General features: G+C 35.6%; 1 pseudogene; it reads left to right on the forward strand.

The window, feature by feature from the left end:
- The first annotated feature begins 6,529 nt into the window (after positions 1-6,529).
- Positions 6,530-33,677, forward strand: LOC132496451 (paraplegin-like; annotated as a pseudogene).
- Positions 33,678-72,089: the final 38,412 nt, after the last annotated feature.

The raw sequence follows: 72,089 nt of genomic DNA on the forward strand, positions 1-72,089 counted from the left end.
CTATTCACAGTTCTTCTGAAGTTAAACTGTATAGCTCTAAATGGCATGCTTTTATTATATCATAGTTCATTAAATTTAACCCATATCTGATGAGATCCTTCAATGAATTTAAAGTTATTTTACTTGACTTACACTTCTCCTCTTTCCCTTCTTTTTCCAAATTTGGTTACATGCATGTATATGTCATTTCTTTTTTTTTTTTTATTAGTTTCTGCCTTATAACAAAGTGAATCAGTCATACATATACATCTGTTCCCACATCCCTTCCCTCATGCATCTCCCTCCCTCCCACACTCCCCATCCCACCCCTCCAGGCGGTCACAAAGCACTGAGCTGATCTCCCTGTGCTCTACGGCTGCTTCCCACTATCTATATACCTTACGTTTGGTAGTGTATATATGTCCATGCCTCTCTTTCGCTTTGTCACAGCTTACCCTTCCCCCTCCCCATATCCTCAAGTCCATTCTCAAGTAGGTCTGTGTCTTTATTCCCATTTTACCCCTAGGTTCTTCATGACATTTTTTTTTTTTAATTCCATATATATGTGTTAGCATACGGTACTTGTCTTTCTCTTTCTGACTTACTTCACTCTATATGACAGACTCTAGGTCTATCCACCTCATTACAAATAGCTCAGTTTCCTTTCTTTTTATGGCTAAGTAATATTCCATTGTATATATGTGCCACATCTTCTTTATCCATTCATCCGATGATGGACACTTAGGTTGCTTCCAGCTCCGGGCTATTGTGAATAGAGCTGCAATGAACATTTTGGTACATGTCTCTTTTTGAATTATGGTTTTCTCAGGGTATATGCCTAGTAGTGAGATTGCTGGGTCATATGGTAGTTCTATTTTTAGTTTTTTAAGGAACCTCCATACAGTTCTCCATAGTGGCTGTACCAATTCACATTCCCACCAGCAGGGCAAGAGTGTTCCCTTTTCTCCACACCCTCTCCAGCATTTATTGTTTCTAGATTTCTTGATGATGGCCATTCTGACTGGTGTGAGATGATATCTCATTGTAATTTTGATTTGCATTTCTCTAACGATTAATGATGTTGAGCATTCTTTCATGTGTTTGTTGGCAGTCTGTATATCTTCTTTGGAGAAATGCCTATTTAAGTCTTCTGCCCATTTTTGGATTGGGTCGTTTGTTTTTTTGCTATTGAGCTGCATGAGCTGCTTATAAATTTTGGAGATTAATCCTTTGTCAGTTGCTTCATTTGCAAATATTTTCTCCCATTCTGAGGGTTGTCTTTTGGTCTTCTTTATGGTTTCCTTTGCTGTGCAAAAGCTTTGAAGTTTCATTAGGTCCCATTTGTTTATCTTTGTTTTTATTTCCATTTCTCTAGGAGGTGGGTCCAAAAGGATCTTGCTGTGATTTATGTCATAGAGTGTTCTGCCTAAGTTTTCCTCTAAGACTTTGATAGTGTCTGGCCTTACATTTAGGTCTTTAATCCATTTTGAGCTTATTTTTGGGTATGGTGTTAGGGAATGATCTAATCTCATACTTTTACATGTCCCTGTCCAGTTTTCCCAGCACCACTTATTGAAGAGACTGTCCTTTCTCCACTGTACATTCCTGCCTCCTTTATCAAAGATAAGTTGACCATATGTGCGTGGGTTTATCTCTGGGCTTTCTATCCTGTTCCATTGATCTATCTTTCTGTTTTTATGCCAGTACCACACTGTCTTGATTACTGTAGCTTTGTAGTATAGTCTGAAGTCAGGGAGCCTGATTCCTCCAGCTCCGTTTTTCGTTCTCAAGATTGCTTTGGCTATTCGGGGACTTTTGTTTTTCCAAACAAATTTTGAAATTTTTTGTTCTAGTTCTGTGAAAAATGCCATGGTAGTTTGATAGGGATTGCATTGAATCTGTAGATTGCTTTGGGTAGTAGAGTCATTTTCACAATATTGATTCTTCCAATCCAGGAGCATGGTATATCTCTCCATCTATTTGTATCATCTTTAATTTCTTTCATCCGTGTCTTATAATTTTCTGCATACAGGTCTTCTGTCTCCTTAGGTAGGTTTATTCCTAGATATTTCATTCTTTTTCTTGCAATGGTAAATGGGAGTGTTTTCTTGATTTCATTTTCAGATTTTTCATCATTAGTGTATAAGAATGCCAGAGATTTCTGTGCATTAATTTTGTATCCTGCTACTTTACCAAATTCATTGATTAGCTCTAGTAGTTTTCTGGTAGCATCTTTAGGATTCTCTATGTATAGTATCATGTCATCTGCAAACAGTGACAGCTTTACTTCTTCTTTTCCAATTTGGATTCCTTTTATTTCCTTTTCTTCTCTGATTGCTGTGGCTAGAACTTCCAAAACTAGGTTGAATAAGAGTGGTGAGAGTGGGCAGCCTTGTCTTGTTCCTGATCTTAGTGGAAATGGTTTCAGTTTTTCACCATTGAGGACAATGTTGGCTGTGGGTTTGTCATATATGGCCTTTATTATGTTGAGGAAAGTTCCCTCTATGCCTACTTTCTGCAGGGTTTTTATCATAAATGGGTGTTGAATTTTGTCGAAACCTTTCTCTGCATCTATTGAGATGATCATATGGTTTTTCTCCTTCAACTTGTTAACATGGCGTATCACATTGATTGATTTGCGTATATTGAAGAATCCTTGCATTCCTGGAATAAACCCCACTTGATCATGGTGTATGATCCTTTTAATGTGCTGTTGGATTCTGTTTGCTAGTATTTTGTTGAGGATTTTTGCATCTATGTTCATCAGTGATATTGGCCTGTAGTTTTCTTTGTGACATCCTTGCCTGGTTTTGGTATCAAGGTGACAGTGGCCTTGTAGAATGAGTTTGGGAGTGTTCCTTCCTCTGATATTCTTTGGAAGAGTTTGAGAAGGATAGGTGTTAGCTCTTCTCTGAATGTTTGATAGAATTCGCCTGTGAAGCCATCTGGTCCTGGGCTTTTGTTTGATGGAAGATTTTTAATCACAGTTTCAATTTCAGTGCTTGTGATTGGTCTACTCATATTTTCTATTTCTTCCTGATTCAGTCTTGACAGGTTGTGCATTTCTAAGAATTTGTCCATTTCTTCCAGGTTGTCCATTTTATTGGCATAGAGTTGCTTGTAGTAATCTCTCATGATCTTTTGTATTTCTGCAGTGTCAGTTGTTACTTCTCCTTTTTCATTTCTAAGTCTATTGATTTGAGTCTTCTCCCTTCTTTTCTTGATGAGTCTGGCTAATGGTTTGTCAATTTTGTTTATCTTCTTAAAGAACCAGCTTTTAGTTTGGTTGATCTTTGCTATCATTTCCTTCATTTCTTTTTCATTTATTTCTGATCTGATCTTTATTATTTCTTTCCTTCTGCTAACTTTGGGGGTTTTTTGTTCTTCTTTCTCTAATTGCCTTAGGTGCAGGGTCAGGTTGTTTACTCGAGATGTTTCCTGTTTCTTAAGGTGTGATTGTATTGCTATAAACTTCCCCCTTAGAACTGCTTTTGCTGCGTCCCATAGGTTTTGGGTTGTCGTGTCTCCATTGTCATTTGTTTCTAGGTATTTTTTTATTTCCTCTTTGATTTCTTCAGTGATCACTTCGCTATTGAGTAGTGTATTGTTTAGCCTCCATGTGTTTGTATTTTTTACAGATCTTTTCCTGTAATTGATGTCTAGTCTCATAGCATTGTTTTTGGAAGAGATACTTGATACAATTTCAATTTTCTTAAATTTACCAAGGCTTGATTTGTGACCCAAGATATGATCTATCCTGGAGAATGTTCCATGAGCACTTGAGAAAAATGTGTATCCTGTTGTTTTTGGATGGAATGTCCTATAAATATCAACTAAGTCCACCTTGTTTAATGTATCATTTATAGCTTGTGCTTCCTTATTTATTTTCATTTTGGATGATCTGTCCATTGGTGAAAGTAGGGTGTTAAAGTCCCCTACTATGATTGTGTTACTGTTGGTTTCCTCTTTTATGGCTGTTAGTATTTGCCTTATGTATTGAGGTGCTCCTATGTTGGGTCCATAAATATTTACAATTGTTATATCTTCTTCTTGGATCGATCCCTTTATCGTTACGTAGTGTCCTTCTTTGTCTCTTCTAATAGTCTTTATTTTTGTCATTTCTTTTTAATTTAATAGATCTTTATTGGAGTATAACTGCTTCATAATACTGTGTTAGTTTCTGTTGCACAACAAAGCGAATCAGCCATATGCATACACATGTCCCCATATCCCCTCCGTCTTGAGCCTCCCTCTCATCCTCCCTATCCCACACCTCTAGGGCATCACAAAACACCTGCGCCGATCACCCTGTGCTATGCTGCTGCTTCCCACCATCCAACTATTTTACATTTGGTAGTATATATATGTCGATGCTACTCTCACTTCACCCCAGCTGCCCCCTCCCACCACATGTCCTCAAGTCCATTCTCTATGTCTATCTCTTTTTTTTTTTTTTTTTTTTTTCCGGTATGTGGGCCTCTCACTGTTGTGGCCTCTCCCATTGCGGAGCACAGGCTCCAGACACGCAGGCTCAGTGGCCATGGCTCACAGGCCCAGCCGCTCAGCGGCATGTGGGATCTTTCTGGACCGGGGCACTAACCCGCGTCCCCTGCATCGGCAGGCAGACTCTCAACCACTGCGCCACCAGGGAAGCCCTCTATGTCTACCTCTTTATTCCTGCCCTGCAACTAGATTCATCAGTACCACTTTTTTTGTTTTTTAGATTCCATATATATGCATTAGCATACAGTATTTGCTTTTCTCTTTCTGACTTACTTCACTCTGTAGGACAGGCTCTAGGTCCATCCACCTCACTACAAATAACTCAATTTCGTTTCTTTTTATGGCTGAGTAATATTCCGTTGTATATGTGTGCCACATCTTCTTTATCCATTCATCTGTTGAGGGACACTTAGGTTGCTTCCATGTCCTGGCTATTGTAAATACTGCTGCAATGAATATAGTGGTGCATGGCTCTTTTTGAATTATGGTTTTCTCAGGGTTCTGCCAATTGCTAATGCTCATAAAACCAACTTCTTTTATTTACCCAACAGATGGGTTTTTCTACTAACAACAGATAAGCTTAATCAACAAAGAGAGGTAAATGAGCCTATTTGGATATCAATCAATTAATATTGATAGGTGTTCTTACCGAAGTTGAATAATAGAGTTGTATTTATTAATTTAAGACTATGTTAGAGTATTTGATAATGCAGAAAAGACCAGGTCATACCCCCTGAGTAGCTTCTATCTTAATAATTCACAGTGTTTTTACTGCTTCAGATAATGATTCAGGATGTTAGTATATTAAATGTAATGTATCTTGATAGATATGCTGCATAGAAGGCATAGAAAATTTATTTTAAGGATTAGTATCCATAGGCATAATTCAAATACATAACGTTTTTTCTTTTGTCTTTTTTAAAATGGTGAATTCAGGCCTCTTGCTCCTTATGTTTCCCTGCACACAGCTCTGCTTGTAACTAGAAGATGAATAACAGAAATAGCAGCTCTATGTGTGTGTGCGTGTGTATGTGCAAGTGTATGTTTTGCATGCCTGTACTGACAGCTGCACAAATGCATTTAGGCACTGAGAGATAATTATCTAGGAAAGAGATCAAGAAAAATAATTATGTGCTACATTTGCTGATACGCTAGCAATAATACTGTAGAGAGAAACAAACTAGGTCTGAGAACAAATGGCAATTTTCTTCTGTCTGTGTATCAATAATACATTCTTAGTCATAATTCACTAGTAACAACTATACCATACCTAACACTAATAAAAGAGAGACTCTCTAATAAGATACTAGTTCAATTTGTTCACCACAATTTAAACTAAATGCAGTAGAGTTAAGGTCATCTTATGAAGAAGACATTGCCTTGGTGTAATTCAACTCTTTATTACTGATAATGAGCCAAAGCTGAATAAAAAGCTGAAATAGAACCTAGAAATGTTTAGGAAGAATAATTTGGCAAAACAAAATTACTGGTAATAAAGATCATCACCAGTGCCTAAGAAATTCAGGTAGAGGTATAAACAACAGTTCAGATAAGTTTGATCATTTAATTTGGGAAAAATATAATTGAGGCTTCTATGTGGCCAAAGATTAGAGTCACTATAGAGGCAGGAATCAAAATCAACAAAAGACAAACAGTGAGATAGACATTGCTTGCTTTCTGGCTAATTTGCATTGAAATGGTCCTCCTATGGGTTAGGCAGTCTGACACTTTGGAAGGCCTGGTGAAGCCTTTCTTCTGAAACTGAAAGGGCCAGATCCATGTTTTCATAAACCCTTGGCAGCTCAGACATAGGCATGTGACTCAGCCTGAGCTTGGGATCTCTGCTTTACCAGTTAGATTCACCTGCCCTAGACAACACTTCTGTACTGACAGTTTACAAATCCTCTGAAACATTGTGGTGGCAGTAAAAATAGCCAGAGACCAGTGACCACAGTGGCAGCTCCACTGAATTCCAACACTCAGCAGGGTATGTCCAGTGGTCCACGCACCAGAGGCAATTTTCTAACCAAACTGAGCACATGAAGTGATGGCAGCTTTCTTCCTGGCTGCCTGGTTTCCCCTTCATCCTGCTATTTTTTCTCAGTCCAGTTTAGCAGCCTTCCTGCTGGTTCTGGAAGGTACCAGGTATCTTTCCAATAATTCATTTTTCTGTTAAACTAATCAAAGGTGGTTTCACTTGTTTGAAATTAATAGCCCTTGCTTAATTACATTAATGATATTCATGATAACACGATTCTAATCCTCATTTGTAATCCTGATGATTTTTTTTGAAAATGCAATGCTTTATACAGTGTAAATTAGCCTAATCGTTTGACAGAGATATCAGAAGTTTTAAAGTACACCTGAAATCTACAGAGCATTAGTTTATAAATACATAAGGTATTTACAGAGAAAAAGGTGAACTTAACCTAAATAATTTGGAGAATTTTTATATTACTAAATTCTTCAGAATAAGACCTTAAGTAATTGCTGCTAATAGAAGTTCCTTAATTTGGGAAAGAAAAATAATTCATTCATTTTGGTCATTTTTATTCTCAAGATATATAAATATGCATATCAAGAACATATTACGTATATGTGACATTATATGCAGGTCATTGAGAATATGTGAAACAAACTACAGAGAGAATAAGGTGAAATATTCTCAATCTTTTTTTCTAACCCAATATCAGAAACTGACTATTCTTATTCATAATAATTACTGACTAAAAGTAAGACTTTCTGTTGATGTCTATTTGATATAGTTGTTTGATATAATAAATATGGATCTGTTACAATATAGAATCATTTTTTTATTACCCTAGTAATGTATGAACATACATCCCTGGCATTAGCTCATTCCATTACCTTGACCTTAGTTCTGGCCCCCCTTATCCCTGGTTTCTAACCCAGATAACTTTAGCCTTAATATATCCATGATACCAAGAAATGGCAATCACTGAGATCGGAGAGCATGTTTAAGGACAGGACTGAGGAAGTCTATATCACATGTTACGTAGTAATTTTAAAAGCTTCACATTTAACTTTTGTTAATGTTTAGTGAAAACGGCTGTGTCAAAATTGCAGTGTGACATATACGTTGGCTCATGATTGTGGTAATTGGAGAATGGGAGGCAAGGAAACCTACTGGACCATATCAGCATTTTAGGAGTAAAAGATGTGTTGTTTGTTCTCCATTCAAACAACTGTGGCTAAAGCATTCCAAGAATGGGTAATAACGTGAACAATGAAATAGAGCCAGCTCTGAATGTTGTGTACATGTATTTATGTGTTTGTTGAATTTCAAGGTCTGAAATGTCTAGATGTAAGAAGATTGATCTGAATGGGAATGCTTATATAAATTACATTAGAAACCTTGCCCCTATACTATGGACTGAATTGTGTGCCCCTAAAATTCATATGTTGGAAACTTAACCCCCAATGTGGTGGGATTTGGAGATGGGGCTTTTGGGATATGATTAGGTTTAGATGAGGCCATAAGGGTGGGTCCCTCATGATGGGATTAGTGCTCTTTTAAAAAGAGATACCAGAGAGCTTGCTGGCTCTCTCCACCATCTGAGGACACAGTGATATGCAGGCCATCTGCAAGCCAAGAGAGTCCTCACAGAACCCAACCATGCTGTCACCCCGATGTTGGTCTTCCCAGCCTCCAGAACTGTGAAAAATTAATTTTTGTTGTTTAAGCCACTCAGTCTATGGCATTTTATTATGGAAGCCCAAGCTGACTGAGACACCCTACATGCTAGAATTTTAACTCTATTATGGAACTTATAACAATTCTATCACTGATTAAACATGCATCTTTTTTTTCATAACACTATTGTGTTTGTTTGGAAGGGTTTAAAGACGACCCCAAGATCCTTGTTTTCAAAAACCTTAGAACTTCGAGAAAAATTACATGTAAATGTGAGCAGCTGTAGAGCAACTCCGAAGATATAGAAACAAGTATATAAAGGGTATATATAATAAATGCTAAGGGATGGAAGCAACAACATGGACTGGGGTCAGTCCAGCTTCCTGGAAGAAATTTGGCCAAACAGCTGTACAACTCTAAGGAGATAGTTTAAAGTTTTTGGACCTCACTCACCACATCTGTGAATGAGGAGCTTAGTTTACATACATTTCAGTGTGTTTCCAGTTCTCATGATCTGTGAAATCATGATTCTGAGCTTAACTCCACTGGAATGGAAGCCACATATTGGCAAAGAGCAAGTACCTCATTCTTGAAAGGCAAGCACAAACTTCACTAGTTAGACATTTGTTCAATAGATTTTACAAGACAGGTCTCAGAGGAGATTTGAGGAAATGGACCTACAATTGTACATTTGTTTGTTGGCCAGACTGACTAAATCAGTCAGCTAATTTGGAGTCTTCATACTTACACAATTACACATACTTAATATAAACTGTCATTTATTAAGTATCTATCATATACCAAGAATCCTACATATTTTGTCACTGACCTTTACTACAGCTACTAAGACAAGTACAGCTAAACTCATTTAAGAGCTGAAGAAACTGAGGTTCAGAAAATTTAACATAACTAGAAGTACAGAACTGGGAATTAAGGACAAACCTGTATGGTTCTGATGCACATTATCTTTCCACTTGTTATAACACAGAGCTCTCTAACATTTAGTAAGAGTTTATCGAGGCCCTGTTCTATGGGTTTTACAAGTTTTAATTCATTCACTTCAACAATCCCATGGACAGGTACACTTTTTATCCTTGTATAATAGACAAAAAATCTGAGGAACAGAGAGGCTAAGTAACTTGTGAGTGATTACATGCTAGCAAGAGGCTGAGTTGGGATATCTCTGTCATGACTTCTCACCTATATAATGCTATGTAAATGCCAGCCAGATGGGTATGCTCATCACTAATAATATTAGCTGGGGAAAATAATCCATTTTATCACATCTTACTTATTTCTTAACCATTAAGTAAAATGAATAAAATTGTGCACTGTAAAGAGTCTGACCAAATATTAGATAAATCTTTCAATCTACCAAGAGTCAAAGCAATTACTTGTGGAGAAAGCCTAATCAATTTTCTTATCATGCTTATATTACTGCTAATAAACATAGCCAAAATTTTGTTTGCAGTTACTACATAGCTCGAGATTGTAGTTAAATTCAAATTTTAACTGCAATTACCCTATAGTAGCAGGGGGTATTTTTGGCAAATAAATTACATTTTATGTAGCTATTAATGTCCCATATGAGATTAGTCAAAGAAAATTCTCATTTTATTACATGAAAGAGCCAATGACAGTCTTGGAATGTTTTTAGATAAGAATGAAATAAGAAGAAAGGAAAATCTTTACCTTGTCTTTAGAAATAAATAAATCTATCTTGAATGAAATATAGTATTATGCATCAATAGGAGAAATATGAAGTTTCTCCTAATGAAATAAGCAAAAAAGAGATATGTATGGGACTCCATCCCTAAAGAACCTTCCTCTTTATTTAGGCCCATAAAACAGAAAGATTACTTTCTTTCTACATCTCAGATGCAGATGTCAGGATAATGATATTCTCTGTGACTTTTATTGAAAACACTATTGGATTTTTACTGTAATGTCTTTGTGGCTAAAATTTTATAAAAGTGTTCAGGAATCTAGGTCTAGGTACTTCTTTTCATTGTCAAGTTACTAACAAATTCCTGAAGAGATTTTCATTCAAGTTTTGCAATTCAAGTAAAGGAATACATGATTGAAATAACATAAATACAGAAGAGAGGAGGGGTAAGGAAGAGGAAAGTGAAGAGGGAAAAGGATTATAAATGCTCATGTAGCCGGAAAATCATGCCAATTATCAACTGCTTAGAAGAGAGGCTCTAGGTCAGCGTTTGGCAAACGTTTTTCTGTAAAGAGTGAAGCACTAAATATTTTAGGCTTTATGAGCTATATAGTCTTTCTCCCAACTATTCAACTCTGCCATTTGGTGAGAAAAGAGTTATAAAAATGTAAACAAATGGATGTGGACATGTTCCAATAAAACTTTATTTACAAAAACAGGTGGAGAGCCAATTTGGCCCTCAGGGTCTACTTTCAATCATGCTAAGATTATATCTTAATGCTAAGATTGTATCTCAGTGCTTTCTGACAGAACTTTCCACTTTGAAGGAAACATTCTACATCTTTGCTGCTCAATTTGGTAGGCACTAGTCACAAGTGGCTATTGAGCACTTGAGATGTGGCTAGTGAGAGTGAAGAAAATTAAATTTTCTTAACTTTAATTATTTTGCATTAAGTAGTCATGTAACTAATGACTACATTTTGGACTTCACAGCACATTTCTTTCTTTTTAATCTGAGAATGCAACTTCAGAATTTCCTTTCATTGTTAATAAACAAAGAGAAACTTTTGATATTTTGAAGATTTTCAGAATGCAAAACTTGGAAAGGTGGAAAAATTTTTCACTATAAATATAGAAAAATTAAAATAAAAAGGCTAATCTCACTTTATAATATATAATATGCATATACAAAAATATAAATATACAACATGTATCTGTATTTACAGAATAAAGTCTCCCTTGCCACAAGAGAAATTGTGAGAAAGATGCAGAAATCAGGAAAATATGAATAAATAAAACATATTTGATTTTGCTTCTTTTATATCTTCTGATTAATGGATAAACAAATGGATTTGATGTCATTCTAGACAGGAGTTTTGAAAATGTATGTGGTGTCATTATATTATGAAGCATTTTTCTAAAAGAATGACAGTGTTGGGCTTCCCTGGTGGCACAGTGGTTGAGAGTCCGCCTGCCGATGCAGGGGACGCGGGTTCGTGCCCCGGTCTGGGAAGATCCCACATGCCGCAGGGCAGCTAGGCCCGTGAGCCATGGCCGCTGAGCCTGCGCATCTGGAGCCTGTACTCCACAACGGGAGAGGCCACAACACTGAGAGGCCCGTGTACCGCAAAAAAAAAAAAAAAAAAAAAAAAAGAATGTCAGTGTTATTCGATGAAAAGAACCGAAGCTTTGTAATCAAAAGTTGTGAGTTCAAGACTCAGTTTCATCACTTACTAACTGAATAACATTTTCAAATTACTTCAGTTCTTTAAGTCACAGTTTCCTTAATAATAAAATTGGGATAAAAATATCACCTACCATAACAAGTTGTGGTGGAGTTCGTGGGATTTAAATAATATGTACCCAGTATATAGATAAAAAAACTCGTACACAGGTGGCTACTTTTATTATTCTTGGTAAGATAAAAAGATAAATATATATTCTACATACACTCTGCCTGAAAATGTCTGAAATTAGTCATTCTCAACTCTCTCACCAGTGACTTAATTCTGCGATTAGTAATCTCTGTGTTTGCTTCTTAAGAAACAGTTATTGTATCAAATAAATTCAGGGAAAAATGCTTCTTTACTCCTAGGTTTTTGAAATCTCTTGTAGTAAACTCCCTTTAGCTGGTGATAGAGGGAAAGAGGGAGGAGGAGCTTCTTAAGAGACAGAAAATCTACTGCAGCCCAAAGTAAGTTGGTTAGGAAATGGCTTTAAAAAAAAATTGATTCTGCTTTACATTTGTAGAGCAGGTCCACTGTCATCTGAAAGAAAGGTTAATGTTTGTGAGTGCACGTTTCTGTCCCATTCATGAGTGCTCTGCCTTCATCTTGGGGACTTAATCACCTCCCCAAGACCCCACCTCCTAATTAACATCACCTCCTAATTAACATTGGGTATTAGGTTTTCAACATATGAATGGGGAGATGGGTGCAGGGCACACAAGTTTACACCATAGCATTATTCAAAAAAAAAAACTGGCTAATTTATTCTAATTGTTCAAATTCTAGATAATTTATTCTAAGGAATCGGCACAACAGGTTATTTCACATCTAGATTTGAATACTGAGAATATAATTTCTTGCTAATTGGAAGTTATTAAATCCCACTGCAATCAAGAAATGCAGCTATCCTACAGAAATCTTTACAATGGTATTATTATTCTACAGACATAAATGGTTATTAGTAGTTGGTAGATTACCTGTAATATACATATATATTTTTTGTTTCTTTACTGCATCTAGTGGAAGGATTGTGTAGTGAGTCAGCTTACCACCAATACTGATTGTCAAAGCTCTTTCCTTACAAAGGAATGAAACCCACACAGAACAATAACAGAAAAATATTAAAAGATATCAACTTGAAGTCAAAATGCAGGAAGGATATCCATGTCTTATGCAGAAAGCATGGGAGACAATAACACATTTCCTCTTTCTCTCTTCTGGGCTATGTAGATTTTCCATTTCTGATGCTCTCAGCCTATTAATGCTATTCACTTAACAACAGTATGGTTTTCCTACTCAATTAATAGTTTCTCATCCCCATAATTCAACTTGCAACTGGTTTTCCTTTGCCAGAGCACCAAACTAACAATGTTCATGACCATTCAACTTCAGAATCCACCATCAACTTATTTAAAACTCTTGGAAAAGAAACAAATTCTCTCTTTCACCTGTAGTTCGATGAGTTTATTTGAGTCAGGTGCTCACCCCCAGACCAATCAGCTACAGGCTAGAAAAACTGTATGTGGTACAAATCTAACAAAGCAGACTCACTCTGGGCAGGCATGAAAAAACATACATGCTACAAAGGACATGGACTCTGTTCATCAGCAACTGAACATCTGAAAGATGAATAACCATACATATCAGGCTTGTATGAATGAATCTGGAGTATAAGGGATGTATATTCAGTTAAAATACAATTCTAGAGATAGAACTTCTGTAATATATTCTGAAAAAAAAGAAAAATGGCAAAATTCAATGTAAAAATCAGAATAATAGTTTTATAATTGTTTTTTCCTTATCTAAAAGGACATAAATGATTGAGTAAAATCACATGAATGCTATAAAATTCTAAGATTTATATCAATTTTATTTGAGGCATCTTCTAAAATATAAATTATTTTATTTGGAAGAAAACTATCCTAATATAAATCTAGCTAGAATAAATATAATTCTGGGTAAGTCTGTGTGTAACAGTTATTTCTTAAAATAATTTTCCAAGTCTACAAACTAAATATGAAAACAGCTGTCATTTTGATCAATTTTTTAATTAATCATTACATACAATGCCACACATTTCTTCAGTGCCATAGATGTAGCACAGACGTATAATTAAGAATTTAGTTCATTTTCTTTCTATAAAATTTTTTACTACAAAACTAGAATGCAATTCGGCTGTTAGGTCTAAAGTGACCGCATATGGATTATGGAAGCAGCAGTTTTGAAGGGAACAGTTTATGGGATAATTTAAACTGTCTCATAATGTAGGAATTCTGACAGCTGGTATATATATATGTCCTTCCCAAATACTGTTTCACAAAGAAAAATGCATATAAAATGAAATATTATTGGAGTTATATACTCAGTGGTTAATACATTGTGAAATATTTATAATAAATACAATGTATGGCTTTGCTTCACTCATGAAAATGAACTTGTTTCAGAAAACACTACACTGAATTGTTTAAACAGAGGAAATGATCACTGACTGACAAATAAAAGTTCTTATACTTTAAAAGGATAAAAAAGGAAAAAGTAATCTACTTTTCATTATTTATTATATTTATGGAGTTCTGAAGAGTTTATGTTTAAAAAAATAATATTCTAATACACTGAAGACTTATTTAATTTCTATGAATGAATTTCACTCATTCATCTACACTATACTGAGACGAAATAGTATGCTAATGCTATCTCATAGCTCACTGAGCATGTGTTTAAAAGATGCTGGAAATACAAAGTCCATATTTGGCATACACACTAGGTCACTTCTGTTTGTTACATTATCTTGGAGACTGACATCACTTGCTATGTCAGATACTATTGCCATTAGGAGAAAGTCACCTGAACATTAGCTTCCAATTATTTTTTTTAAATTATTTGCTGTGAACATGCAAGTTTCAAAAAGTTAAAGAGAACTGGTTTTAAAGAACAAGATAAGCAAGTTAAATTTTTCAAGTTACTTTCAAATAAATAAATAAATAAACAAATGAGTTTTAAAACTAAATGAGCTATATATTCACATTCTTCCACTTAGTCTCTCAACAAAGGAGAAATTTCCTTCCTCTTGCTAATGAAAATTCCACACTTCCTTTAAAATATAGTTCATTCAACATCTACCTCAAAATCCTGACTATTCAAGTCTATATTGATCTTTCCTTTTTAGAATTCCTAGATGATTTGTGCTGAAATATATTTACACATTTTCCTTTCATTTTTCTTTAATTGGTAATGTAGTCTTATTTCCTTCACTAAAATTTTCTCAATAACATTAAGTTGTTGTTTTGACTTATATAAACTTCTTGCATAGATAACTAGTGCCTGATTTAATGAGCTGGGAGTGACTTAATTGCCTAATATCCCCAAGTAAGATTGTATATGATAAAATAAAATAGCCAACTGTAGCTTATGTAAGTGGTTTTTAAAGTTCTTATTTTTAATGTCAACTCTTAGAAAACAATAAATGTTCCTAGTAATCCTGTATACACAGACATTTTTTATGGAAATATTAGTGGGAATGTAAATGTGTGCAGCCACTATGGAAAACGGTATGGAGATTCCTCAAAAAAAATTAAAAATAGAACTACAATACTAGCCAAGACATGGAAGCAAACTAAGTGTCCATCAACAGATGAATGAAGAATATGTGAAACACACACACACACACACACACACAGGAATACCATTCAGCCATGAAAAATAATGAAATCTTGCCATTTGTGACAAAATGGATGGGTCTAGAGGGCATTATGCTAAGTGAAATAAGTCAGATAGAGAAAGACAAATACTGTATGATTTCACTTATATGTGGAAACAAAACAAATGAACAAACATAACTGAACAGAAACAGAATCAAAGATACAGAGAACAAACTAGTGGTTGCCAGAGGGAAGGTGGGGGGAAGAGAGAAATAGATGACGGAGATTCCGAGGTACAAACTTCTGGTTACAAAATAAATGATAAATGAGTCAAAGGTATGAAAAGTACAGTGTGGAGAACATAGTCAATAGTTATGTAATATGTTTGTATGGTGACACATGGTAAATAGACTTATCACAGTGAACATTTTGAAATGTATAGAAATACCGAATCACTATGTTGTATACCAGGAACTAACAAAATGTTGTAGGTCAATTATACTTCAAAAACAAACAAAAAAACAAAATCACAGAAAAAGAGATCAGATTTGTAGTTACCAGAGGCAGGGATTAGGGGGAGAGGGAGCTGGATGAAGGCAGTCAAAAGGTCCAATCTTCCAGATGTGAGATAAATAAGTACCAGGTGTGTACTGTACAACATAACTATAATTAACATTGCTGTATATTATATATGAAAGTTGGTACATAAATCCTAAGAGTTCTCATCACAGGCAAAAAGTTTTTTTTCTATTTATTTAATTTTGTGTCTGTATGAGATGATAGATGTTCACTAAATTTATTGTGGTTATGATTTCATGATGTATGTAAGTCAAATCATTATGCCATATACACTAAACTTATACAGTGCTGTGTGGCAATTATATCTCAATAAAACAGGAAAAAGTATATAACTGGAACAAAAGGTTTTCATAATAATACTTACATTAACTATATGCAGTACAATCTGATATTGTCTATTCTGTTTATTTAAAAATAATCTCAGTCACAAAATATTACATTGATTTCATGACCCACTAATGGATTTATCAGACCCCAAATTTAAAAACATTGCATGAACTAATTCTCAGTGAGTAAGTTCACTAGAAGCATCAGTGCAAAAGTTTGTTTGAGTTTTGTGCTGTTTTTTCTCTGTGTTATTCCAAAGAATTATTGTTGGCATTTTGGGAAGGATAGTCTGTTGTTATAATGGAAGTCTGCCCTGCATCCTGGGATATTTACTACTCATGACCCCTACCCACTATATGCTAGAGGAACCCCTCAACTACAGACAAGCAAAACCACTCCACACATTTCTAAGGTTTGGAGAGGAGCAGTGCTGTGGTGTTGCCACTGGTTAGGAACTCATGAAACCAGTGCTTAGTATGAAATTCAGTTAGATTATTTATGTATGTTATTTGTAAAAATCAAGCCAATAATATTGGGGAATATGTTATTAGTGGGTAATTATAGCAATCAAATAAAGACTAAATCAATTCATTATTTACCGACAAATAATTAAGTTCAACAGCCCGTAAAACCCTGTTTGTTCTTCACTTTCAAGAACTGAGAAAAGTTTGGATCTCAGATCAAGCACTTAACTAACCCTTAAATTCTTCACCTGTAGTGTAAGAATAGCGTGAAATTAACAGTGTTGTTATGAGAATTACATGAGTAATTTACGTGCCAGTGCCTGGCCCATGGTAGGTGCTCAATATACTTACATTTACAGAATAAGATAAGGAAGAAAAAAACACACACATGAAAGAAAATATGTTATCAATGCTGTTAGGCTGAACAGTCTTTTGAGTAACAAGTGGTATCAGTACTCAAAGCATCTTCCCTTGTACAGCAGCAGTCATGTGAGCGAGAGGAAATAAATTTTGGGGGGAAAATTTTTTGCCAAAATATGTGGAAAGGACTACTTCTATCTTCTTTTTTCATTGTTAAAGAAAATGGCTAGAAAAAGTACCTTGCTTTCCTCTTTCATCAGAAGTTTATTCAAATGAGTATTAACATTAAAAAGTATAATATCCCTAAATTCTCATTTTGGCCTCATGGAAAAATAAAGAAAACAATAATGGACTTTTTAAGAAAATTATTTGGAACTCTTTCTTTTTAAAAATGTTTTATGGGGCTTCCCTGGTGGTGCAGTGGTTGAGAGTCAGCCTGCCGATGCAGGGGACATGCGTTCGTGCCCCTGTCCGGGAAGATCCCACATGCTGTGGAGTGGCTAGGCCCGTGTGCCATGGCTGCTGAGCCTGCACATCTGGAGCCTGTGCTCCTCAACGGGAGAGGCCACAACAGTGAGAGGCCCATGTACCGCAAAAAAAAAAAATGTTTTATAAAACTCAAATTCACACATATGTGATATGGATATATGAGTTAGTTAAATAAAAAAAAACCTCAAATACAAATTGTGTAAAGTTATTTATGTCGGGTTGTAAAAAAAAAATTCAATGAAGTGTGGTTCACAGAAGAAATTATTTTTCATAATTTCAAATGATCTATGGTTTAATCCCTCTGAAACTTGTAGACAGCGGAATTTGTTCATGTATTAGGAGCACACCATCTTATTTACTTATTTAAGTTGTCTCTAGGAAATATAAGTAGTAGTAGAAAATAACAAGAAAAGTACACAGTCCAATATATCTCCTAAAATTACTATCTAAGCAGCCTCTGAACAAAGAAATATTTGTAAAGTTCCTAACGATGATCAAAATTTTTGAATCAATGAACTCTCCCTCTATGGATTTTTTTTTACTACATTACTTTGTTGAATAAAATGTTTCCAACCACCTCCAACCACCAAACAGTTTTGAAATGTTTTGCACTTTATTTGGATATAAAAGGTATGTATGTGTTACACCAACAAAGAATACCTTCTTGACTCAAAATGTAGTTTTCTATTTCCAGGAGATTAATGAGGCCTGTGTTCAAGGAAAGTATTTCTAATACTTTGAACTGAGATCATCTCAGATAAAATTATTCCCAATAAGACATTACTTTTACTCCTCTGGAAGAATTTTTCCACTGATTTATCATTTTTAATCACATCAGTGTTCCACTGATTACAGATCATTCAATATAGCTTCAAGCTATATGCTCTTAATGTGTTGTAAAAACAGGACATTCTCTCCACTCCATTTGGGGAATGTCAGAGCCAGAAATTGAGAGTGGTTTCACTAATCTCAACCTCCAGTTCAGGTTTCAGGGCCTCTCAGATAAAGGACAGATTTAAATGGATCCCAAGGTTTTTAAAAAGTAAATAAATATTTGTCTCTAATTTGTGAAGTTATTTCATTCTACTGTCACACAAACATAAAAAAACAAAAACAGGGGCCTCCCTGGTGGCGCAGTGGTTAAGAGTCCGCCTGCCGATGCAGGGGATGCGGGTTCGTGCCCCGGTCTGGGAGGATCCCATATGCCGCGGAGCGGCTGGGCCCGTGAGCCATGGCCGCTGGGCCTGCGCATCCGGAGCCTGTGCTCCGCAACGGGAGAGGCCACAACAGTGAGAGGCCCGCATACCGCAAAAAACAAAAACAAAAACAAAAACAAAAACAATCACCAACAAACTAGGTAAATCTTGTTTTGTGCTAAGAAACTCTATAAATGTGAGTTATATTGAGCCAAATATTTACCTACATATTTTTTCATTTCTATTTAACACCCAGAAAACTTTGTGCAGAATAAATGAAAAGCTCATAATTGCCTACTGTGTAATAGAAACGGACATAAAAATTTTTTAAATACAAAGACAAGTTAGAGTATTATTGAAAATGTATCTAGAAACATACATCTTCAGCAGATAAAAATTAGTAAAAATACATATTTTAACATTGTATATTTTTCAGTAATTTTTTTTTTATTTCTTAACTTTTTCTAGAATGAGAGCACAGGTGTGTTATAGAATTTGGGGATTGTCTTGAAGCACAGCCAGGGGAAGTGGAGTGGTGGCAGAAAGGATGGCAAGGCAGTGGGGTAGTATAAAGGTCAGAGTACTTTGGTCAGGCAAAATGATCCCACTTGGGAGGGGAAAGCTGATCTAGTGCTCCTGGGAGACTCAATGATATATTGATATGTCCCCAGAGCACCCTGCTATAATTGTCAGAGTCATGTGAGAGAGCCTCAAGGGACACTTTTGCTTTATCTTCCTATGGCATGGACACATTTATTGAATCCTCTCTTCTTTTTTATTTTTATTAAATGGAGAAGTGCTGCTGAAACTCTTAGGTCAGAGCAAAATAGAGTGAATCTATACCTCTGGTAGATCATTGGTAGGTATAATCAAAATTCTTGATGTTTTAGACTTAAAAAAATGAGCAAAAGCACGAACAGCAGATACTTTACATCCCTGGTTGCAGCCACACATTTTTTCTCTCCTTTTGTCTAACCAGGGACCTGTGGGATTGAGAGATTGTACATCAATTCCCAGGCAAGGGAATTTTTGTCTTGAAAACATAGAAACATTCCTAGTTTTACTTTATGTTTGTTAACACCTAGTGCTGAAAAGAGGTAATGCTTTCATGGTCTCAGACAAGGTAGGAGACAGAATAACACATCCTTTTGAGTGTCAATAGAATTCTGGTTTACAGTTAATGGAAGAGAACTGAACTGTTTAAGGCTCAAAAATAATTTTTCAAGTGAAAGTCTTTTTTTTCTCACAAATACATCATAGAACATCATACTTTCAAGGAAATCTCCTAACTTTAAAAGAACCACAATCACTTTCCAGAGCATAAAAGACTATACAATGAGTTCTTGTTCAGCATAAGGACCTGAGGAAAATGTATGCTAATCAGACCTCAAATTAATAGCACTGGAACAGAATCATTCACAATACTCTCTCCTCAAAGACTACAAACTCTACTTTCTTCTTTTACCTTCTCATCCCTCAATTAACAGACCCTCTCTAACCATGCTCCACAAACACCTGCAAATCAACAAGAGAAACTCTTTCTTTTGTATTTTTACCTTGATGAAGAACACTCCTATGCACTCTACTCCATGCAAAACTTGGAAGTTCATCCTAATTCCTTTATTTTTTTAATATCTCCTACCTGTAATGTGTCCAACTCTTGTGGATTCTACCTCCAAAATACTTCTGGAATCTTTTATTTCTGTCAATCTGCCCTGTAACTACCTTACTTCAGGCTCCTAGGACTCATCTTTTTACCTCTGAGTAACCCAAAAACATCTCCTATCTCAAAGAATCGCCTTCGGTGTAACCCAGTAGTTCCCCAAATTTACATAGAACCAAAATTATTTAACAAAGTTTGTTAAAATGCATATTCTCAGACCCTGCCTCTTACCTCACCTCCTGAGACTGTGACTGAGTGAAGTATGGGAATCCGCATTTTTAATAAGGGGCTAGATGGTACCAACACAAGAATAGACTGGAAGCAAACAGACTGAAAGGATACTAACTGCCAAAGAAGCCATGAGCCTGAATTAGAAAAGCCTGTGACTCTTTGGGAATTAAAGTAACCTGTGGTTCCTCAAACTTCAATGAGCAGGAAGTGAGCTAAGAAAGTTACATAGCCTCAGTTTAGAACTGGTCAAAGAGGATAATGAAAAATAAAGGAGAGGAACAAAACAGCTCTCCCAGGAGAAGCATACCCTACCTAAAGAACCTCCTGACCTCCAGAGTAAGTAAGAGGCCTTCACAGTAAGCTCAGAGAAGCTATAGATTTTTTACTGTTTTTTGACTTGCATTCTTCTCTTTCAAGTGGGACTATTTTTGTGTGGGTGTGGTTTTCTGGCCATGCTCTACCATCATATATTGGGTGTGTATGGGTTCAACAATGTGTGACCTCTTAGTTTTAGGTCTCAAGGCCAAAAGGAGCCACAAAGAATCCCAGTGGAGTAATTGCTGCTTATCAACTGTTGATTCTGGACTCTGAGCTGCATTTATTCACTGAGTATTACCTTTGGTTGTCTCCTAAGAAAATCAGTTCTGTTAAATACATTTCTATCCACAGATTCCTTGAGTAACTTTGAACTCCAATTTGAGAATCACTGGAAAAGATAAAAAGATTAGTTTAGAGAGCTCCCAAACCTCTTTTCAAGCCTTATTTTCTTACTGGTGCAGATATGCCCTGTGCTCTAGCCAAGCTAAACTGCTCATTGTGGGCCCTGGGGTTTTATTGGCTGTGTTTATCAGAATTTGTGGTGGCAAAGATAATTTTTTTTCAAAAAGATAACTAGTTTAAGCACAGAGCAAAATTATTCAATAGACGTTTAGGTTCATATACCTAAAGGAAGGCTGGAGAATGAGACTTAGATCGCAGGCATCAACAAAGGAATTCTGGATGGCTTACCCACAAGAATTACCATGAATCCAACCAGTAGAAATAATTAGATTGGTCCAGAGAATCCAGAAAAATGATTTAAAAAAGCTTTCTGAGCAAAGATGCATAGAAGGCCACAAATATATACTTTTTCTTAAAGGAGATAAATAAAGAAAGAGAAGCTGAGAAACTAGCATTCTTAGTGAAGTTAGAGAACAGATTTAGAGGGTGTATGCCTATGGGAAACAAACAAGAGAGGAAGTTTTGATTACACATGCCAAGTACAGAGTTTGAGTTGTTGGATGTGGATGTGCTGATGAGGTTCAGAGTGGGGCTCTATTACTGGGTGGTCAATCTAGAATAAAGATAAGTAAAGGTCAGGGTTATTGAGAGTAAGATGACGTGAACTTGAAGAGTTGCATTGATAGCCAACATCAATTTGGAAATCATGAGAATGAGGTCAGTTGAAGTTGGTTGGAAAATACACATATGAATACTCAACTGAAGTTATCCACAGAGATACAACTGATTTATCTGGGGTTGAATGATAGCAGTGATTATATAAAGAAGGTTGTAGACTCAAAGTGTATAGCATCTGAATAAAAATAAAAGGGAGACTTGGTATTCTGGTTCAAAAGTGGTGCTGGGAAGGAAATAGCACAATATCTTCGTTTAGGCTTTCAGATGAGTAGGAAAAAATACAATTAATTCAATTCAACCCTATTATCACACGATGAAGAGCCTTTTCTAGAGACATGATATAGTGGGTAGGGCAATAGGTATCTGGAGTAAACCCTATCATCATTATTGTGTCAATTATTGATCAAAGACATACTAAGTACTACACTTTGTATGTTATTTTTATTGTAAAAGTCATTTAAAAAAAATAAAAATAAAATGAGGTATGTCAAGTAAAATATAAATGTTACCCAATCCTCTTCTTACCGCCACCAACACCAAACACACATATGTAAAACCCCAGGAATCGTCACAGTTAGTGATTCTGTCTGTTGTTTGGATTTTATAAAGCACCAGCTTTGTGCTTATTTTGTTTTAGCAGCAGAATTACTGCCCTTTTATATTTTATATATACTAAATATTGTACAAGATGTGAACAGTTTATCACTCAATCATGGAGAGAAAAACAGTGGGTACTTTGAGGAATTCAATTAATGCTTGAAAAATAAGCATTCCAGGGGACTTCCCTGGTGGCGCAGTGGTTAAGAAGCCGCCTGCCAATGTAGGGGACACGGGTTTGAGCCCTGTTCTGGGATGATCCCACATTCCGCGGAGCAACTAAGCCCATACTCCACAGCTACTGAGCCTGCGCTCTAGAGCCCGTGAGCCACAAATACTGAGTCCACATGCCACAACTACTGAAGCCCACATGCCTAGAACCCGTGTTCCGCAACAAAGAGAAGCCACCGCAATGAAAAGCCCGCACACCGCAACAAAGAGTAGACACCGCTTGCCTCAACTAGAGAAAGCCCGCGCACAGCAACAAAGACCCAAAGTAGCCAAAAGTAAATAAATAAATTTATTTTAAAAAATAAATTAATTAAATTAAATAAAAATAAAAATAAGCATTCCAAGGAAAAGTATTAGAAAAAAATCCACCAAGTTTTTATACAGGTTATCTTGGGGAACTAGGAAAAAAAGATCAAAGTTTTCTTTAAATTTTTAAAGTAATGCATTTATATGAAATTTGAACTCAAGATATGTTTATTGATTTTGTTTTCATAAAAAGATTTTAATATTAAACAATGTTAATAAAAACTGAAATTGTGATTCAGAAAATTGGGAGTAATTAATTGTATATTTTCAAAAATGTTTGGCATCTAATGCATCTTCTTGATTTTTACACTGGCTCAAAAGTATATCCTTTCAACTGTTACAGAAAGAATTATTCTGACACTTGTTAAATAATAAGGAAGACTTTATTGAAGACTATTGCTATAGGTGTCAAAATTATTGCAAAAGGGGAGAGAGTTTAAGCTCAACTCTAAGTACAGCAAGGACAGGTGGGGATTTATAGCCAATGAACCGAGGTTGAGGAAGGTGGTATCAGCATATGGAATATGACTAAGAGAAGGCATCAAGGGTAGAGGGGATTTTTGCTAAACCTACTTAACAGGATTCATTGTGAAAGCAGGCCAGGGTGATCAGATATTAAGAGTGGGGATTCTCTCTACAATGACTTAGCAGGATTCTTGCTACAACTGGGCTAGGAGGGCTTGAGCACAAGGCCCAAGTACAAAGCAGAGTCTAAAAAAGGGCTCAGAGGAGTCTGACTAACCTTTTGGTTAAGGAGTGAGTTTTTGTCAGAACCACAGCATTATATTGTAGCTATAATTTTAATTGGTACCTAGTTTAAAAGCAAAGGGTTTAAACTACAAACTTCTCATACTGTAGGCCTGATAATAACTTTAATGATGATTAATAAACTTGCATATTTCTTTGAGTCTAATTTGATGTTTAGCAGCAGCTATTTTATTACTTGTACCATTTTATTGCTTTTTTTAACCCCTCAATGTAGGACAAAGTATAAAAAAGCCTCAGTATTGTATTTTGTTGTTAACAAGCTACTAAATTTGTGTTTCCCATAAAATGTTGCTATAATTGCTGTTTGCTTGGAAAATCATAGCAGTAATTTATTCTTAACAAGTCATTAAATTTATGTTCTCCATGGCCAATTTGAGGCAAAAATGGTAAATAATATAAGCTTTATCCAAAAACCTAATTAAAACAAACACTTCAAATTAGTTTTTGGTTTTGTTAAATGTACTAAGTCATTTTCTGAAATTTGATCCTATCGACTCTCAGTGATTTATTTGGTACAAGCGCTAAATCAAAGCTTAATATCTACACACAGTAAATAGCCTAGGAAATGACAAAACTATTTTGAAGTGACTAATCTCATTTTCTAGGTACTAGCAAAATACAAAACAAGAAAAATTACACAAGCAATTCTCAGACTAAACTTCCTATATTTACATCACTTTAATAGGGATATACATCATACTTGAGCTCAAAGTGTTATTAACATAGATGAAGCAAACCAGAAACAGTTTGGTAACCCATTCTTATGATATGGTGTTGTACATGTTTAGATTGGCTTTTGTGTTAAAAGACTGAGCCTTTAATCATGTGTCTTTCGCTTTTCTTAGGTATAACTGCAATTTACCTTTAATTAAAATACTTTAAATTGCAAGTCCCATGCATCAAAACTGAAAATCAGTAAATACTGGCATAGCACCACGAATATATTTATAGTATGATACTTGTGAATTTGTAAAACACTTTTAACTATCACCTATCTTTCCAATTAATGATTAATTCCATTTTGCTAAAGGGGTTCCCAGAAAAGAAGAAAATCAATTGTATAGTTTTAACTTAGTGGCCATCCAAGTGCTAAGATTACTTATATTTTTATTTAGCATTTAGTGCTCAATACCTATTCATTAGGCAAATTAATATGGCTTTTCTAATACTTTGAAACTGATGATCTGGAAGTGAGAACTTCACTTTAAACAAATTAACTCTAAACCCCTAAAATTAATGCTCCTTATTCTTACTTTATCAGGATTGTTTTTCTCACTTCTATCTCTATTCCAATGGGACAAGAACAACAGATCATGCACATATTTCACTTATCCTTTGGGAAGATAAAGAGAGTGTTGATGTGGTAAATATGGGAAGTGGAAGATTTACCAATGTGAGTTTTCAGTATAATAATTAAAGCATTTATTAGATGGAAAGTTAGAAAACTGGCAGGACCTGAGGAGTCATTATAACGGACAACCACTGCAAAATTGAATAAGCAAGTTGAATAACATTTTGGCTTTTCTCTCATTTTCTCCTCAATTTATAGGTGTATGGCATTTTTAAAATACGGTTCCTAAATTCTAATTTTAAATACAATATAAACCTGGTACATACAGCCAGGAAAAATTGTAAAAGACTTTAAAATGGGCAAAAATGAGTAGCAGATGTCCTAACTTGGCCCTCCAGTTTATCTTCACCAATACATAGCACTGCATATTATTATTTTCCGTATGCAAATGAATTATCAAGTGACAGGACAATTGACTTCCCTTCCTTCTTGTGGAAAAAAGCCAATTTTGCATCTATTTGTAAATTCATTTTGGCATTCTTGCTTTACCTATATGTGTAGTACTTTGAATTCTCCTTTGAACTACCCTTTGTAACATCTTACACATCCCTTATTAATAAATGAGTTAAATAAAATATTTGGTACATGTTCATTTCATATTTGTATAAGAGCAATGATTTTATCTGGTAAAAATATATTCCACAAGACTCAAATGTAGTATTTACAGATGTAGCCAACATAGAGTCAGTTACCCTTAAGAATTTTCTCAAAAATGCCAAATGGGGATAATACTCAGCAAAACAAACTTTCTTAAAAGTCTACTTTCTCTTTCTTACATTCATACACACAAACACACACAGCAGGAGAGAGAGAGAGAAACAACTGTCATCACCTCCCAATTAATTCTTCATCCACTCTCCAAACTCTCCTATCTCCATCCATTATTTCTTGTCTCACTCTTCCTTCCCTCTCCTTTTAGGTTATATTCTTTCATCTATACTTTACTATGTATTTTAAACACGGGGTCTTTGTTTCTCACACTACTACACCTCACTTTTTAACCAGAGTTTTCCAGGACAAAAGTCCTCCAGTTAATCTAGTAGACAATTCTCTTGTGTTGAAATTAGAGAGGGGATGCTATGCCTATCCATGTGTTAATTATTATACACTTTTCTGTCATAGAGATGACAAAAAGTGTGGAAAATGCATAGAATATGAAAGTAGTTATAGTATTATGTTTGTCAAGGGCAGGGACACTCTAAGAGAACAAAGGGGCTTGTCATGGGAATTTAAAATCCAATGAGGTATATACAAGTCCTGCTGTATTCACAAAATCCTTTTGATCACATTAAGAGTTTTGGAACAACACGGACAAGAAAATTAAGTAGTTTTGGTGAACCTCTGTCACCTTTGCAAATTGTATTCTATTCTACTTAGTGTGCACATATAATAACAGAGCAAGGCAGTGCCTGTTTTCTTTTTTCTTTTCTGTAAATCCACTATCTTATGTGCCCTACTGCTTAGTTAATCATACTAAATTACTCAAGTCTCTCCAAAATTAAGAATGCACTACTTTCATAAATAAAGTTTTTTAAGTGCCATGTGCTCTGTTTTGAATATACTCTTTCTAGTCAATCAATCCTCTTCCATAAGAAGTACATGTCAAGTCCAGACAATATTTTTATTCTGAAAACATCACATCATGCAGAAATTTAACTGATTGTACAGATATTACTCCTGTTGTAAACCTTCCACATCCTCCCACCCCCTTCCCCATGGTCTATTAGGCAATGTCTAGACAAGGAGGTTATTTTGCTCAGTTAGCTCTGGATGTTTGGAGTGCAAAATAATAATCTTCACAGAAGGAAAGAAATTTTAATATATGAAGGAAAAATCTCTAGTGAAGCTAAGCTAATCCTATATGATGGCTAGTTTCTAGCATTTACTTCCTGAACTTGATACTGCCTCTCCTTATATAAATGTGTTCTACCTGTGTATGTTTTAGTGATCTTCCCATAACCAAAGGCTGTGTTTAATAGCTAGTCATCAAGCATAAACATAAATCTTTCTTTAGTGTATATGCGTGTGTGTAGCCATGTACATCTGTATGTCAGCAGTGGGGGTAGAGGAAAGAGAACAGAGTGGATTTGTGTGGCAGGAAACAGACTAGTATAAATATGCATTGCTGTGTGGTTAACATAGTTTACATAAATGAGAACAAAATAACTGTGATATTCGCCTCTAAGATCTGTGAAATCACATGGGTCTGGGGAATACAGAATGGTGGAGAGAGTGCTACAATGAGACACTCAAAAGTTAGATTTCAATTTTCCTTAAGTAACTTAAAAGGACCTTGCTCTAATAATTTGGAAACACATCAAGAGTTCAAATAATGAGTTCACATTATTTTCACGTGCAGTATCCTTTAAAGGGGCCTTCCTGACTATGGGCTATCACACTTTACATTCATTCTTACCATCTTCTCTTGAGTTTTGGGTTATCTTTCTTACTGCCACACACACACCACACACCCTGTATGAAATTCAAGTAACTCTAAGACAAATGTGTCATCCACTAGGAATCCTTCTCCTGCACTCCACTAGACTTAATGGCTTGGCCACTAAAACTGAACGCATCACATGTGCATTATATTTAGTAATGTAGGTGCCTTTCTTACTAGACTGTTAGCTACTTAAGAGCAAAGAGTGTGTGTTTTTTATGTTGATATATCAACCCTTTCATGACCTTTCATCCTGTAATTGTATAAGTAAAATTTCACTAAAATGCCTAAAGAACATTTAAAGTAATTTATCACATTTAAAATAATTCCAACTTTTTATATCTCCATTGCTGATTCACACCTTTAATGGTCTCCAAAATAGTACTTTTTCTTAAAGTACATCTATGTGAATCCCTGACCAGCTTTTTCTAGAAATACATTTTAACTGTCTATATTGTTGGAGGAAAAAACAGAATGAGAATACCTGGCAATACTCAAATTTAGGGACATCGTTTTAAACTCTAGATCCTACAGAAGAGCAGCCCTCTCTTTTCGGAGAGAGAGACTGAGGATGAATAGTTAGTAGAGTGACTTTTGACACTTCTTTCACTGTATTATTGGCAAGTCATTTGTTGCCATTATAGGAATTGCACCTGAAAGAATAGAGCACTTAAGAAAAGTGTAATTTATGTTGTTGATGTTTTCCCTTTTACGGTTGCTTCTTATTCTCAAGCAGCTCTAGATCACTTTCAAGATGGGAGGAGCAATCTTATTCTTTTTTTTTTTTGGCGCCCTCCTCCACAAAAACTAGGAAGTCCTTTACACAGAGTAGATGCTCAATCCATACTATTGCTCTAAATTCCTCCTAATCTTCTTCCATAGCCTCTCATTTTGGCTTGCTCTTTTATCATCCTAAAGAAATAAACTTTCCAGATCTACACTGTAAGGCCAGGTGGCCACCCTTGCCAAATTACTTGGCATATCCTGTCATACATAGTTCCTAGAGATACATATCTCTGCTAAACTTGTGTATATTACTAACGCACCGGATCATGGCTCCTTTCACCAACATTGGGAGGAAATCAGAGACTGAACAAATGAATTAAGATACTATTATATTTATGCAAAATAGAAATCAAAGTAATAATGTACTAGTAAGATAAGATATTTGATCTGCCCTTTTTTACATGTAAAAATATTTTTTAATCAATCTCAGTTTGTCCTTAAATTGATCCAGAAAATATATGTAAGAAATTAGTCAGATATTCATGATACAGAATGATATTAACTTATGGTAGTTCTATTCCTGTTGCACCTATATAAGGAAATTTTAAAAGTTAGTAATACATTTCTCTTATCAAAACAGACATAGGATATTGTAAATCAACTATACTTCAATAAAATAAATCAGAGAAAAAAAGGCCTAGGACAGACTCCTTTAAACAAATTGCTCATTTCAGACACTTCATTAATTAGAAATGTCATGTTTGATTATAAAAATTATGGTTTTGTTACTAAAAAACTTCCCCAAATCCATTGAGACTAAAATAAGAGCAACTCGAACGTACGGATTTTTATATTCACTTTAACACGTTTGTCGAAAAAAACATTGGAACCGCAAACAGTATACTTAACAAACTGGGAAAAAAAAATGGAAATGGTTAATTCCAAATGGGAGATGTGAAAATCTATGGTATGAGGGAAAAGGATGGGATAAATGGAAGCATTACAAAAGTTCACTGGAAAAATACAATTTAAAGAGAGGATGAAAATATAAAACTAAGGAGGGGTCTAAAAATAGTATAGATAGAGATACTATAAGGTATTGGAAATTTGAGATCAGAAGTCTATGTACCTAAAGTGTGGAGAAATGTAACACTTGTAGACCATTGGTGAGGCTGTAAACTGGTACAACCATTATAGAAAACAGTATGCACTCTTTTTCCACCACAAGAAGCTACAACTTGAAATACATTCTATTATAAAACATGCATTTTACTTATTTTCTGAAGTTGTTCATGTTATAAATCTAGGGAAAAAATTTATTTTAAATAATAAGGCTATGAGATGTCAAATTAATGTTACTAAAAATATTCATGTTTAAAAAATCAACTACAACTAAGCAGAACTGGCAATTAAAAAATTAAGAATATCTTTAAGAGTAGGAAAACTACATACTAAATATTTTAATCTTATTATTTTATACAATCTTATATACAATTTTATTTCATGCTTGCAACCAGAGAAGAACTTATTTGAACTCCAACTTATATTTAAAAAATCACAAAGAAACACTAACACTATTCATTCTTAGACCTTTGGAAATTTGAAATCAATGTTTCATATTATTCATGTTTTCTACTAGAATGTCTAACATTCACCATGGGTAGTTACTGGGTACAGATTATTAATGTATTTATGATAAAGCCATTAGCTGTTTTACTGAAGATTGCATGAATGATATTCTGGGAATTGAGTCTTTCTTAAGTATAAATTTTTATAAATTTATTTAAACATTTTCCCCAATAATTTGGGATTACAAAATGCTTTCTTTTAATGGTAAATTATTTTAAATGTGACTAGCATAGTCGGCCATTTTTTTCAGCAGGTAAAATATGTATTTTTTTAATTCTAATCAGTCTTTGCAAAAGAACAGTTATAAAAAGGAACAAGCAGATCATTCCTAGAGTGTTCTAAGAGAAAAACACATCCTGTTCAGCATTTCCCCACTATGTGACAGCTTAAATGAAAAGTATTAATATTATAACCATCAAATGAGGTAATTATATTTTTAAAAATTAAAACTGCTAGTAATTAGATAATGACCTGACCACAGTTAGTATTTAAAAATCTGTACATATTTTGAAAATATAATTTGGGATAAAACATGTATACTCTGCAGAAAAATTTACCTTCTCTTTTTACCTCTGAATAAAATGCAGTGGCCCAATCCTTTCTTACAGAATTTACAAATGTGGTAAAAACACATATATAACCCTGTTAGTTTCATTTTCTTATACAGCAACAAAAGAACTGTCCTTTCCAAATCAATAACCCTGCCTAGGAAAGAACATCCATGTATCACCAGTTAGCAGCGATGGTTATCTTAATATAGAGACTTTTTTCCTATTATGACTTGATTTCCCTTTGAATAAAGTGAGTAGCCCTACAGTAGCTGTCCTCTACATCAAACTGCCACTTCAAAATATTCCCAGGTGATGCAAGTGTAATTTTGTTAAATAGTACTTAAATAACAACTCAATCTAGATATTGGTTTATCTAGGCCCTTGGGTATTCACTCAATCTAAATCTTCAGTAGTGTTTTTCAAACTTGTACAATGTGAGGCAAATAAATCCCCAGACAAGAGTCAAAAGCCATGCATCATATGCTAAACAAAATGAGGTAAGGCTTGTTATTCATAAGCCTTGGGATGGATGCAAAAGCAGTAGCTCCTATTAATCAACATCTTACATAGAAATAGGAAGGCTGAACATCTAGTGTTTGGGTCTCTTAGTAAACATGTTTATTAATTAACTCTGGAGGCTTTAATTAATTTAAATCATTTCTATAAGTTTATCAAGTTGTTTTCATTGCACTGTACTTCCATTAAAGCAAAATGAAACTAAGAAATAATCTTCAAAAAAATGCAAAAACAGTAGGAGTCAATGAAATGAAATTTGCATTAGTATGTCTACATCTATATGTATATACAATTTGAAGGTTGATAATATTGATATTTACAGAGTGGCTCCAGAATTTCTCTAAGAGGCAAGCTCAGAGACAACTATTTGGTTGGAAAGGTAGTAAGGCTTGAAGATTCATTAGAACAACAAGTATACCACATTTTATGATGTGTTGAGGAGTGCTCTAAGGGAGAAGCCTGAGGGAACATAATTTCCATGCAAAATAGCTTCCCCTTCAAAGGTTAAAGTGGTTAAAGTCCAAACAACAACAACAAAAAGGCGGGCGGGGGTGGGATGGGGTGGGGGAGGGGGAGGGTGCCCTCAGCCAGGGCACCGGGCTCAGGTGGCTGCGCGGGTCGGTGAGGAGACAAACGTGCTTCACAGGCCTCTGCAGGCGCGTTGGAGGCCGAGCCCCCGCAGAGCTGGCAGGTGCGTCAGCTCACCCTGACCCCTGACGCGATCTGCGGATGGTTGCTGACACAGCACCTGGTCCAGAATCCGGTCAGACTCTACAAACTTTTCGATGGTACTTATTAACTTAACACCGCAAGGATGAAGCACAAACAAAAGCCACTGCTAAATCCAAGAGGAGGAGCCCTGAAGACGAAGGAGAGGAAGAGGAGGCGCAAGGGCAGGGAGGACCACCTACCTTGTCCTCGTCGCTGTGGCGGCGCAGCCGCTGCACTCCTCAGCCCCTGTGGGGCCAACATTCCGGGACCGACTTTGTCTATGAGGCGCTGGCCACCGGCGAGGCCCCACGGGTCCACCTGGTGCCCGGGAGGATGTCGTGGGAGTCCGCCTGCACCCGGAGCTGTAGTGTTCGGCGTCCTCGGCTGGCCTGGGTGTACTGAATGCAGGTGCAGATATGGACAGTTTAAAAGAGAAACTCCGGAGGCCGAAGAGAAGCTGAATACGGAAGGCAAGGCCCGGACCCCCAGTTTCCTACGGCTTCTTAGGAAATGTCCCCTCCGCCTTGGGGAAATCAGCTCTGGGCTTGGCTGTGCATTGTTTCCATTTGACTGGAGAGCCGGGGAGGGAAGCAGGATTCACTGTTTTTAATCAGCTTAAAACGCCTCGTTTCAGGATTGTGAACAACAAGGTGCGGAAACGAGTCAGCCTCAGAAGACTTGGTGGGAAGGCAGTCAAAGGGTCTGTGATTACCTGAAGAGCCCGGAGTGCTTCCTTCAGCTCGGTGCCAAAGTTCTGAAGGGTGCGCTGCTGTTTGCCCGGGCTGTGGGAAGACGCCGCTGGCCAAGGTGGTAGCGACGGAGGCCTGTGCCTTCCTTGGCGCTGGCCGGTCCGGAGTCTGTGGAGGTCTCGGCCCTGCGCATTTGTGGCGCCTCTTCAAGAAAGCCCACGCCCTCCCCCGGAGGGAGTCGCGTACATTGAGGAGACTGCCTCCGTGGGCAAGAAGCGCCCCACCCCAGGTCCGGCTCCTGCAACACGGAGGAGGGGAGGACTCTGAACCAGCTTCTGTGAAAATGGTTGAACCGTGCACCACCGACCACGTCAGAGCCCTGGCGTCCACCAACTGAACTGACATTTTTGACAACGCTCTGCTGAGGCCAGGCCGACTTCACCAAGCCTTCATCGACCTTCCCACGCTGCGGGAAAGGCAGGAGGTTTTCAAGCGGCACCTGAAAAGGCCGGCGCTGACCCCGGTTAGCAGTGTTCACCTGTATAGCCTGTCAGCTGAAGTAAGGGCTCAGCTGCGCGGGTGTAGCCGGGATCTGTAGCGAAGCCTCGCGAGAACTGCAGGAAAACCGCGCGGCCAACCTCGAGTTTTCCCTCTCGCGCTGCCCAGAAGAGCAGGATCCTCTCAGAGAACGACAGGAAGGGGGTCGCATTTCACGAGTCAGGCCGTGCTTTGTTTGGCTGGTCGCTGGAGCACACGGAGGCTGTGGTGAAAGGCTCCATCGCGCCACAGACAAACGCCGCACTGAGCTTGGCTCCGATGCTTGTGAGAGACCATCCCTTCTTCACCATGGAGCCGCTGGTGGAGAGGGTGTGCAAGGCCCTAGGCGGCCGCATGTCGTCAGGGACCATCTCCTTCAACAAGGTCCCTTCCCAGGCACAGGACACCCTGAGGAAGGTCACCCGCTCCGCCTACTCCAGGGGGAAGCAGTTTGGTGTGGCACCGAGCATCCAGCCCATGTCCTTCCCCGAGGCACCGGAGGGCCTCACAGTTAACGGTGCCCCTTCAGCCAGGGCCTCCAGCAGATAACGGACCATGAAGCAAAACTGCTAGTGGCTAAGGCCTACAGGCACACCGAGAAAGTGCTCCAGAACAACCCGGAGAGGCATCAGGTGCTGGCGAGCACCCGCCGGAGGAGGAAGTGTTAAGGTGTGAGGACCTTGAAGCTTTCGTTGCCCGCCGCCTCACCGGCCCAAGAAAATAGCGCCTCAGAGGTGGAGCGATACCTGAAGGGGAGAAACAAGATGCTGGCGGGGGGAGCCTGAGAAGGAAGAGCTGGCTTGGCCCACACAGTTGGACTTCCCTGATGGTGCCAGTGAGGAGGCGGTGTTTCCACTGGATCCAGTAAGTGAACTTCTTTTTTTTTTTAATTAATTTATTTATTTTTGCTGTGTTGGGTCTTCGTTTCTGTGCCGAGAGCTTTCTCTAGTTGCAGCGAGCGGGGGCTACTCTTCACTGCGGTGTGCGGGCCTCTCACTGTCGTGGCCTCTCTTGTTGCGGAGCACAGGCTCCAGACACGCAGGCTCAGTAGTTGTGGCTCACGGGCCCAGTCGCTCCGCGGCATGTGGGATTTTCCCAGACTAGGGCTCGAACCCGTGTCCCCTGCATTGGCAGGCAGACTCTCAGCCACTGCGCCCCCAGGGAAGCCCCAGGGAACTTCTTACTTAGCTGCCCCTCAAGTTTCTTTTTTTTTTTTTTTTTTTTTTTCCTTTTTGCGGTATGTGGGCCTCTCACTGTTGTGGCCTCTCCCGTTGCGGAGCACAGGCTCCGGATGCGCAGGCCCAGCGGCCATGGCTCACGGGCCCAGCCGCTCCGCGGCATATGGGATCCTCCCAGACCGGGGCACGAACCCGTATCCCCTGCATCGGCAGGCGGACTCTTAACCACTTGCGCCACCAGGGAGGCCCTCAAGTTTCTTTTTACTTGCGCTTTGTAGCGTCTTTTTGAGCCTTGGCTGGTTTCTGCCGAAGGGCTTCTGAGATCTGTTCATTGATTTTCCTACCCGTGGTTAGCAAATATTTTTGCACAGATGAAAATTAAACAAAATAAAACAGGTCTTTTGAATTAGTTTCTAATGGTCCTTCTTACCCACTTAGGTTTCTCACACTTCTCTCCACAAAACATTTTGAGGTGGAGGAAGATATTCCTCCAGAAAGGAATATTCACACTGGACTGAATTCCTCAGAATGTCCTATATTCCCTCACATAGGAATCTTCCTGAAAAGAACTCCCTCTGGCTAGAATACTCATTACAACCCATTACTCCATCTCTGGCATGTGTTACATAGCTAATAGATTCACACTTAAGGTACCAGTGTCTTTCACAAGCTCACTAGATGGGGTGCCTCTCCTGTTAATGAATGCATGTGCTTCTTTTCACATCTCGCATTACATTGAAACAACCCTACAACTAATTCTTCATTGGACTGTGAGCTTCTGGAGGAGAGGTGACATGCATTTAACCCCTTTAATAAAAGGATTGGATCCAGTGATGTTACAGATAAGAAAGTGGCTTTTTTTCCCCTCCACCAAACTAGTGCTTTAAAACATTTCTGATACTCCCTTCCTAGTTTACCTGGAATCTTTTGCTACAACGTTCAATTGTTGGAATCTTTTGCTGTAAATTTCGGTGGTAAGAACAAGTCTCATTTTTAGATATTGAATCCTTTTGGTATTAAAAAGTCCAGTCCAGTTTAATTTAAAACTTAAATCTCACATACAACACAAAGCTTTCCCCCACTTACCAATGTAGCTGTGACCTCACTTGGCTTGGGAACTGGTAGTGGGAAGGCAAACATGGTCTTTTTCTCTACCCTTTGCTTCTGGCTCTCATTTCCTCCTCTAGTGTATTTTGAGAGAAGATGGGAAGATATCTTCTGTGACTGGTTTTATTATCATCTGATCACTCTGTGTCAGGCAAATGTGAATTCTTTCATTGGTGTATTAATGGGTACTTCTAAGGCTCCTGTGGGTACCTGCATATGTCATAGTTCCATTCAGTTTCCCACTTTCTGGAAGTACACTCCATAGAGTTACATTGCTGGAATCCTTTTCCCCAACAGGGCACCCTCTTGTATAGGGTGCTTTCAGGATGGTTTGAGCCTGGCCACTTGTGCAGCGTTTTCACTAGGCCAATGGGTAACTCTACATCTTTGCCAGATGTTGCCTATGAGGTTGCAGGGTGCTTGTACTGCTTTCTCCTTACCCAGTCCTGTGGACCCAGAAGATATTTAACACCAGATGCTTTGTTCATAAATATTCCTCAGACTATGGGGATGCATGTTAAGTTTGCTCAAAATTTATCTCAATATGCTCTAGTCTAGTAGCCCCAGAGGTGGCCTCGTGCATTTCTGCTGTTTAGAAAGCTTCTAACACTGGAGTCAGTAGCAGGAAATCCTTCTGGAGGACTTCTCATTTGTATTGAGATTGTAGCCACAGAAAGAAAGGGAAATATCACAGCACTTTGCCTAAGCTGATTACTCACTGCTTCTGTTAGTCATTCGTTCAAGTTTCTGGTCTTTTATATATTATGGACATGGGTGAATTGTGTTTGCTAATTTAGTAAGTCCAACTTGGATGTAACTAGAATCTCTATTTATAATGTGGAGACTCTTATTTCCTCAATAAAAGGATGTATGTCAGAGACTCAATCAAACTGATTTTCTTAAAAATTGGAAATATTAACACAGCTATCTGAAAATGAGAAATGTCTCTTCATTTTAAAATTCTATTTTGAAAAATTGCCAAAGATTTTAATTTATCCCATGGAAATACGCTATACAAAGGTTACATTTTTAATGTCATAGAAAGTTGAGCTTAACACTTATCTGTATAACCAAATACAAAAATATACATTTCCCATTTAATTAATTTAATTAGAGCCTTATGAGGTAATGTTTTAGGAAGTAGTAAATACATATATATATATATATATACACACACATATATACATACATATATATTATTTATATTCTATTTTAATTGCAATTCAAAATCAGTTTAGTTATTAGTGTCAAAATATATTTTTTTAAAAATAGATAATATTAGCAAAACCTGAATTATATACACTTAACATTTAAAATAAAATACAAAATGAGAATAATGATGTATAAACTACGTTTAATTGATTTCCTCTTTAAAACCTAATTAGTGGGACTTCCCTGGTGGCGCAGTGGTTAAGAATCCGCCTGCCAATGCAGGGGACACAGGTTCGAGCCCTGGTCCCACGTGCCACGGAGTAACTAAGCCCATGCGCCACAACTACTGAAACCCGCATGCCTGGAGCCCAGCTCCGCAACAAGAGAAGCCACTGCAGTGAGTAGCTCCCACTTGAAGCAACTAGAGAAAACCTGCACACAACAATGAAGACCCAACGCAACCAAAAATAAATAAATAAATAAAATTGATTATTAAAAAAGAAAACATAATTAGCATTCCGTAGATAACATGAGCAATACCATCCAAAGTAGTTGCTTTAGCAAACATTACAATACAGAACTGTGGGACAGTCAGTTCATAGGGCAGTTGCCATTCCAAAAAAAAAATATTCACAGTTCTCTTTTAATTGCATTTTAATCTATTTTCAGGCCTGCTAGAATGGAGTACTATTATTTTATCATCAGATAACATTTATGCTAAAGCAACCAACATTTTATATAAAGTTTTATTAAGATCTTACATGTTTTTTCTTTGATATTCTTTTATAAGATTTTGAGAAAAAATTTGTATACATGACAGAGTTCTCATAAGAGAAATTAACTTCTCTTACTATAGTACTAAAATCAAGTTTAACTATAAAGAAAGAACATTAACCAGTCCATATCAGAAATATATGTTTCATTTACTTATAAGTAGCCAAGGTAGAACTGAATAGAACAAAGCTTAAATACCTCTGTGAGGAGCATGATAGATATGCCCCCAAAGAAGCTATTCATATATTCAAAACTATCCATGTATTTAAACATCATCGCTCCTTCCTAACATATCTAAATTTATACAGTTCTAAAAGGAAGTATTTTACAAGTAGATAACCAACTTCTATCTAGAGTTATGCTCTGACACCACCCAAATCTAGGAAATTACTCTTTCCTGGTCCATGGTACTAATTCTTATAATGGTATCAGACCATTCCTGACTTTTTAGTACAATGAAGTATTTTTTTTTAACGTTACTATGATCTAATTTTCTAAAAAGTTCTTTCATATGAATATACTACTACACTTTTAAATCTTTTTAAAAGGGAGCACAAACATCTAGTATAATGTATTATTTCATAGGATTAGAGGATTTAATAGAATTAGAGGATGTGACAATTTTTATATCACTGGAGAAAATATGATACACCCCCCGCAAATATTCTGGTTTCAGATATTTAACACTAATCTGTTTGCTCCCTAATACACATATCACCAAAAACTTAGTGTAAATTGTGGAAAGAATCTGAAATATATAGCGACATATCCTGGCAGGGAAGAATAAGGGAGCTAGGGATAAGGGTCAGGGAAAAGAATGAATAAGACTGCCTCATGGATATTTGTAATCATTAGAGAAAAATTTTACTCCAGAAAGTTAATGGTGCTGAAAAGCAACTGCATCATTTTGTAAAGTTTGAAAACAAAGTTGAAAGAACTGCGCAGTTATCCCCCAAAATACCATTCTGTAGTTGTCTAGACGGGAAATAGCAAAGTCAAGAAGTAAAAGATTGGCCCTTTATCAAATGATAAATCCTAGAGCTAATTCACAAGGATATCTTTAAGAGTTTATGATTGTATAAATATGTTTGGGCAAAGAATTGGTGTCAAATGCTTTATTGATCGATCAAAATGTCTGCTACAGAGTAAGAGGATCGAAAATGAATCTACCACCACAACTGAAAAACTTTGATTTATGTGCTCATAGCAGATAATTGCACTGAATATTGTGAGGTTTCTTATGAATGGCGAATTAATAAACATCACTGCAATTTACATTTATACAAGGTAAAAGTGGGACTTTAACTCTTTACCCCCCCTTTCAAAAAAGAGTGATTTGCTGCTTCAAAATGAGCTCAGTTATTTTGTAACTGCTGAGTTCAATGAAAAAAAAATCATGGATTTCAGACTTACATCTTTAATTATCTGTTGCTTTGGACAAGTCACTTAAACTCTCTGAGTCACTATTTTGCTGTCTTTAAAATGATTGTTAAGTAATATAATGTTTATGAAATCCATTTTGAATGCTATGCTTGATCTAAGTGTAAGGGCTTGGTTTTATTTTACATTTTTTTCGTTATAGTGGGGTTTGTGATGGATCCACCTGAAGAGGTTCTTTAGATCAGCATTTCAAGTGCCATCATCCATCCATTAAAACAGCTTTAGAGTAAGTTGCTTTAGTAGAGGCATCCTTTAAATGTAGTCAATTCCTCCGATATATTATTTATATTAATTGGTACCATGCACATGACTCTTTCTGAGCACTGAATTAGTTATACCAATTCCTAGGCAACAGGCCATAGTATGTTAAATCTATAATGAGAAAAGTACAGAAAAACAAGCACAGTACAGAATGAGGCAACATACATGCTACAGTGAAAAGTTCACACTTTTCCAAATAAGATGTGTAGAAAGTCAAGATCAATCTAGAAGCCTAAAGTAGAAATATGAGACAGTTATTTAAACTGTATAGCTTTTATCATAATCATAGTAATTAAACTCTCAAATTAGTGTAATTTTTAAAGTTCACTTTAAAATGGAGAAGATTATTATTATTTTATATTTGGGTGAAAACTACATATTTTAGTTTCTGAAAAAAAGGACAAAATTCTCACATCTTTGAGTGATTTTGGCCAGTCATTTTTCTAACTTTTGAGTTGGTTTGACTGGAGGATAAGAAGTTTTTACTTATTCCACAAGGATTTACTGTGATTCTAAACATTTTCTTCCTATTTCTTTCTTATTGTGAAACGTTTGTTGTTCAAACCATTTGTTTGTCTGTTTGTATGTATACATGCATGCATGTATGCATGCTACTCGATAGTTTACCGGGTAAACTCTTTTTGAAATAAGAAGTAAATCATGGTAGTAGACTAAGATAATATAAGCTTTGGACTTCTTTCCTCCTCATCTTACCCTTCCTCTTTACCTCACTTTTTGCTTTTCCTTGCTTTCTTTATTTTTAAAGGCTAAAACAAATGTGACTTGTCATGAAGGAATCAGAGCTAGTGACCAAATTATAAAAGAGATTTTTGCCATGGGCCTTTGAGAAATTTACTCTACTCCTTTGATAAAAAAGGCAGGTTTTCCTTAATAGAGTGACTGTTTGAGACCAAAAAAATAAATTGTTAGTAAATAAATTACATGGAAAATGTTTTAGAGTAAGGTTAATAGGATACTACTAATTCCAAGAGGCAGTAAGGTGTCAAATTATTTTTCATATAGTATTTACTTCTGATATTATGTTGGGCAATGATCAAAGGAAAAGATAAGGAGGAAACTGAAGTATGCTTTTGGCTCTACTTCTATAGCATTAATTCTGAAGCACATTTGCTCCTACATTTGCTAATAAAAGGATTTCATTGCACTTCACCTGTTTCTTCATGAGACAGTATGACCTGTTGCAACTTCCAATATTTCTTTCCTTGACATTTCATACAAAGAAATTATCAAGAAATTAGACTCCAAAGTAAAAACAAAATTATTTTCCTAATTTTGGATAACACTACAAATTAAAATCACAAAGAATACAAGTGACTTCACAGATTGTTAGACTGTTTAAGATAATAAAGTTCAGACATACGAATAATGAAATCTAATCTCTCAGTACATGGGCTTGGTCACTATTCTATCTGCTCCTAGACTTCTACACAGAGGGCTTTAAATGAAGATTCTGTTGAGGGTGGGAATTGTAAAATGAAATTTTAATATATATTTGTCATGGTAAGTATATCCTGGCTTATAAAAAATATACTATATTTAATATATAAAATATAAATATATAAATATATATAAAATATATAAATAAATATATAAATATATAAAAATATGCTATATTTAATATAATGACTAAGAAAGGAAAGAGATCAAACAAAAAACCAAATTTAAATAAAGAGTGTATTAGCACTCCTCTCAGTTTTCAAAGTAACTAAAAATAGCAATAGCTTTTTAAAAAGAAGAAAAATCGTATCCCTAAATGTAAACGTGACAGTCACTTCTGGACAAGCTCCATGATTCATCATGTTTAAGTACATAAATTAATTTGAGAATTTACATAGTCAAAAATTAGTGGTTTAGCTGATTAAAGTAAAAAATCAATTTAAGAAAACAAAAAGCAAATTCAAATTGAAATTCTTTTCAGAACTTCTACATAGTTTGTTCAATAAATATTTGCTGTAGGTTTGATGAATGAATTAAAGAATGAATGGATAAAGCAAGTCAAACAAAAAGAATCTGAGAATTATAATTGTTTATTTTATACTTTCTATGATAAGTAAAAACTAAATCATGATTAAATATGATGAAGTAGCCAGGAATTGAAAATGTACACAGTAAATTCTAAAACTGAATGACTTCAAGTCACAAATATGTGTTGTATATAAAAATAAATGGAAACAACTGGTCTGCTCTTTGGAAATGCCATATTCACAACCTCTTATGTAAAATTTTCTCTGGAAAGTTTAATATGGACTTCTGATTAGCCAATATAACAAAAAGGATATGTATTAATTTTATTACAATGAAAAACATTAGGAATATAGTATAGCTTTGAACTTTAAAATTTTTCATAGCGCTGTACTCTGATTTTAAAAATAGTTTAAAAAATACTTAAAATGCAAAAATTTTTATTGGGTTTTTATTATGTAGTTGTATTTTTTTACCTTGGTTCCTGTCAAATATATTATTCCATATATCAACTCTCTTTTATCATGTTGGTAGAGACCATTAGCAACTGTCTGCATATATTTCTTTCCAAGTTTGTCCACACCTACAAATGAAAACAAATTGTAAAAACAGAACAGAAAAGTGATTCCATGGCTGTTACTAATTTTTCATAAGGGTAGTTGTCTAATTTTTAATGGAATTATGTTAATCAGTTAAAACATTCCTATTTAAAAAAATCATAACACTTGCTACACTTACTCAACAGACATGGAGTAGGTCCAACTTATTTTATAAGATGTGCTTAAAGGTTTTTTTTTCAGCATCAACTTTGCCAAAAAAGTTACTGTAATTTAAATTAAAACATATTTCTTCTTAGAACTTTTAGTAGATTATATAGGAGTAAAAAAATAATGAAACAATTATTTCATATTGAAATAATTTTATATTTGAAATTTTTTCATATTGAAAATATGAAATTTCATATGAAATTCATATGAAATGAATTTCATTTTCATATGAAAATTCAATATGAATTTCAATATTTTCATATTGAAATATAAAATAATTCCATATTAAGAAATTATCTGTAAAGAAAGTGATTTTAAATCAATAATGTATATATTTCTAAATATCTAAGGATCTGAGGTAACAAAGTCTCACATGATGAATTTTATCATTTCTATCATACATCTTGAGATATATATATATGTATATATAGCTGCTGGCTTCTTGCCACTTCACAAAATACTTCTGAAAAGCTTATCATTTAGTGAGTAGAATTTCTGGAAAGTGAAGAATATGATGTTGGGATTATATTGTTACAGTCTGAAAGTTATCCTAAATATACTTCTGCAGACACAAACTATTATTATATATATAAAGCATAAATACACATAAATGCACATACACACACATATGTCATAAAAGTCAAATAATGACTTAGGTGGCAGCAGGAAAGAAACAGTTCCTAAGAATATGTACAACACAAAAAAGATAACTTAAACCTTGGACAGTTTACTATGGAGAATTAGTCACTGAATTCTCTGATGCTATTTTATCAACTGGGAAAATAAGGAAAACTACATTACCTAAATAACATTTTTTAAAAAAGCGACGCTGAATGCTTCCTAAAAATTCTTCATACACATTTGATACTCAAAATACCTAAATAGGGGCTTCTCTGGTGGCGCAGTGGTTGAGAGTCCGCCTGCCGATGCAGGGGACACGAGTTCGTGCCCCGGGCCGGGAAGATCCCACATGCCGCGGAGCGGCTGGGCCCGTGAGCCATGGCCGCTGAGCCTGCGTGTCTGGAGCCTGTGCTCTGCAACAGGAGAGGCCACAACAGTGAGAGGCCCGCGTATCGCAAAACAAACAAACAAACAAAAAAAAACCTTAATAGTTTAGAAGTTAACATCTTTAATTTTGTTACATTACACAAACGATTTTTGTTTCAAATTTTAAATGAAAAACGAAATCCATTAACTCTTTAAACTACTTGGGTCTACCATCTAGCTTATCATTCAAAATATTACTTTATATTAACATTAAATCTCATGAAAAAGAGGGTTGTTTTTCACTGTGTTAAAATATGCATTAAGACTGACTGGTAAGGTAAGATGACAACATGGTATATTTTTCCTTTTATTATGAATGCTTAGGAATTTTGTGAATAATTAGTAGTGTGAAGAAATATTTTAGTTAAAAATTTACCACTCTACTTCCCATAACAAAATTAAAACGTTTCTCAGTTATTTTTTAACATCCTGCACTTTCCACATTGGACAAAAACTCATCCAAACAATTTTATTTTTATCCATGTGATTTTTGGTATGTTCTCTGCTGATAGCACCAAAATTTTGCAACTGTCCATTCCATTGCTATTTCTGGAAGCAAACTCTAGTTTGGTTTCTACTCTTAATCCAGAAGGTTAGAAGAATTAAAATAGAAATACCATTGGAAAAAAAAGTGACACCAGTGTATTGAACACACACCAGTAGTTCAATTTTAAAACTCTTTCCTCTAATAAAAATATGAATTTTTGATATGCTGATGCTGTTTGGCTGTTTTATTGATTACTCCCCCTCCTTTATACGCATATAAAAAGCTCATATATATATATATATATATATATATATATATATATATATATGAGCTTTCTATCTCAAACTAATAGGAATTTATTTCTTTTCCTATAGAAATTATTTTTCTTTCCTCCCTCCCTCCTTCCCTTCCTTCCTTCCTTCCTTCCTCTTTCTATCTCTCTCCCCCCTCCCTCTCCCCACCTTTCTCTCTACCTTCCTTCCTTCCTCCCTCCCTCCCTCTCTTTCTTTCTTTTGCTCCAGCTCCATCCTTGTTGATAAATTATATTAATTTCATAAACATTTTCACTGAAACATGTCTTATTGAAAGGCAGCATGGCATAAAAGGCTTTCGATTAACAAGATTAGGATTAGACAGTTTACTCTCTCACTAGTCAGGTACCTCCCTTTCAATGTATATTCTCTGAGTCTCAGTTTTCTTATCTTTAAATAATAAATAATATCTATGTTATAATTTCATTGGGAGAATTAAAAGTATTCTATGTAAAGTACTTATATATAGATAGCTGTTGAAATATTGGTTTAAAAATTATCCCAAAATTATATAAGATGAAAAGTAATTTAGAAAATACTTTCCTCTGTATGGGGAATACAACTAGTTGAGGATAAAATCTGAAGCCATATATAAGCTTTACACATTGAGCAAAACCAGTAAAAAATATTGTACTCAATATATCTCTCAACTGTCTTATTTTATCAATATAACATTTTAGTTTCTCTTCTTCTATCATAGCCCTTGTTTATGGAGTCTCCAAGCATATCAAATTCTATGTCTCTAAGGCCACTCTTATTTCAAAGTATACCTATACTTGCTTATTGTACCTAACTTGAAGGAGATATATCTATCTTCAAGTTAGACGTTATTAAGAAACAATTATTCAAACTTATTTTAAAAACCACAGGGAATTCCTGACCTCTTGAAATATATGAACCAGTGGTTTATGGTATTGATTATTTTAGTAAAAGTAAAGGAGAATAAACATTTTTCAGTTAGCATAGTACATCAAAGTTGAATTCAGTCAAATAATTCAGCCTCTAGTATTTCCATCCTGAAAGAATTATTGAAGGCTTTGATCTCAAACATTCATGTCCAACTCTGATCAATTTATTTTTTCTTTTCTTCCTTTCTTCTTCCTTTTTTAATCCTGAGGGATATACGTAGCCCTTGCTCAGTGTTGATCTGAAGGCATTAGATAGTTCTGATAAGTGAGCATTTAGAAATCTGTTAAAGCCTTACTATGACCTTAAGGGGCAATACAACAAAAAAGTGTAAGTTTCTATGTATGTTACTATGACATATATAATATATTTTTTCTAATCAGAGTAGGCTATTGGCTCCCTATATCTACTGGGGTGGGGTGCAGCAAGGAGACAAGTGATCTATCTAGATCCCACTCCAATCCAGTTTTATTCTTTATTCCTTATTTACTTTACTTTAGACTGTTTGTGTGGCAGGGGAAGGTGAATGGGGGAGAAGATTGAATTTTTTGGCAACTAAAATATCTCTCTCATCATAAAACCCCTAGTCTAGAAGTTGTACCACAATGAGCCTTGTGCCCGGAGAGAAATTCTGGACATTAGCAACGTTTAGCCGTCAACACCTAGTCCAGTACTGTTTATTTTCAATTTTATTGTGTCATAAAAAGGCATCCTTCGCCATGTCAGAATTAAAGTTTGTCTTTTTTCTTATCTAATTTGCTGAGGCTGAATCATTTGCAATTAAATTTGTCAAAATTAGTTCTCAGCTACTTTTTCATTTTTGCAGAGACAAACGTGCAGCACCCCATATCTGCTGCCCTTTCCTCTTTAGCTGATGCATTTGCTGAAAAGATGAGAAAGGGGGACATAATTAAAATGACAACTTGAGAATGGTCAATTTCCCTTTTCCTGTAATTATTCCTAAAGAAAAGAAATAATTTCTGTAGGAAAAGGAATAAATTCCTATTAGTTTCAGATAGAAAGCTCATATATATATAGCGAAGGGAGGAGTAACCAACCAAACAGTCAAACAGCATCAGCATATCAAAATTCATAGGTTTATTAGAGAAAACAGTAGGGGTCCAATAAAGACCGCTTTTCTAAAGAAAGCAAAGGAAGAAAGGGAAGGGAAGGGAAGAGAAGGGGGAGAGAGGGAGGGAGGGAAGGAAAGAAGTGCCAGGTTTTAGCATTTAAGTACCGCAAGCTTTCTTAAGCAGCCATTGAAATAGGGCAACCTTAACAAAGAGAGAAATCATGGTAATTACAAATCATGTCTAATTGTTAAAAATATTTCAGGGACTAACTAGGAACTGTGTAAAAACTTGCTAGAGATTCGTGACTGTGAGACACTGATATATAGACTTGGTTGCTTGATTAACAAATAAAGAGCCATAAAGCTATCAGGTTCTTCCTTCTAATCAAACTGATGAAATTTAGGCAATATTAACAAATATGCTTTTTGAGATTGGAAAATTTTAAGGACATAATTGTGTCCCCTCAAAATTCATATTTTGAACTCCTGACCCTCATTACCTCAGAATATGACATTTGGATATAGAATTTTCAAAGAGGTAATTAAAGTTACATAAGTTCATTAGAATGGACCCTAATTCAATATGCCTGATGTCCTTAAAAGAAGAGATTAAGACACAAACACACACAGAGGATAAACTGTGTGAAGACATAGGGAGAAGGCAGCCATCTAAAAGCCAAGGAGAGAGGCCTCAAAAGAAACCATCCATGCCCTCATCTTGATCTTGGCCTTCTACCTCTGGAATTGTAAGAAAATAAATTTCTGTTGTTTAAGCCATCCAGTTCATGGTACTTTGTTACAGCAGCTGTAGCAAATTAATACAGTAGTGAAATGTTTCAACATTTGGAAGATCTACAAATCTCAGTGATGCAATATTTTCCAATAAAATCCAATAACAATGTAAGATAGTGCTGTAGATTTTAACATAACAGAATATGAAAGATTTATTGATATTGTTTCAGTTTAGTTTCTTTACCACCATGCAACTAAACTTTAGCTAGGTTGCCACTAACATTTTAGAAACTATTTGTGGAATTTTTGTGTGGAATCAAGAAAAGAATATCTACCCTTACTGAAAAGATTAAAATATCCTTTTTCAACTATGCATCTGTGTGAGGCCAGATTTTCTTCATAAATTTCAACAAATAAAACATATCACAGCAGACTGCCTTTTAAAAATTGTTTTTAAAATATCATTCATTTTGTAGCAAATATTGGGCTAGCCAAAAAGTTTGTTCGTATTTCTCCGTGAGATGGCTCTAGTAGTGCTTAGTTGTCTTTTTTTTTTTTTTTTTTGCGGTACGCGGACCTCTCACTGTTGTGGCCTCTCCCGTTGCGGAGCACAGGCTCCAGACGCGCAGGCTCAGTGGTCATGGCTCACGGGCCCAGCCTCTCTGCGGCATGTGGGATCTTCCCGGACTGGGGCACGAACCCGTGTCCCCTGCATCGGCAGGCGGACTCTTAACCACTGCGCCACCAGGGAAGCCCTGCTTAGTTGTCTTTAACTTCATTCGAAACAGTTTTGTTAGATTGTATTGTGACAGCTGTCATATCAGTGTGCATTTAAAAAAGGCATCAAAATTGGTGAATTTTTGTGCAGCCATTTTAATATTGAAGATGGAAGAAAAAAGCAATGTTTTTAGCATATTATGCTTCATTATTTCAAGAAAGGTAAAAATGCAACTGAAATGCAAAGAAAAAGATTTGTGTAGTGTATGGAGAAGGTGCTGTGACTGATTGAACGTGTCAAAAGTGGTTTGAGAAGTTTTGTGCTGGAGATTTCTCCCTGGATGATGCTCCACTATTCGGTAAACTAGTTGAAGCTGATAGCTATCAAATCAAAACAATAATTGAGAACAGTCAACGTCATACCATGTGGGAGATAGCTGACATACTCAAAATATCCAAATCAAGCATTGAAAATCACTTGCACCAGCTTGGTTATGTTCATCACTTTGATGTTTGGGTTCCACATAAGTTAAGAGAAAATAAACTTCTTCACCGATTTCCGCCTGCAATTCTCTACTTAAATGTAATGAAAACGTTCCGTTTTTAAAACAGTTGTGACGGGCGATGAAGAGTGGATACTGTACAATAATGTGGAACAGAAGAGATTGTGGGGCAAGTGAAATGAACCACCACCAACCACACCAAAGGCCAATCTTCATCCAAAGAAAGTGATGTTGTGTGTATGGTGGGATTGGAAGGGAGCCCTCTATTATGAGCTCCTTCCGGAAAACCAAACGATTAATTCCAACAAGTATTGCTCCCAATTAGACCACCTGAAAGCAGCAGTCGACGAAAAGTGTCCAGAATTAGTCGATAAAAAACACATAATCTTCCATCCGATTACCACAACACCACATGTTTTTTTGATGACCAGGTAAAAACTGTTGCAGCTTGGCTGGAAAGTTCTGATTCATCCGTGGTATTCGCCAGACATTGCACCTTCAGATTTTCATTTATTTCGGCCTTTACAAAATTCTCTTAATGGAAAAAATTTCAGTTCCCTGGAAGACTGCAAAAGGCACCTGGAACAGTTCTTTGATCAAAAACATAAACAGTTTTGGGAAGATGGAATTATGAAGTCGCCTGAAAAACAGCAGAAGGTAGTGGAACAATACGGTAAATACATTATTCAATAAAGTTCCTGGTGAAGATGAAAAATGTGTCTTTTATTTTTACTTAAAAACCGAAGGAACCTTTTGGCCAACCCAATATTATTTATGTTAATATTTAATCAGTTAATGTTTTCTCAAATGAACTAATAAATATAAAATTTTCTCAACTTTCTTTTAAATATATCAACAGCTATAATCCACATAAAATTCTTTAGTATTCAGTAATTTTGAACACTGCAAACAGGTCTTGAGATCAAAAAGTTTAATAACTGCTGATTTGAGGGGGAAAAAAAATAAGTATCATTAACTATCCCATGTGGAATTTGCATTAATATGCCAGCCACTCGCTAAGTATTTCACATTTGCTTTCTCAGTTTATTGATACGAATACTTTCAAGGTTAACATAATTATCTCTCTTGAGAGATGAGAATTTTGAAGTTCTATATGATATAATATATATTTTTTAAATTTCACATCCAGTATGTATCCCATACTGAAAAATAAACCCAGGTTATATGATTCCAGAGCAAGAATGTTTGATATATTAGACCAAACACTCAATTAATAAACAAAAAATGCATTAAAGAAATTATTTTTGTAATAAAGAATCAGGTAGGGATTTTTTTAATGATTTTTTAGTGTTTTTTTAAATTGTGGTAAAATATATATAGCATAAAATTGATCATTTTGACTATTTTTAACTGTACTGTTCAGTGACATTAAGTACATTCACATTGTTATGCAAGTATCACCATTAACAATCTCCGAAACTTTTCCATCATCTGAAAGGGAAACTCTGTACCCACTAAACACTAGCTCCTCCTTTTCCCCCAGTGCCTTGTAACTACTATTCTACTTTTTGTCTCTGTGAATTCGACTAATCCAGGTACCTCATATAAGTGGACCATACCATGTTTTCTCAGACGTTTTTGTGGTACTTTCAGATCTGGGCTATAGAATTGAGAGTCAATGTAACATCCGTCTGTGCTTCACATGAGAATGATAACCTGGAATCAAAGTGCTTTCCCACCTTTTAACTATAGAATTCAAAATTCTTAGGCTCAAACCTATATCTCTTCTTTGTTCAGAATAAAATGTAACCTCTTATACCTTTTGGAATTTTACTTATAATTTTTTTATAACAAATTTAATCAGTTATACATATACATATGTTCCCATATCCCCTCCCTTTTGCGTCTCCCTCCCACCCTCCCTATCCCACCCCTCCAGGCGGTCACAAAGCACCGAGCTGATCTCCCTGTGCTCTGCGGCTGCTTCCCACTAGCTATCTACCTTACGTTTGGTAGTGTATGTATGTCCATGCCGCTCTTTCACTTTGTCACAGCTTACCCTTCCCCCTCCCCATATCCTCCAGTCCATTCTCTAGTAGGTCTGTGTCTTTATTCCTGTCATACCCCTATGTTCTTCATGACATTTTTTTTTCTTAAATTCCATATATATGTGTCAGCATACAGTATTTGTCTTTCTCTTTCTGACTTACTTCACTCTGTATGACAGGCTCTAGGTCCATCCACCTCATTACAAATAGCTCAATTTCATTTCTTTTTATGGCTGAGTAATATTTCATTGTATATATGTGCCACATCTTCTTTACCCATTCATCCGATGATGGACACTTAGGTTGTTTCCATCTCCGGGCTATTGTAAATAGGGCTGCTATGAACATTTTGGTACATGTCTCTTTTTGAATTATGGTTTTCTCAGGGTATATGCCCAGTAGTGGGATTGCTGGGTCATCTGGTAGTTCTATTTGTAGTTTTTTAAGGAACCTCCATACCGTTCTCCATAGTGGCTGTACCAATTCACATTCCCACCAGCAGTGCAAGAGTGTTCCCTTTTTTCCACACCCTATCCAGCATTTATTGTTTCTAAATTTTTTGATGATGGCCATTCTGACTGGTGTGAGATGATATCTCATTGTAGTTTTGATTTCCATTTCTCTAATGAGTAAAGATGTTGAGCATTCTTTCATGTGTTTGTTGGCACTCTGTATATCTTCTGTGGAGAAATGTCTATTTAGGTCTTCTGCCCATTTTTGGATTGGGTTGTTTGTTTTTTTGTTATTGAGCTGCCTGAGCTGCTTATAAATTTTGGAGATTAATCCTTTGTCAGTTGCTTCATTTGCAAATATTTTCTCCCATTCTGAGGGTTGTCTTTTGGTCTTGTTTATGGTTTCCTTTGCTGTGCAAAAGCTTTGAAGTTTCATTAGGTCCCATGTGTTTATTTTTGTCTTTATTCCCATTTCTCTAGGAGGTGGGTCAAAAAGGATCTTAATGTGATTTATGTCATAGAGTGTTCTGCCTATTTTTTTTCTCTAAGAGTTTGATAGTGTCTGGCCTTACATTTAGGTCTTTAATCCATTTTGAGCTTATTTTTGTGTATGGTGTTAGGGAGTGATCTAATGTCATACTTTTACATGTCCCTATCCAGTTTTCCCAGCACCACTTATTGAAGAGACTGTCCTTTCTGCACTGTACATTCCTGCCTCCTTTATCAAAGATAAGGTGACCATATGTGCGTGGGTTTATCTCTGGGCTTTCTATCCTGTTCCATTGATATATATTTCTGTTTTTGTGCCAGTACCATACTGTCTTGATTACTGTAGCTTTGTAGTATAGTGTGAAGTCAGGGAGCCTGATTCCTCCAACTCCATTTTTCGTTCTCAAGATTCCTTTGGCTATTCGGGGTCTTTTGTGTTTCCATACAAATTGTGAAATTTTTTGTTCTAGTTCTGTGAAAAATGCCAGTGGTAGTTTGATAGGGATTGCATTGAATCTGTAGATTGCTTTGGGTAGTAGCGTCATTTTCACAGTGTTGATTCTTCCAATCCAAGAACATGGTACATCTCTCCATCTATTTGTATCATCTTTAATTTCTTTCATCAGTGTCTTATAATTTTCTGCATACAGGTCTTCTGTCTCCTTAGGTAGGTTTATTCCTAGATATTTTATTCTTTTTGTTGCAATGGTAAATGGGAGTGTTTCCTTGATTTCACTTTCAGATTTTTCATCATTAGTATATAGGAATGCCAGAGATTTCTGTGCATTAATTTTGTATCCTGCAACTTTACCAAATTCATTGATTGGCTCTAGTAGTTTTCCGGTAGCATCTTTAGGATTCTCTACATATAGTATCATGTCATCTGCAAACAGTGACAGCTTTACTTCTTCTTTTCCAATTTGGATTCCTTTTATTTCCTTTTCTTCTCTGATTGCTGTGGCTAAAACTTCCAAAACTAGGTTGAATAAGAGTGGTGAGAGTGGGCAACTTTGTCTTGTTCCTGATCTTAGTGGAAATGGTTTCAGTTTTTCACCATTGAGGACGATGCTGGCTGTGGGTTTGTCATTTATGACCTTTAATATGTTGAGGCAAGTTCCCTCTATACCTACTTTCTGCAGGGTTTTTATCATAAATGGGTGTTGAGTTTTGTCGAAAGCTTTCTCTGCATCTATTGAGATGATCATATGGTTTTCCTCCTTCAATTTGTTAATATGGTGTATCACATTGATCGATTTGCGTATATTGAAGAATCCTTGCATTCCTGGAATAAACCCCACTTGATCATGGTGTATGATCCTTTTAATGTGCTGTTGGATGCTGTTTGCTAGTATTTTATTGAGGATTTTTGCATCTATGTTCATCAGTGATATTGGCCTGTAGTTTTCTTTCTTTGTGACATCCTTGCCTGGTTTTGGTATCAAGGTGACGGTGGCCTCGTAGAATGAGTTTGGGAGTGTTCCTCCCTCTGCTATATTTTGGAAGAGTTTGAGAAGGATAGGTGTTAGCTCTTCTCTAAATGCTTGATAGAATTTGCCTGTGAAGCCATCTGGTCCTGGGCTTTTGTTTGTTGGAAGATTTTTAATCACAGTTTCAATTTCAGTGCTTGTGATTGGTCTGTTCATGTTTTCTATTTCTTCCTGATTTAGTCTTGACAGGTTGTGCATTTCTAAGAATTTGTCCATTTCTTCCAGATTGTCCATTTTATTGGCATAGAGTTGCTTGTAGTAATCTCTCATGATCTTTTGTATTTCTGCAGTGTCAGTTGTTACTTCTCCTTTTTCATTTCTAATTCTATTGATTTGAGTCTTCTCCCTTTTTTTCTTGATGAGTCTGGCTAATGGTTTATCAATTTGGTTTATCTTCTCAAATAACCAGCTTTTAGTTTTATTGATCTTTGCTATCATTTCCTTCATTTCTTTTTCATTTATTCTGATCTGATTTTTATAATTTGTTTCCTTCTGCTAACTTTGGGGTGTTTTTGTTCTTCTTTCTCTAATTGCTTTAGGTGCAAGGTTAGGTTGTTTATTCGAGATGATTCCTGTTTCTTAAGGTGGGATTGTATTGCTATAAACGTCCCTCTTAGAACTTCTTTTGCTACATCCCATAGGTTTTGGGTCATCGTGTCTCCATTGTCATTTGTTTCTAGGTATTTTTTTATTTCCTCTTTGATTTTTTCAGTGATCACTTCGTTATTAAGTAGTGTATTGTTTAGCCTCCATGTGTTTGTATTTTTTACAGATCTTTTCCTGTAATTGATATCTAGTCTCATAGCATTGTGGTTGGAAAAGATACTTGATACAATTTCAATTTTCTTAAATTTTCCAAGGCTTGACTTGTGACCCAAGATATGATCTATCCTGGAGAATGTTCCATGAGCACTTGAGAAAAATGTGCATTCTGTTGTTTTTGGATGGAATGTCCTATAAATATCAACTAAGTCCATCTTGTTTAATGTATCATTTAAAGCTTGTGCTTCCTTATTTATTTTCATTTTGGATGATCTGTCCATTGGTGAAAGTGGGGTGTTAAAGTCCCCTACTATGATTGTGTTACTGTCGATTTCTCCTTTTATGGCTGTTAGTATTTGCCTTATGTATTGAGGTGCTCCTATGTTGGGTGCATAAATATTTACAATTGTTATATCTTCTTCTTGGATTGATCCCTTGATCATTATATAGTGTCCTTCTTTGTCTCTTCTAGTAGTCTGTATTTTAAAGTCTATTTTGTCTGATATGAGAATTGCTACTCCAGCTGTCCTTTGGTTTCCATTTGCATGGAATATCTTTTTCCATCCCCTTACTTTCAGTCTATATGTGTCTCTAGATCTGAAGTGGGTCTCTTGTAGACAGCATATATATGGGTCTTGTTTTTGTATCCATTCAGCCACTCTGTGTCTTTTGGTGGGAGCATTTAGTCCATTTACATTTAAGGTAATTATTGATATGTATGTTCCTATTCCCATTTTCTTAATTGTTTTGGGTTTGTTATTGTAGGTCTTTTCCTTCTGTTGTGTTTCTTGCCTAGAGAAGTTCCTTTAGCATTTGTTGTAAAGCTGGTTTGGTGGTGCTGAACTCTCTCAGCTTTTGCTTATCTTTAAACGTTTTAATTTCTCCATCAAATCTGAATGAGATCCTTGCTGGGTAGAGTAATCTTGGTTGCAGGTTTTTCTCCTTCATCACTTTAATTATGTCCTGCCACTCCCTTCTGGCTTGTAGAGTTTCTGCTGAGAGATCAGCTGTTATCCTAATGGGGATTCCCTTGTGTGTTATTTGTTGTTTTTGCCTTCCTAATTTTAATATGATTTCTTTGTGTTTAATTTTTGACAGTTTGATTAATATATGTCTTCGCATATTTCTCCTTGGATTTATTCTCTATGGGACTCTCTGTGCCTCCTGGACTTGATTAACTATTTCCTTTCCCATATTAGGGAAGTTTTCAACTATAATCTCTTCAAATATTTTCTCAGTCCCTTTCTTTTTCTCTTCTTCTTCTGGAACCCCTATAATTCGAATGTTGGTGCATTTAATGTTGTCCCAGAGGTCTCTGAGACTGTGCTCTGTTCTTTTCATTCTTTTTTCTTTATTTTGCTCTGCATCAGTTATTTCCACTATTTTATCTTCCACCTCACTTATCCGTTCTTCTGCCTCAGTTATTCTGTTATTGATCCCATCTAGAGTATTTTTTATTTCATTTATTGTGTTTTTAATCGATGCTTGATTCATCTTTAGTTCTTCTAGGTCCTTGTTAACTGTTTCTTGCCTTTTGTCTATTCTATTTCCAAGATTTTGGATCTTGGAAATAGAATCTTGGATCATCTTTACCATCATTATTCTGAATTCTTTTTCAGGTAGACCGCCTATTACCTCTTCATTTGTTAGGTCTGGTGGGTTTTTATCTTGCTCCTTCTCCTGCTGTGTGTTTTTCTGTCTTCTCATTTTGCTTATGTTACTGTGTTTGGGGTCTCCTTTTTGCAGGCTGCAGGTTCGTAGTTCCTGTTGTTTTTGGTGTCTGTCCCCAGTGGCTAAGGTTGGTTTAGTGGGTTGTGTAGGCTTCCTGGTGGAGGGGACTAGTGCCTGTGTTCTGGTGGATGAGGCTGGATCTTGTCTTTCTGGTGGGCAGGTCCACGTCTGGTGGTGTGTTTTGGGGTGTCTGTGGACTTTTTATGATTTTCGGCCACCCTTCTGCTAATGGGTAGTGTTGTGTTCCTGTCTTGCTAGTTGTTTGGCATAGGGTGTCCAGCACTGTAGCTTGCTGGTCGTTGAGTGAAGCTGGGTGCTGGTGTTGAGATGGAGATCTCTGGAAGCTTTTCGCCATTTGATATTATGTGGAGCTGGGAGGTCTCTTGTGGACCAGTGTCCTGAAGTTGGCTCTCCCACCTCAGAGGCACAGCACTGACTCCTGGCTCCTCAATTTGGGATGATTTGTTGTCTATTCATGTATTCCACAGATGCAGGGTACATCAAGTTGATTGTGGAGCTTTAATCCGCTGCTTCTGAGGCTGCTGGGAGAGGTTTCCCTTTCTCTTCTTTCTAGGTAGGGATTTATCAGGATTTCTGCATAAGATTTAGAAACCAGGGACTAATAGGTCTTTAGTTTATAAAGTAATTCCCCAATCTGACCATGAAAATCTTTTGGGTCAAACAGCTTTGGTGAAGCGTACTATATGATGCTTTTCAATATGCTTCACCAAATATTCAGCTTCAGTATTGAGATACTATGCACATAATTTGAGGAAATTTCTTCTCTGATTCTCAAAGACGTACTATAACTTCGTTGATTCCCAAAGACATACTATAACAAACTTGCGTGTCAAGTGGGTTCAAATAGACAGGAAGAATAAACATTTCTCTTTTATAAAAATGGAATTATCTAGACTCTCTTTTATTGCCTAATTCCACTCTTAAACTAAATATTTGACAGATTTTCTCAAGATTATGCAAGCTAGCATGAAGATTATGGAAATTTTATATGAAGGTATTTCTGAACAAAATGATAATATAGTTATTAGAGATGATTATATGTATCCCAAAAATCAATTTTAACTACTATTAACGATACTTTACTTCCTGTCTACTGTTTTCTACTCATCTTTCAACAGAGAATAGAATATGTTGTGAAATGACCATTGTATCAATTTGACCAACGAAAGGTCAAAGCAAAACGCCTGAATAATAATTCATAAATTGTGGAAAGTTAATGATTATTAAAAAATGTGTTCCAAACATACTTATTCATTAATAAATGTCAGTGTATCTTCTGACATTTACTGCATTTGATCAGTTTATATTTCTCAAATTTCATGAATTTTTGCCAACAATTTTTTTCACTAGAAATGTGAATGGCTTTGCATTCACAAAATAAATGGCTTTACGTATTGTCCTATATGCCAGGTGCTTCCAAAATAAAATATAGTGTTCAGGTAAAAAGTAGATTTAAACTTGATTTATGTTGTTGGTTTAAATTTTGTTTCCAAATGCTTTCTTTCATCTGAGAAGGCTTTTAAAATAATTTTTAATGTAATTATTAATAGTGAAAATTTATAAAACTTCAAAAGGTCTAAAATTATTTTTGAAAACTTTTAAAGCAATCTGCTCTGTACCACAAAGCTCTGCAAAATAATCTATCAACTTTCACAATATGAATATAAAATTATTATATAATTTTGTTAGGAAACAATGTTTTAGGCACAAAGCTTTGATGGTCATCCAGTTTTCAAAATTAAAGCATTATTCTTTTGCAAAGGGTAAAGAAATGTGAGAGTGAAAGACAGTAAGGAACAAAAATTGTTCATACTAAAATCGTGTTTGTAGTGGAGAGCTTTTGGATTGATACTGAATAAGAGAGAATGTTTCTGTATCCTTGAAGCTAAAATATCAGTTAAAATTAGTTAAGTAAATCAATGCAAGTCATAAAATTGTATTCTAGAAGTTCAGGAATGAGATTATACTATCATACACCTTTCTTAATTTGACAAGATTTATATAAATATTTTAAATGTGAATTTGAGTTAAAATTTCATCTTAATATATATTTTATTGTCACAAGATTAAAAATCTTAACACTTGCTGTTTGGGTATGAACCCTAATTTTTACATTTAAATAACTATAGCTATGTACATTTTAAAACATCTTTTTAAAAATAGATAACAAACAATTCATATGTCATAGTTCTATTAAATCCTTAAGATACTAGAAGTTCTGCATACCTGTAATTCCTCTGCCTGTGTGCTGGATTAGTTGATGGTTTTGAATTGTATAAAGGATATGGCATAAAAGGCTTTTGGTTAACAAGACCAGGATTAGTCAGCTTACTCACTCACTAACTAGGCACCTCCCTTTCAATTTACACTCTCTGAGTCTCAGTTTTCTTTTCTTTAAATAATAGATGATGTATATGTTATAATTTCATAAGCATAATCAAGGGTATATCTCCAGCAGTCATCTTTTTTAACTCAAGGCCTTCGGGTCAGATGTGAGGAAGAACTTTAAGGCAATGAGATTTGTAACACAATGACCTCTAACTGTAAGAGAGATTATAAAATCTCTCTGGGAAGCTTTCAGTTATTTACCTTATTTTCCTCTCTAGTTAACACCCTGCCTAAAAGGAGGGGTTGGGGCTAGCTCAGTGAGTTCCAAATGTTAATGCACCAACTTCACAAGCTTTGCTATGTCTGAGTAACCCCTATAGAACTGTTTACTCAAGATATTAATTTATTTTCTTTTAACTTTAGTCTTTAGTCTTCTTAAGCAATGATACAAGCATCAGTGAAATCATAGTTTGATGGGCTAATTATATTTTATTGACGTGAATTAAAATATATTGTTATAAAAAAATAACATTCATTTTTGTTGTGTCCTCCAAACTAATATAAGTTCAAGTCCTAACCTTTAGTACCTGTGAATAGGACTTTCTTGGAAATAAGGTCTTTGCCAATGTACTCAAGTTAAGATGAGGTCCTACTGGATTATTGGTTCTGATTCAATGACTGATGTCCTTATAAGAAATTTGGACACAGACACAGATACACAGGGAGAATACCATGTGATAATGGAGGCAGAGATTGGAGTGATGTATCTACAGAGAAGGAACACCAAGGATTGTCAGCTACCACCAGAAGCTAGGTAGGAAGCAAGGAAGGATCCTCCCCCAGAGCCTTCAGAGAGAGAGTATGGCCCTGCCAACACCTTGATTTCAGACTTCTAGCCTCCAGAACTGTGAAAGAATACACTTCTGTTGTGTTAAGCCACCAAGTTTGTGGTAATTTCTGCAGCCTTAGGAAACTAATACGCCAAAGTACCACCTAAACTCATCCCCTGTCCCACTAGTGGGGTTCATTTAACACTTGGGGAAATGCTAGGTTGGATGCTCTCTGAAGGTCCTTTTTAGTCCTGTGGTTGAACGATGATGAACTTCATCATATCAGTCATTCTTACATTCAGTTATGATGTGTCAAGCACCCCTATTTTTAAAGGCCAGGAAAAAGCTGTTTTAATTGAGTTTGAGCAGATTGGGCTCACCAATTCTGAAAGGCACCCTGGTGTGTGTATCTGAATGTCCTGTTCACTCCCAGTCTTCCCAGGAACTACAGGCTCTGCAGAGCCCTCGCTGGGGCTTGGAGATCTGTCTCTGTGGTTGTCAACCAGGGCAGACCTGAGAATCACTGGTGTATCTTAAATCTTACTTTTTTGATGCATTTCTTTTCAGCTTCAATGTTGAGATACAATTCACATACCCTGTACTTTTTTTTTTTTTTTTTTTTTTTTTTTTTTTTGTTTTTTGCTGTACGCGGGCCTCTCACTGCTGCGGCCTCTCCCGTTGCGGAGCACAGGCTCCGGACACACAGGCTCCGCGGCCATGGCTCGCGGGCCCAGCCGCTCCGCGGCACGTGGGATCCTCCGGGATCGGGGCACGAACCCGTGTCCCCTGCATCGGCAGGCGGACTCTCAACCACTGCGCCACCAGGGAGGCCCTACATACCCTGTACTTTGACTTACTGTATAAATGATGAAATGTAATATTTAACTCTTTTCATTAGATTCTAGATATACAGAAATCAATTTTGTAATAGGGATCGATTTTTAACAATTTGGAAAATGTTATCAATCATCTTAGAACTGAAATAACATTATATAATAGAAAAGCAGTTATGTCTTATTTAGAACTACGTTTCAGATATTTAGGGAAGAAGGAATCCTTGTTTCCCATCTTTTTGTGTCTATAATTAAATATAGGTAGCTGACTGTTGTAGACATTTTTTTATAATACTTTGCAATATAAAATTGGAAAATATTTCTTGGACATCATTAATAACCTCTAAAATGGGCATTTCCATACTTTAATTTTTTTTAAATATTATGTTTTCCCTTATAAAAATCATGGCAGCTCACCTAAACAAGGTGCTGAACAACTACAGCTTTCCAACCTTAGAGCATGTGGCCACAGAGCCATGGAAATTAATAGGGAGTTTTGCTTTTTCAGATATTTGTTTTATTTCTCAAACCTACAATTTAGAAGAAGGTAGACTTCATAACAGATTATCACTTAGGAATCTCTTATCCTAATTAAGGGAAGAAATTGTGTTTTCATGTTCTGTGCGAACAAATAAAATTAACAGACTGCACTCACAGAATTCTACAATTTCAATTCATTGGTAATACCAAAATCTTTCTCTCTGGGAGTTCATATATACTTTGTTTCATAGGTTAACCTCTAAAATTTTATCCTGTAAATTTAAATATTTTTTACACTGGAAATTTTTATAAATTAAAGAGTGAAAAAATTTTTCTTGCACGTGTTAGTCCTAATTATTCAATATAATATATTCACCATCTGCTTAGATGGCTTAATACCAGTTAAAAGACTGTAATGATCTTGACCTCTCACATTTTGTGACCCTAACGAAGTTTAAATTGAAATTTCAGCTGTACAGTGGTTCTTTGATTGATCTGAATTCTAGCTTTACTTTGGTAATTCATACTATTAATTTAATAGACTCTAGAAGTTTGCCTTCATGGGTATGTATTTTTTAAGGACAAAATTCTTATATGCATTCAACTCTTGCCCTATACATCTTTTTTCCTGAAAACAGAAAATACATTACTAAAAATTAGTAGTATAAAGAGTAAATCAGATTGTTAAAGATCTTAATTGCCTGGAGATAAAACTATACATTCCCAAATGCCTAATTTAACATGAAGACTCTCTTAACTTTGGAGAGGCTGGAATACAATTTTTAGATACTCGTCTATAATTTGTTAATATTTATGGTACTCCTGTGAGGTCCATGAAACAGAAGCAAATTTTTAGGAAATGAAGAAAAGATATAATTCTTGCTCTCAAGGCGCTTACAGTTTAGCAAAAACCAGATGATAGAAGAAACCATGGAAATTAATAAAATCATGCAGAGATGTAATCCAGTGAGCTTTATGGTTTATAAAAATTCTGATCCATAGTAAAGAGTATTGGAAAAGAAATTAGAAAAAAAAAAAACTTTTCAGGTCTATCCCAAATATCCTAGAGTTTTAAAAAAAGTGCCTGTAATATTTAGTGGAAGTTATTTATTTTCTATCTATATATTAAAGATAATACATCTATCTATTTTCTTCAAAATGTCATGGCAAAGATAATTCCTGCCATTCATATCAGTTTATTTAAATGAAATTTCATATTGCAATGCACACAGACTTTGTAAATAGGCCAACAGATAGATGCCTGTATAAAACCTGGTCACCTCAACAGATATTGTTAGAGACCCTTCACTCTCAAGCAACCCTTCTTAGTGTGATTTAAGATAGAGGACTAGTAGTTGTACGGATACATTTATAGAATGAGGTAATAAGAAGAGTGATTCCACAAATAGAAGCAAAAGCTTTCAGATGTTAGGATATGTTAAACCGGGAGGGGGGAGGTGAGGGGTAGGGATAACATTTGTGATAACAGATACCAGGTAGCTCAGGTAAAGAGGCAGCATTGAACTACAGATCTTTTTCATGACCAGAAGAAAGTAAAACAAAACTAAAAACCTACAAATAGGATCTCTAGCTACCAATACCCAAAATTTGAAGAACAGAGAACAGTTATAGGAAAGACAATTTTACTCCGGTTGAAAAGGAGTATATGAGTTTGAGATCACTACAAACAAATAAAAAATAAATGTCATATATATGGCTATATAATTTTATTTGTTTTTTTTTGTTTTTTTTTTCAGCGAGAGGCATACAATTTTCAGTTGGGAAATTCCATCCAGAGATTGCATCTTTCTTTGTTCTGATTTCACTTTTCAATATTCGAAGTATTTATTTGTGTTTGTTTATTTAGTTTTTTCTCTCTCACTGGATTAAAAAATTGATGAGTATGGGGATTAAGTCGTACTCATCTTTCCATCTTTTTCCTAAGTCTACTTAAAAAATTTCCGTTTCTGGACTCATTTCTCAAAATGAAGATGAGCAAAAAAGGCCAATTGCCAACTACTATGTCTTAACAAAAACCTTTCTTAGAAATAAGTTCAAAATGAAAACAGACTTTTAAAATGAGAAATGTCTTCATCCCATTTATTGAATTTTATTGTCTGCAGCCTGGCAAGCGTATGTTGGATATGAAAACTCATGTTACTAAGCAAAGATTGTTTGAGTAAACAAGTCTTGTTTACTTAAACTTTATTTCACCTAAGGAATCTATTAAATGTCTCCAGAGGACCTAAAATACAGAACATAAAAATCTAGAATGTTATTGTTGATGTGCTGTTGAAAATCTCTTAATCTTGAATCTCTAAGCAAAAGAAAAAATCTTTTTCCCAATTCCTCTGATTTTTTTTCTACCGTGAAACTATACCATAAATCTTTAATTATCAGAATCAAGAATTAAATAATAGTGTTTCAGCAATAAATGTTTTATCTCTGTATCTAACACATCCAGGAAAAATGCTAATTGTGAAGTTGTGTCAGGTTTAAATTAGAATGGTATTTTGATTCATATTACATTCTTCAGTACACAAATTGATTTATTATATACCTTTCTTTTAGTTTTTACTTCTAGTCCTCTGGACACATTGTGCTAGTCTTCTGGAATATAGAAAAATAAGATGTTGTTTTCCTCCTTTCTTCCTTTCTTCAACTAATTCTAATAGGCCATAAAATAAGTGCTAATTAAATGCCTCAGGAGCTCAGAGGACTAGCAAAACAATATTTTCTTAAAATTGCTTCCATCAACATCAGAGTTTAAATAAACACAGTGACAAATATCATTCTTTATATTTTCTTTGCATTATAAATCCTCTTTGGACTTCCTTATGTCATAAAATGAGTACATGTGGTTATATTCTCCCAATTAGTCTTGGCTCCTTAAAATTTTTCCTGAAGAGGTTATTATTCTGTTGGTAATATTTCAGAGTCATGATATCATAGTTAGATCATTTAATTTGGAATTTTTTAAAGAAGTTGACTCCTTTATCATTTATTATTTGCAGCCAATTGGACACTTTAACTGCCCATCTGGTACTAGAATTTTTAAGTCTTGAAACTTGCTTTTAGCTTTTTTGTTATCACCCTGCCCTGCAATGTCAGACATCAAATTTTCTTCTCTAGCAAATAAAAGAATCTACAAAGCAATACTTCTTGCTTTCTCTTGTTTATCTTGTATATAAGTTGTCCAGTCTAAAGTTTGGTGTTTTTAAGCTAGTGAGTCTAAATGGTCAGTGTACAAAATACCAGCACAAAAGTTATGCTACTCTAATTTGTGTTTACTTCATTGTTACTAAATGTACAGATGTGATCTTATCATCTGTGAATTCTGTCATGATTTTAAAATCCATTTGGGGTATGTAAAAATAAAATCTGTTTGGCAACAAAGATGGAATGTGTTCTTTTAAAAATTAATGTGTCCAGTTTAGGGAGGGGAGTAGAGAGAGACAGAGAGACAGAGAGACAGAGACGGAGAGGGAGAGAGAGAAAGAAAGAATTACAGATACCTAACTGGGCAGGTCCTTTTGCCTTCAATATTCTTTAATCTCACTTAATACTTTCTTCCAGCTTGTGTCCTTATTGCCCTTCAAACTAAATGTCTTGTCCCCATCCTTATGAAAAATGGACTGCGAGTGGAGTACTCTAACCCAGTTTTGGGATCCAGACTCCTAGGAAAAATCCCAGACTCATCTCTCTCTCTCTCACTTCATATACCCAGTCAGGTGAATCACCAGGTCAGGTAAATTCTGCCTTCTAAATAGCTCTTCTGTCTTCTACTCTACTCCATACCCAAGGCCTGCCCTATCCAGGGCCTAACATCTCTCACTTGAATTATACTTCTCACTTGAAACCATCAGACAATTAACTGTACCACCTGCTCCAAGCTTATTGTCCCCCACTCCAAGTTACATCAAGATTATAAAATGCAAATCTGATTTTATCATTCCTTTTAGTGGCTTTCATTGCTCTTAGTAAAATTTAAAGTAGGTAAAATGGCTTTCAAAACTTTCTCCCATTGTCTCTCCATCCTTCTACCATCCTCTAGAACCAACACCGTTCCTTCCACTGGATTATGTTAATGCTAGGGCCTTATATAAACTTTTGTTCCATCCCTCTACTAGCACTTTCCTGGCACCCTTACATGAGTTTAACTCCTATTTCACTATAAAGTCACATTTTTGTTATCAGAAATGTGTTTTTATTTTCCTAGAATGCTGATGCTAAAGAGAATTCCTCATCAGTACTCCAGGGTTGCAGAGGAAATCTTACTGTGACTATCTTGTGGATGAATCTTCATTATCTCTATACATACTACCTAGAACAGTAATTCTCAGTGGGGGAAGTTCAGACCTCAGAGAATGTTTTGGAAATTTGTGGGGGTATCTTTTGATTTCACAAGGATTAAGCAGCACTACTGCCAGGGGGCATTACACATCCTGCAGAATGTGAACAAAACTATCAAAAATTGTCCCATTTTGTTTGCAACTTTTGATAGTCATACAGTAGTTTGTGTAAGTGGAATGCCTATTTATAATAAATCAAGACTAGATTTTAACTTCATTATAGATGTAAACACATTTGTTGCCCAGTTTTAATATATACCAAAATTACCAGGAATGCAACTACAGAATAAAATGGGGAAAAATTGAGCTCTGTTATGATTAGAATTTCACAAAGGATTGGTTTTCTATTTTGGAAAATCCTACCACCATTAATGGTATTTGAGTTGGCAGTACAACACAGAATTATCAGTCGACGTTTATAATTGTCATATTCACAGTGTTTTTCCCTGTAGGTGAAAGTATCTATCTTATGTTTTTGAGTACAATAGTGACAGGATTTAAACACTGAAGTGCACATTATTTTATGACAAATCACTTTCCCCTGATTCTTCCTTTATATGCTAATTAGAGCATGATTTTTGATCTTATACTATGAGAGTAGGTAGGCTATTTTATCTATGATTTTTATTTTGGGGTATTATAAAAATGTATTTTAAAAGGGTTTGCAGTCTGTCAAAGAATTCTCTAGACTTCACATTCATGTACCTGATACAGAGCTTAGGAAAAAGGAATCTACTGTACCTCTGTTTGGATTTGTTGTTGATATGATTGTCTCATGGGCTTTGACTCTCTTCAAACACACCCCTATTCCTACTAAGACTCTGATAACTTTTCCTTTTTCCTGGGCTTATTAACTATCAACTGGTCATGTGGCCACCCTGTCCATACCCAAATGAGTTACTAGGGGCAAGGCTCATAAGCAATAGGGATAGACAAGCATCAACACATAATTTTATTAGTGTCCTTTAGTACTGAAATGTTTAAGGAGCTATGGGAATACATTAATCCTTCCAGAAAGGTCAGAGATCATGACTCAATAGTTCAAGCTGACTTTGAAGGATTATTTGTTGTATTTAATTTATGGATTGACTGATTTATTTCCTATCACATTCCAATTTATGAATTGACTGATTTATTTCCTGTCACATTCCATAGTATTTGTCTTAGATAGAGAGTTGTAGCAGTCACAGAGGTGTGATCTTTCTTTGCTCGTCAAGAACTTGCCAATCAGTAGCTTTCAGGATCTACCACAGCATTTGTGCTTAGATTATGCTCTTCCTGAGTAGTCACAGTCCCCGGTCCCCAGCAGCCAGTTCTGCTCCTCTTTGGGCTGGCCAAGACTTATTCATAGTTGTATCGTACCCAATCCTCCTTGCTTCCTCTTCTCTTTTGAATAAAAGAGATCAGACCTGCATTCCAAGCTGAAAGATTTCTTTGTTCACTTCTCCCTGTTCCATTTATCTTTCACAGGCATTATCCTCCAAAGATGCCTTGCACTTCCAGCTCTACCTTATCATCCGCTTTCAGGAGGACCCAGCCAGCACAGTAATGATGACTGAGGATCTCCCAGTCAGAATAGCATACAGAGAAGCACAGATGCGTAAAAGAACAAGGTTTGTAAAAAGCTTCTAGAACTTCAGCTTGGTAAAAACTTAAGTTTGGTTTTGGAAAAGATGTCAAAAATGGGACCGAAGAGGTAGGGAGAAACTATTCTTAAAACAACTTATGATCAAATGATTATGATTTAATTCAGAAATATATGGAGCAGTATTTAAACATTTAATGCAGTATAATTAAATGGTAAGAATTATGTTTTAATTAGAACAAGTTTTTTCATGGTGTGGTTTAGAGGTTGAATTATGGTGCTATGAAACAAGAAATCAAGAGATTAATCAGGAGTATATAATAATATAGATGCATGGACCTAAGGCATTGTCTGCAAATAAATAGCTGAGAAAGTAATACCAGTGTGATGAGGTTCAATTAGTTCACAGGTCACTGAGCCTTGGAAATTTGGGGAAAAGCTGACTTGGTGTGTGTGGAGATGTTTATTGGGCACTGCAAAACATCAGTATGGAGCTCTAGAAAGAAGAATGAATCAAGGACAAGAATTTATTATTGGGAAAGAGTTATCTTATTTTTGAAGTTGGTAGTTGATGAAATTATCTAGAAAGAGAGTAGGTATATAAATATGCTCAGAGAGAGCAATATCAGCATTTTCTGTGAGCCATCTTCAAGTTATTCATTGTATTAATTTGCAAGATCCAGAGTAAAATGAAATGTGGAGCCAGTGTTCAAAATGTATTAAAAATTGTACTATGGTGACAAAAGATCATTAAATTAAGGGTGAGTGCCTTCTAAGCATAGGGTTCTGTGTAACTATATAGGTCTCATGCCCGTGAAGCCAGCTCTCTGCACGTGTGTTCCCATACTCAAAAATTTTCATATACTATAGGACAGTGGTTTTCAACCCTACAGAACTTAATATCCCTTAAGTCAACACCAAAAGATGAGGAAAGTTCTGAGCTAGCATCTGAACCTCGCAAGATAAAGGGCTATAATTAATGGCCAGTGTCTTCCATTCGGGCTCGTAGAGGGCATTGATGGTAGCATGCTATGTTTTCATCATTCTTGATTTTAAAATACAAGATATGCAAATCTTAGCTTAATGGTAAAAAAAGAAAAAAAAATAAAAGCAAAACATGGAAGCAAAAGCAAGAACAACTACAAGAGTAGAAATGATTTTAACCACAAAGCAGTGAAACTTAACAGTCTGCTGAGACTCACAAAGTAAATAAAATCTTGACTTTCATGAACAGAAATATAACCCCAGAGTGTATTTCAGTTGTTTCATTTGCACTTTGGCTGTTTTGTTGTATGCTCTATATTTGAAGAAAATAGAAATCTGACTGTAATAAATATTTTTGGGGAAATAGTTTTTGCCCTGGGAAAAGTTATTTGTTGATGTGTTTACACTGGAAAAGTGAAGACTTGGAAGCTCAAAACAGCTACTTTCAAGTATTACGGAGCAGAGGATGAGACTGATTTTATGTAGTTACAGGGACAGAACTAGCATTAATAGATGAAAGTTAAGAATTAGGTGGGTTTCAATTTGTAAACTAATTACACATTTATTGAGAAACCACTATTTGTGAGGACAGAATATTTGATGAATACAGCAACAATAAATTAAATTCCTTGGAAGAAGTAAGGTCCCTGCCCCCTTCAGCAAACATCATATGACCTCTTTCAGGGAATTTCTCTGCTAAATAGAAACTGACTTTAAAGATCATTTCCAAACCTAAAATTCAATTATTTAAAAGATCTGTTTATTAAATATAAATGTATATTATATAAATATAATATATAAATACAATATATAAATATGAATATATAGGTATATATTCATGATACATATGTGTAAGATACCGTGACACTTTATGTGTTGCAAAATAATATAGGAAATAGCTTTTAATTTTACTGTTAATCATTTAAAAAAATCTCAGTGGTGTTGCAGATCTGACATCCCTAAATTCTTATGTTTATATGAAATATTTAACTTTAAATGGAATCTATAGCAGACATATTCTCTTGGCTTCATAGCAGACATATTCTCTTGGCTCCATTTCCAAAAACACAGTGAAGAATGAGATTGATCTAACGTTTAAAAAGCTATTTTAAAAATAGCCACTTTATAGTTTCTGAAAAATCCTAGCTTCTAGGATTTTACTACCAAGAACAAGGTAAACATTTCTACATAATTAAATATCTGGCTAGTCTATGCAAAAGCGATAGTGGATTTATTTGTGAGTTTTTGTCCTGAAACACCATCTCAATCCAATTCTCCTTCTCACTTAGACTGTCAAAATATAGTTAGAGGTTTATTTTCATGATGCCAAGCCACTTTTCAGGTTAACAACCATAAACTTCAGTGAATGTATGCTAAACTAGTTTTTTGGCTGATATTAACCCATGTTGGAATAAAACGGTCAGTTCAATTCTATTTGAATTATGATATTAAGGATCAGTTTTGCTAGTAAAGTGGGATCAAACCATCCTTAAAATTGTACAAACTAATTTATAATATTTCATTAATTTTGAAATTCATATTAGACATCTTAAGCCAAAACATTCTGGAAGATTAATCTTTTGTGGGGGAGGTCATTGAAAGGACATTACCACTGGTTGACCTATGAGCTGGACCTGGGCAACTGGAGGCCCATCACTCCTGGGAATATGCACTCTGCTTGCCTTTCCTGCACTAAAAGCTGCCCAAGGACACAGCTGGGAGATAGTAATGTGGTGTTGAGACCATCTGGACGGTATATGGGCCTGAGCCCAATTAAGACCTTTATATAAACTTTTAAGATTCTGTTGGCGGACACTTTGGTAGCTTCTGTATCTTAGCTATTGTAAATAATGATGTTATGAACATAGGTATGCATGTATCTTTTTATTTTTTTCTGGATGTATATCCAGGAGTGGAATTGATGAATCATATCATAGTTGTTTTTAGTTCTGTTGAGGAACATCCATAATGTTTTCCATAGTGCCTGCACCAATTTACATTCCTACCAACAGTGTAGGAGGGTTTCCTTTTCTCCACATGCTCATCAGCATGTGTTATTTGTGGTCTTTTTGATGATAGCTATTCTGACAGGTGTGAGGTGATATCTTATTGTGGTTTTGAATGCATTTCTCTCATGATTAGCGATGTTGTGCAACTTTTCATATGCCTGTTGGCCATCTGTATGTCTTCTTTGGAAAAATGTCTATTGAGATCTTCCATCCATTTTTTAACTGGGTTGTTTGTCTGTTTGATATTGAGTTGTATGAGCTGTTTATGTATTTTGGATATTAACCCCTATCAGTCATATCATTTGCAAATATTTTCTTCATCAACAGATGAATGGATAAAGAAGATGTGGGAGTATATATGTATAATATCAATACATATAACTCAGCCTTAAAAAAGAAGGAAATTTTGCCACTTGCAACAACATGTATGGACCTGGAGGGTATTATGCTAAGTGAAATAAGTCAGACAAAGGCAAATACTGTATGTTACAACTTACATGTAGAGTCTAAAACATGAAATGAATGAACATAGCAAAACAGAAACAGACTCACAGATTCAGAGAAAAACTAGTGGTTACCAGTGGAGAGAGGGAAGGGAGGTGGGAGATAGAGGTAGGAGGTTAAGAGGTACAAACTACTATGTATAAAATAAATAGGCTACGAGGATATATTATACAGCATAGGGAATACAGCCAATATTTTATAATGACTTTAAGAGGAGTACAATATAACCCATAAAAACATTGAATCACTATGTTATAAACCTGAAACTAACATAATAATGTAAATCAACTATACTTCAATAAAAAATCAAACGATAATAAAAGATTCTGGTGGGAAGATTCAGAGATCTAGTGGTCTTGCAGCTGCCCAAGACAAGCTTCCTACGTAAGTTCCCTTGCTTATTAAACTTGCCACCTACTAATCTGGAGTGGTCTGCCTCTTTCTTCAGTCTGTCCCTGTCCTCCAGATATGGAGCTGGTTGCAGATTACACCTGAGAAATTCCCCAGGACATTGCAAACGAACATCTTTCTAGTTCAACTATAAATTGAATGTATAACATGCAATTTTTATATTTAGAATTGAAATTCATTTTATCCAGTTAAAGCAGTAACGTGTTTATTTATATTTTATTTTATTCACTAATCCCAGTGTGCTATGCAATAGGAATACATATAACACTAACTCAAACTCCTGCCTTTGAGGAATTCATGGTTTTACAGAGCTGTTAATTTGGGGAAAATACTTTTATATAAAAGTGATCCATTGGACTTTATCTTTAAAATCTTTCATTTTTAAATTTTAATCTCACTATCACTACCACTACCTGCAAAGGCATCCAGAATTATTAGGTGTGGTTTTTCTCTCCCTTGAGTTTATGGTTCTCTGCTTCACTATATCCATGGGTTCGCCATAATTGTTATATATAACACTTGTTATTTTATATAGTTCAGGGGTTGGGAGGTGAAATGGAACAAGTCGTATGTACATATTTTTCTACTGAGTTCACATAATGACAGATGGTGGATATGCAGATTTGCAAGTTGTGTGGAACATGATTGCCAAGCAACAACATCCTCTCCCAATGGCATGGGAATTAAACACTAAGGTAGAAACTTGGGCTCCAGATACACTGTAATCCATCTCTACTGCAAGAACTAATACAGTTCTTGGATGGTATGTATTATGTTAGCATTAATCTTTTGCCAGTGTTTTTCTCAGTGAGAAAATTGCAGAGCTGGAGGAAAACTAAAGAACGTTAGTTAACAGTTAAACCAACCAAGACAATGACATTTCAGATAGTCTTCTAATTCTCTATAATACTTCCAAGTTCACTGGGTTGACTTTTTTGACCTAGATATTGTATTGAACTTAATCCTTAATTAAAATTTATTTTCTATTTTAAATACGTTTCTTGCCTTTAATTTGCTAACCTCTATATTTGTAAAAAAAAAAAAAAATTCTATCTATGTAAGTACCCTGAGGTGTGCATTTCTTTCCTATTTTCCACTTTATTTTCTTTATATGAGCATGCAGATTATTTAATAAATACTTGGCTAATAGTCATGATAACTAAGACTGACTATACTAGCCATTTTCCAATATTATGTTAAAGTTATTTTATCTTGCTATATATATCAATTTCCTCATTGGAAAAAGGAAGGCAATAATAACTAACCTTTATAATCTTAGAGGATATTAGGTAAGATAAAAAGAGGATAAAGCAATTTAATTATAAATTAAGGCTCTCCCATAAACTTTTAAAAAAATTAAATATATTCCCAAATTTAAAACTTTCTGGTGCCCTAGATCACACACTGACTCCTACTTGAAGCATGCAGTCATTTTTCCAGACTTCATTGAGCAGTCTCACTTCTGACCTCTAGCAACATCCAACACTTACTAGCACTTAATTTTAAGGAGACAAATGATCTGTATTTTTCAAAAGAAAATATATGAAACTGTAAAGTTTTCAAAAATATATGGCCTTAAATGTTAGTAGCTATACTTGTATTCAAATTATATTAAAATTAGAAAGTGAATCAAAAGTTCTCTAATTAGGGAACTGAAAATCATACCAAAGTACCAATGTCCATAGCTTCTAAGCTGACCATTTCTAAACCAAGCAACTGGATGGCTCTCTGCATTGTGTTAAAGGTTTTTAAAATTAAGGATATGGCAATAGCAATAGTTGCCTATACCAGTGTTGACTCATTCTTAAAGCTGACAATTTTTCCTAACATGTGGCGTATATGGTAAATTGTTTTATTTGTCTAGTGCTATTCATTTCTTTATTTCTTGCCATGCTTCTCTGTAGGTAAACTGTAGTAGGCTGCATAATGGTTTCCAAAGGTATCAGCCCTTATTCTCTGGAATTTTTATATTATTTGGGGAAAAATTGGTCTTTAAAGATGTGAATTAAGGATCTTGAGATGGGAAGATTATCCTGACTTGTCTGTGTGGTCCCTAAATGTCATATATATCTTTGTAAGAGGGAGGTAGAGAGAGAGTTGATAAATACATACAGAAGAGGTATCAAGTAAAGACAGAAGCAAAGATTGGAATCACACGGCTAAAAGTCAGTAATGCTGGTAGCCACCAAAACCTAAAAGAGGCAAGGAACAGATTATTCTCCCCCAGAGCCTCTAGAGGGAGTGCCACCTGGCCAATGTCTTGTTTTAAGCCCAGTCACGTTGATTTGGAGCTTTTGGCATCCAGAATTTTGAGAGAATAGATTTCTGTTATTTTAAGCCACCCAGTTTGTGGTAATTTGTTACAGAAGCCATAGAAAACTAATACGTACACTATATTTTTCTGCCTCATTGATTTTGGGCGTCACCATGTAATTTTCTTTGGCCAGTGTTGTAGAAAGCAGATGTTTATAGATGTCATGTTTAAGCAGAAATTTTAATGCATGCTTTAAGCAGTACATCTTGTTCGTATCCTCCTTCATTATAACATATTCCCAATAGGGGCTACTCCTTCAACCTAGGTTCCTAAAGAAGAAACACATAGGCTCATGCCCAACAAAGCATAGTCAAACACAGTCAAGCCCAATCAATTCAAGCCAAGGTTAGCCAAGCCCAGCCGAACTGCAGCCAACCTGTAGTTCTTTCGTAATATGAACAAGAAATAAATGGTGTCACAAAGTTGATATTTGGGGGTTATTTGTTGCTCACATCAAAGGTGAATGATAATGCACATGGTGGGTTGATGAACATTTTACCCACTGTTTACCTTTTTTCTTTTGATTTTTAAATTATTGTTTATTTTACTTTATTTTAACTACAGAGAAGTATTTCTTCTAATTAAATATTGTTTTCCAGTTAAAGTTCTCTAGGAAGATGAATATTCAGCATTCTTAGGATAGTAGCCCTTAGGTGCTTGAAGGGGATGAATAATCATTCCTTAGTCTTCCCTTCTTTATCATGACTAACGTCAACTTTTTAAATGCCTCCTAATTCCAACAGTGATCTATTATTCTGATATTCTGGGAAGGTAATATTCTTTTGGAAATGTGCAAACTCTTCTTTCACATTATGAACATAATCAGAAGCTTAGTTCATATTCAAGGATATCTTAAATACATTAGATGAAGCATATCTTCACCTCATAGCATTTACTTTTCTCTCTTCATTTTTTGGTCCAATCTATTTTTTTTCTTCAGCTCCTCACATTCAACATCCTGCCTCTTCCTAATGTCTGTTTTCTTTTCCATCAAAATTTGTTTTTCTATTCCTAAGGTTAATTGCAAGTACACAATTCTATTTTTATTCTTAAATTTCCACAATAAAACCATTCATAATTTGTTGATGAATATGCCTTGTGAAATATATGCAAGTTATCTTTACTGCATTGAATTAATCTCCCA

The sequence above is a fragment of the Mesoplodon densirostris genome, chromosome 9 (assembly GCF_025265405.1).
Source record: "Mesoplodon densirostris isolate mMesDen1 chromosome 9, mMesDen1 primary haplotype, whole genome shotgun sequence".
Taxonomy (NCBI): domain Eukaryota; kingdom Metazoa; phylum Chordata; class Mammalia; order Artiodactyla; family Ziphiidae; genus Mesoplodon; species Mesoplodon densirostris.